General features: G+C 37.6%; 1 protein-coding gene across 1 annotated transcript; it reads left to right on the plus strand.

Moving 5' to 3' along the window:
- Positions 1-7905: 7905 nt before the first annotated feature.
- Positions 7906-46846, plus strand: LOC140246745 (uncharacterized). The gene is made up of 11 exons (XM_072326083.1): positions 7906-7939; positions 10220-10525; positions 12134-12475; positions 16575-16691; positions 17165-17233; positions 24279-25825; positions 37213-37374; positions 44291-44387; positions 45053-45065; positions 46429-46512; positions 46810-46846. Exons 1-11 carry the CDS (start codon positions 7906-7908, stop codon positions 46844-46846), a joined length of 2808 nt encoding a protein of 935 aa, XP_072182184.1.
- Positions 46847-72089: the final 25243 nt, after the last annotated feature.

Genomic DNA, 72089 nt, shown 5'->3' on the forward strand with positions numbered 1-72089 from the left:
GGCACTTAAAACGCTCTATATTAGCCTTATGACTTCCAATAATTTGCATTAAAACATTTTGCAAAAAACAAAAACAAAAACAAAAACCAAACCCCCGCCCCCCCCCCCCCCAAAAAAAAAAATAGCGAAATTGTTATGTTATTTTGAATTTTTGGGATGCTGGGAAGAACTGGGACATCATCACTGTCCCACTTCTCCCTGTATTCAAAGTTATGTTAAGAATATTACTAGAGATTTTTTTTTCTTCAGATTCTTTTATTGCAACTTTCTCTGATAGACCCTAGTGGATACATAACGTTTTGGGATGAAACTCTTCATGTGTTGACATTCAAACACTCACATACACACACACGTTATTATATGATATGCTTGTAAAATTGTCGCGCCTATAGCTACTGTTTGTCCCACTTTACCCCACCAATGTCCCACTTCCCCCAGGGAATGTCCCATTTCACCCAGTTAAGAAGCATTTTTAAATTGATATTAACACAAATATGAGACTTGTAGGAATTTGAAGCAACAACCCATCGTGTGGCCTAGCACCAGTAGTCTTTGGGTCCGAGACATGAGTGCCCCATTTTAAATATCAGAAAAGTTATACGAGAAAATTGATCAAATAAAAATTTTTGTCCCACTTCTCCCCCACTCTCCCCTAGATAAAAGTACTATCATAATCTCTGATATGAGATAAGCTTGACATAGATAAAGCACTAAGAAGTGCCTGTAAAATGTTTGGAACACTGAAATGAATTCTGAAAGTGACGACCTCATTTCTTTAAATGACTATGTTATGTCACCTGACTCTGCATTGATAAATGCACTTAGAATAGAAATTGTTCGCGACAGTCTGAGAGTTTTTCTTGATGCCCCTTGTAGGCCCCTAAAATGTATCAGATTTGGCTGGCATGACTTAGTAAAATAATTAGACAGAGTGATTCCTGACAGATTAACATATTGGATGGTAACAAAAATTTCCTTTATGTTCACATAAACAGTTAAACCTTCCTGGCAGAAGTTTAATTAAAATCGGACACGAAATAAGTGACCTGTCCAACACCATTTTCTCTTTAGATGCCAATGTCATATCTTTCTAATAGTGGAAGTCACGCACGTCTCTAAAGTCAGTTGAAAGTCATAAATTAATTCCAGTTTTACACGATTGCATGGATTTGACGTTACTTTGATAATTGACATGCAATAGACTACAACAACAACAACAACAACAACAACAACACATGATGCATGAGGGAGCCATTCTCTATGAACATTGCCGCTTGTCAGAAGTAGGCCCTATAGGGCGTCTACCGATTTGGCCTGACAATGCCTAAATATAGAACTAATGTTCCTGCTTTAGAAAATGAATGGTTGACAACGGAAAGCTGAAAAAAGAGGATTATACTTTAAAATGTTTTCTTTTTTTGTTATTTACAAAGAATCCAGTCTTATGATTTACTCGGTCGAGCACAGTGCCTTACAATGCGTAGGGGTATACAAATCACTGAAAGGGTTATGACAAAGAAACTCTGTCAGCAACATCAGAATGAAGTTAATCATGGCTATGGTGCTCAACATAAGAGAAATAAAATTCAACCTTTTATTGATGATAATAAGCACGAATGTTAATGACAGAATATTAATCATATCCCACCCGAAATATTATTTAAATGTGTAATCCATAACAATGTATAAGGCATGCTTGGCTGCTAGATGTCATGATAACATGCCCATGTGTGTGTGTGTATGTGTGTGTGTGTGTAAGTGAGAAATTCAAATAAAGAATATGAAATATGAAATTTGAATGAAGAATATCACTAAACAAAAAAGTGTGTGTGTGTGTGTGTGTGTGTGTGTGTGCGTGTGTGTTTGTGTTATCCGTTATTCTTATAAAGGAGGTCATAATCAAAGGTATCTACATTATTAAAGCACCGAGTAATACGAAACATCAAGTACAACGGGTATATCAAAGTGTCAATTGAATAGATCGAAGAACTATAAAAACAGCAATTTCCGAAGACTATATCAAAAGTATCATGGCTGACGCGCCAACGTAATCCCATTTCCAGCCCAATTATTACTTGCAACAGAAATTTTGTTCACCCTCCTGTCCAGACCTATTACAGTCCTACATATTTTATGCAGCATGATGCCTTTTTGCCTGTGACCACAAACAATAAACAGCAACAATATTTTCCCCCAAATACTGTGGAAAATGCATGACCGTCTTCCTGACACATGTCTTTAAATTCTTCCATTCTTCATCTTAACCATATAATCGTTGGCTAGCTAGTATGGAGAGGGATAGTTATAACTTTCTTTACATGCTTGTTCAATATTGGATATGCTGTAGAGAGTTTTTCAAGTCAGCGTCGTTATGTTTTTGCTTTCAGACGATTTTTTTTTCCCCATTCGATTCGAGTCATTTAATTTCCAACAAAGTATATTCACAGTGTCAGTAAGCACCTTCCATTTTTATTTTCTTCATATTAACAGCTATAAATGTGACCCTGCACCTCAAAACAAACAAAAAGTCGCCAGACATGAATTTTTAGTCAAGACCATATTCTGAAAGAACAGACTTTTAGCTTTAAATTGATGTATAACTCAAATCAAATGGACTCTCCTAACCTATCAAAATAGTGGAAAGAAAGCACAAACTCAGAAAAAGTGTGAACTGAGAAAAGAGGCTCTGAAGTACAGTGTCTATTCAAGCGCATAATCTTTACCACTCCGTGCTGGCTGTGCGATGAATGGGACAAAAAACACGAAATAAACCACCAGAGTAACAACAATGAAGGAATTGCAACTGATTGACAAATTGCCCTACATCGACGTAAATAAGCACTGAATTGATCAGTGTTTTTTTAGTAGTAGCCATGATAAAAATCAAAATCATGGGCGTACATACTCGAGCAGGATTCGAACCTACGACCTCCTGATCACCGGACAGGCGTCATCTCCACTAGACCACCGAGCTTTCGCCCGACAGCAAGTGTGGTTGCTTCTAATCCTTATAGCATGCAGCGGGTACTGCTTTGTTATTCAAATTCATGAATTTCTTCCGTCGAGATGTTTTCATTGCAACTGATTGACAAATTGCCCTACATCGACGTAAATAAGCACTGAATTGATCAGTGTTTTTTAGTAGTAGCCATGATAAAAAAAATCAAAATCATGGGCGTACATACTCGAGCAGGATTCGAACCTACGACCTCCTGATCACCGGACAGGCGTCATCTCCACTAGACCACCGAGCTTTCGCCCGACAGCAAGTGTGGTTGCTTCTAATCCTTATAGCATGCAGCGGGTACTGCTTTGTTAGTAGCCATGATAAAAAATCAAAATCATGGGTGGTCTAGTGGAGATGACGCCTGTCCGGTGATCAGGAGGTCGTAGGTTCGAATCCTGCTCGAGTATGTACGCCCATGATTTTGATTTTTTTTTTATCATGGCTACTACTAAAAAACACTGATCAATTCAGTGCTTATTTACGTCGATGTAGGGCAATTTGTCAATCAGTTGCAATGAAAACATCTCGACGGAAGAAATTCATGAATTTGAATAACAAAGCAGTACCCGCTGCATGCTATAAGGATTAGAACCAACACTTGCTGTCGGGCGAAAGCTCGGTGGTCTAGTGGAGATGACGCCTGTCCGGTGATCAGGAGGTCGTAGGTTCGAATCCTGCTCGAGTATGTACGCCCATGATTTTGATTTTATATCATGGCTACTACTAAAAAACACTGATCAATTCAGTGCTTATTTACGTCGATGTAGGGCAATTTGTCAATCAGTTGCAATGAAAACATCTCGACGGAAGAAATTCATGAATTTGAAATGAAGGAATTATCAAATTAAACTGAAATTAAGCATGCCTCATTAACACATTCTATCCATAATCAATGCCAACTTTCAAAGCAGTAGCACTATCCTTTCAAAAGTTATTAGAGTTGAAAGTGAAGAGTGTGGACAAGATTTTTCAGAAATGAGAAATGGATTCTAAAGACACACCTAATCACACTATTCTACCAAAAAGTTCGAGATAAACTGCTAGAAAACACACTTTCCTGCCCGTTTTATGATACCAAATTTTAGCATAATGTAAAAGAAGACCCGCTCTTTCAGAAAATATGAAAAAGTCAAGTTCGGCTAGGTTGACCCATTTCACTTATTTTCAGTCCTCATGCAAAATCAGTGTGTGCAACTTTATGTTCGTTTTGAGGTGCACGGTCACAAATAACATTTAATAAAAGACTAAGATCACTCTAAGCTTTGAGGTTCAAGATCATAAAACACACACACACTTAAACATTGACCGAAAATTTGAATTGCAATAATAATGTTAACACTGGCGAAACACAAAATACTCTTCAGGAGCAACCACATGGACTAATCAAAAGTAAAATTAATAATTTGATGAATGGTTCAGTTCCTCCGCTCAGAAAGAGGGGTGTTGCGACACGGATTGTCGCCCCTACACGGATTGTCGCCTCCTGCTCGGGGCGACAATCCGTGACGGGCGTTGGCGGCACGGATTGTCGCCCCCTACACGGATTGTCGCCCGCCCTCGAAGCACATTTTGCTCGGTAATATCGTTCTGGACATAATCATTGAAATACTAACACATAACTTACATGGCTACATCCATGCAAACACGCCATGTAAAAAGTCATGGTGAGGTTTCAAGGAAGTGTGTATGTGCGCGTGCACATGATAATGTAGTGTCCGTTTGTGCGTCTGTGTGTGTGTGTGTGTGTGATGGAAGAATGTGTTTATTATGTCAGTTTTTTGCGTATGTGTTTTTAAGCTGCGCGTGGGGAGGGATACCTAGTAAGCTGTTGCTGGCATAAACGTTGATATTGATTTTATCAGCAGCTTTGAATTTGATGAGTTTGTTTGGCAGATTTGTATAATAATGAATTCGGAGTGGAGCTTGCGTGCGGGCAGATGCTGCTTTTCTGCATACGGTCCATTATGTCTTATTTATCAACATTGGGAAATCGTTTCATCAGGAAGGAATGTGGTATCGGTTCGGGTGTGCGTCGGTATGTGGGAAGGGGGTTACATTTCGTTATTGCAAAAGTTTGTTACTCTGAAGGCTCATTCGTCCGAAGGCTCATTCGTCCGAAGGCTCATTATTCCGAAGGTTCGTTATTCCGAATTTCATTTTTGGATCAACGAACCTCTAGGTATAGGGAATTGTGTGTTTCGGATAAAATGAAGCCTCGGAAAAAACGAAACTTCGGAATAACGGAACCTTCGTGTGTGTGTGTGTGTGTGTGTGTGTGTGAGTGTATTTGGGTTGGTGAATGTGTGTGTGTGTGTGTGTGTGTGTATTTGGGTTGGTGAATGTGGGTGTGGGATGATTTAGGTTTTGTTTAATCAGGGGTTGGTGGGTTGGGGATTGGATTTGAAGAAGGATAGTTATAAATGGTATGACAGATGTTGGTAGGATTTAATATTTAGGATAGTTGTAGGCCCTAGATTTGTTTCGGATGGGGAGGGGAGGGGGTGGTCGGGTTTTTATGACTGATTTCATTCTAGATTCGTGTAATGTATTTGTGTTTTTTTTATGTATATGCCCTTGTAAGTAAGAAGGTGTTACATGATCCAAACCAATGTATTCAAGGAATATAGGTTTGGTAGGGCCCTACATGTCAAAACTTTCTCGTGAAGAAATTGTTAGTAGGGTTGGTCTATAATCGAGTTATCTATGTTGAAGTGAGATTTTGTGGTATAAATTGACAAATGGATTTGTTTCTGTTTCGAATTGCCATTTGTAACTTTTTTTTTCATGTTACACCCAGAATGAGTCGATTTATGAATGATTTGAATGAAATCAATGAATATCAAGGAAAAAAGTGTTGAGTTGGTTTATTTGCATTATGAGGATTTGTTTGAGTGTTTGTTGGTGTTTGTTTGTATTACGTATGTATTAGCGGTGTGCAATGGCAGTTCGTTTGTGCTAAAATCAACTAACGATTGACAAATTTTTTACGGCGTGTGGAAATTATTCGCTCATGCATAAAGCATGCCAAACCTATTCTGGGACAAAGAATAGTGGCATGGACGTTCTAGTTTATAAGACTGATGGAAGAAAATGACTGCAGTGAAAAATGAACAAAGACAAATAACATTTGGGGAGGGTACCTCCCTCGTATGTATTTTCTCTCGGTCTCTCTCTCGCCTAGCCCGCCTCACCGCTGATATTGGTTCACACACCCATACTATTTTTAGATCAACGCTGGTGTAAATTTTTTAAACACGTGCTCATACACTCTGAAGGCGTTTGTATTGCCACAGTAGCGCCACTATATTCCACATACACACGTAAGCATACAGGCACACGTATACACACAGACAAACAAACCACTACCACTATGACCACCACACATGCACAGTTTCTACATATTGTATTATTATACTCCAAACACACACACATACACACATTTACACACACACACACACACACAACAAATCATACACATCACATATCATGCAGCTCACAATACACACACACAAACACACACACGCGCGCCCACACCCACCCACCCACACACACACACACACACATACGCATAACTTACCAGTCATACCCATCCCACCAAAGCTTAACACCGGAGGAACCACCGCGAGCCCGGGGCGACAATCTGTGACGGGGCGACAATCCGTGTCGCAACAATTTTTTTTTTTTTTGCCAACACGGATTGTCGCCTTCGAAGTCAAAAACTGGGAACTGCACAAGCGTCACGGATTGTCGCCAGGCGACAATCCGTGACGGGGGCGACAATCCGTGTAGGGACGACAATCCGTGTCGCAACAAGGGGTCTAAAATTTGCCCATTTGAATATTCGTAGTTTAATTTCTAAAATTGATGAACTTAGATTACTTATGAGACATACATCACTTGATGTTATTGGTTTGAATGAGACATTTTGTGATTCCATGATTGATGATTCTGAATTGCATATCGATGATTATGTCCTATTACGTAGAGACCGTACAAGACATGGTGGCGGTGTGGCTGTATATATTTCTAAAAGATTCAACTATAGAATAAGAGACAACTTGAATTCATCTACTTTAGAATGCCTTTGGTTTGAATTGCATTAAAATCCAAATAAGCCTTCCATCCTTGTAGGGGAATATTACAGACATCCGAATTCTCACGTTGATTTCTTTGACGAATTAGACAAGAATTTGGACTCTGCTCTCTCGGAACATATGAGTTGTATTATATTAGGTGATTTCAATTGTAATTATATGCCACACCAACATGATGTGAATGCCGAAAAAGTTATGTTTTATACAAATATGTACGGACTAATTCAGTTAATTGATACTGCCACAAGAGTTACAAATACTGCTTCTACTTTAATTGACTTGATATTTGAATTAAACAAAGAACTTTACAGTGACTGGGGAATATTTGAGACTAGCATTAGTGATCATTATTTGGTATATGCTATTCGGGACTTCAGTGCAAAGATCCATCAAAAATCTGAATGTGCGGAATTTCGCTCATTCCAAAATCTTAATGAGGAGGAATTTTATAGTGATTTGAGAAGTGCTCCGTGGCAGGTCATAAAAGATATAGACGACGTTGATGATGGGATATGTGGTTGACTCTTTTCAATAATGTTATCAACAAGCACATACCTTTGCGCAAAAAGAGGATAAGAAAACATGCATGTCCATAGATAATGTTCTCAAAGCTGCTAAAGCTAACAATAATGATGATCTTTGGAATACCTATAAATATCTAAAAAACAATGTTACTGATCTCATGAGAATAAGAAAAAAAACCAACAGTATAACACTGACCAATTTTACAAAATCGTAACAGCAGTAAGAAAATGTGGAAGAGAAGTTACGCCTAAATCATCACCCATTTCTCCCAATACCATAATGGTTGATGATGCAGAAGCATCGGACAACGCAAGTATTGCTGAAGCATTCAACAATTTTCATATCTATATAATGCTACTAAAATTACAAAAGATCTGCAGAGGAATACTTCTCAAATGATGTTAGATGAGGACAAAGGTTTTGTTTCATCTCATTCTCAATTTAACTTAAGTATGATAACGAGAGATTTTGTATTGAGACAGATCGAACTTCTTGGCATAGATAAAGCAACCGGAGAAGATCACATCAGCTACTAAACAAATGATGCACAGGATAGAGTGTGTTAGTGAAGGTGCGGCGCGCTCGAGAGTATTGACAATGGTGCGACATGCACGAGGCGCAGCCGAGTGCATGTTTGCAACCGTTGTCAATACTTTTAAAAACTTTTAAAGATGACAAAGAATGTTATTGCACAATCTCTTTGCGATATTATTAACAAATCCCTGTCTACGGGAGTTGTTCCACGTGAATGGAAAAAGGCTCGGGTAGTACCAATATTTAAAGCAGGAGATATTTCTTCGTTGAATAACTACCGCCCCATCTCAATCTTAGCAACCGTGAGTAAAATTATCGAAAGGGCCGTACATCAACAACTGAGCGAATTCATGAATGCGAATGATTTACTACACCCTAATCAATCTGGTTTTAGACCATTTCATTCCACATTAAATGCTCTTGCAAAACTTGTGAATCAGTGGTCTTTGAATATAGATAATAATCAAATTTCTGGAGTTGCCTTAATAGATCTTCGGAAGGCATTTGACACGGTAGATCATGACCTACTTTTACATAAATTAAAGTGTATAGGGTGTAGCAAGACGACTGTAGATTGGTTCAAATCCTATTTAAGTGACAGACAGCAAGTGACGCAATTCAAAGGAGCCAAGTCCCACCCTTTAACTATTAGATTAGGTGTACCTCAAGGGTCAATTCTTGGTCCCCTTTTATTTTCAATTTATGTCATCAGTCTACCCGAGTGTATTTCAGAAGGTGTTATAGATAATTATGTACGCTGACGATACGACCCTCACTGTCAGTGCTAATGACGCAGCAGTTTTAGAAGAAAAGTTAACTGTTGCACTAAACAAAGTAATGGGGTGGATTAAGGAAAATCGTCTCGTCCTTAACACCGACAAAACTTCTGTCATGATTATCGGCTCCCGTGCTAATCTCGGGAAATTGAAAATTTCAGTATGTCATTAGATGGTAGTCTGATTAAAAGAGTTCAGTTCACCAAATGTTTAGGTGTTTTAATAGATGAAGAACTGAAATGGTCTAAACAAATCGAAAATGTATCTAAACGTACCCAGAAAAGTGTCTGCATGATAAAGAGAGCGAAGGCCTTTTTGCCCCAACAATCCCTAGAATTACTTTATAATAGTCTAGTGTTACCACAATATGATTACTGTTCTGTTGTTTGGTCAAACAGATTTCAATCCCATACAACTAAGCTAGAAAAAATTCAAAAGAGGGCAGCACGAATGATTTTGGACAAAACATATGACACACCGTCGGCTGATTTATTCAAAAGTCTTAAATGGATGACACTAGACAAACGTTTGAGTTCAGTCGCGTTATGATGATATATAAATGCGTCCATAACTTAGCACCTTCGTACCTTCAGGTGCACTTAGTTAAGCCTAGTGATGTACATGAACATCATACAAGGCTAATAGACAATGGAAGTCTACGTGTGCCAAGATTTCGCAGCCCAATCGTATCTTCTCTACTTGAATGGAACAGGCTGGATTATTCAATTAGATCAGCTTCTTCCATAAATTCATTTAAGAGATTCAAGCAAAGTTGTTATTTGTAAGTAACACACGAAATTTATTCTGGGCTTTATCATTCCTGTATAAGAGCGTTTTAATTGTTATCTCGGCATTCTGGTGAAGTCTTGCTGTGGCATGTACTTTTTTTTTATATTACCTTGCAATAGGATACAGTATGCTGGTATGTATCTACACTGTATATGTCATCTTCTGCATATACGTCTTGCTATTTAATGTATATTATGTTCATCAATATTATTCAGGGCTCCATGGAAGACCACTATTTATTGGTGAATGGGCTACCCTAACAAAAGATTAGAAATATACAATATGAAAAGAGTAAACGAAGCTATTTGAATAGAAAGTTTTTCACAAGGCATGCAGGGCAATATGACGCGTCCATGAAAGTATGATTTCTTTGCTGCTTAGGACAATTACTCCGTCCAAAGGGACCTAGATCGTTGGAGGTGGCAAAAACAGGTTACCATTTTGTTTATGGATGGATATAATTTATTCAATTTTCGGATTCATGTTGTTTATAGCTTCAGTGGTAGGTACTGAGCCCAACGTTATAGGATGGAAAGGGGAAGACATCAGGCTTCCGTGTGACTTCCAGGAGGAGCCATTTGCCGTTTACTGGGTGAAGGAGACCATCTCAGGTCAGCAGGAGGAGAAGGCTGGATTTTCCAATGGAAGATTTGAGAGTTATGAGGAACGCTTCAACATTGACAGGAATTTCAGTCTCGACATTACTGACTTGGAGGTGGCAGATGAGGGTCTCTACCTTTGCCAAGTTGCGCTGAGCGATTTGCAGATTTTCGAGAATTCCACCCTTATGACGGTTAACTGTGAGTAATATTAAACTTCAAGACACGTTTAGTCAAACAGCTCTAAAGAAAAATAACTGTTAATGAGATTGTTAACCCCCCCCCATGGCAACTCTGTGGACGTGCATTATATACAAAATGAAAGAAGAAAGTCAAAAGTGCCGACTTTGTTACTAAATCATAACGACTAAACGTGGCTGCGAATTCATAAAAAAAAAGAGAACTACGAAAAGACACACTTTGCCTAAGGTCTATATTACTTTAAATCTCATTGTGAAAACTCTACTACATTGTATTTAATGGAATAGCTTTATATAAAAAGAAACCAAACAATACGAACATACATCAACCTGAGCTTCTAGTCTCTATAGACAGGGTATACTATCACCGAGAAGTTGTGGTTAGATCAGATATTGTTCAAACTGTATAACTTATAAGGTGACCATAAAACCCTCAACAGATAACTAATTCGCATGAAAAAATCTTGAAAAAATTATTATAATCATGAAGGACTTTTTATGTATCTTGCCTCAGGCTGTTGAATACACTTACAACCAACATAGTAATAAGGATAAAATTTAGTACATTCACGAAGTGAAAGAAACAACAACAGCAACAACAAAATAAGCCCTTCAAAAAAATGTCAGTTTGCCACACATTTATTGCGTTGAGTGTTATAGTCATTCCATCTTCATCAGCGTTAGCCTTTCGCCAAGGCTCTCTCGCGAGCAAATGGGGGCGACCGAAGCGAGTCCAGCCGGGTCGGACAGCGAATGCGCCTTTTGAGATCCGATTCGCATCCTTATAATTAGTCGAAGTACCGATTTTTGTTTTTCTACCCGAATTGGGGAGCCAAAATTGACCTATCAACGTATCTGTGTGACAGAGCCCGATTTGTATACGGTGCATGCATGCCACTCACCTCGCCTGGATGTCAGTGATGCATACGAACAGGCCGCTCGACCAGAGCCCGTCAATAATTATTGTTCAGTGTAGGGTTCCTGTGATTATGAATAATAATGTGAGAAGCAGGTCTCAAGAGGCTCTCGAGCTGTCGAACTCGGCTGAGCTTGCTTCGCTTCCCGGTTATATGCATCATACAGCGAGAGGGCCTTGTCAAAAAGATATAGGCCTATCACAGTTCATTATAACTACAAACTAGTCGTAGCTTGGTTAGTTCTGCATGCCACTTCTCATTGTGTCTCGCGAACGGTTTGCACAGAAATAAATGTTAAAATAAGGGAGAAGTTAATCTTATCATAAAACAGTCAATGCAACGTCTCAAGCGATTTTTTTAAAGGTGCATAACTTTGATTTCTGTAAGCCTTTTTAAAAAGTAATTGATATAAAATAGGGCCTAGGTCTATGCATGGTTGTAAATTTAAACAATTAGACTGTCAGTTTAAACAATGCTTCACAATTAAAAGAGAAGAATATGAGGGCTCGTGAAATCCAGAGTGAAAAGTTACTCTAATTTTAATAAGAACACCTTAACATAGATTTGTATTACACTTGTTTTTAGGGTGTAATAATTTCAACTGAAAACATTCATACAAAGATGAAATGCGAATTACACGATAGTTTACAGTGCTCATTTTGATAAACAAAACGTCATCCTTTTTATTGTAGCGATGGCATCACGACATGTCATCGAAGAATGCGTCCATGAGAGCCCGACGAACCAAGACCAGTGTACATACCAAACTCCCTCCAACACTCCTTTCATTAACCTCACGTGTGTCGTGAGTGGATTCAAGCCTAATGTTTCTATGCTGTGGACCGAGGAGTCTGGACAGATACTAAATTCCACTGTTTCGCGACAGACAACACTTTCTGACGACACATACGAGAGGTCCGAAACGATTGATGTTTCAGCCAAACAAGGGACAGAACAAACCTTCATGTGCACAGCTATCGGTGATGCCCTGAATGGAACGTCGACTATGGGAATCACTGTTCTACCTATACCAGGTTTCGGATGAATATCCAGATGAAGAATTGGATTTGGTTTTGTTGAATGATAATTATTCAACCTAATAGACAAGTAGGAAATAAACAATCTTTGAATTATTTGATCTTACAATACAATATATCGTGGGAAAGGCCAAATCTGGGTATTGAAGAGGAAACTTTCTGTGACGGCACAGAATTAGACAAATCTCTCTTTGGTCAACTGAAATAAAATACATTAGAATAAAGTTAAAGAACGTGCGACTTCAGGATTTCTCACATTGCTTTACGTGAACAATATGCTGAAATAGGTATTACGTGCTACAAATGTATACTTCTCACATTGAAAGTTATTTATTGAATAAAATCTCTAGCAGCCAGGAGGCTGAATTGCGGACATCTTAAAAGGATCATCATGAATACATTCAATTATACAAACATACATTAAAACATGGGCGTAAATCCCGGGGGGGGGGATGGGGGGGGGGATATATCCCCCCCCCCTGAAATGGAGGAGGGGGGATGGCCTGTACAATCATTCCCCCCCCCCCCGAATTTTGAGGGGAAAAATGGAGGAAGCAGAAATGTGATTGTATCAATTTTGGCATATTGCATGACGTTTGTACGCCTGCTTTGAGACAGGTAACAGAGCTGAACAGTATTCTATCTTGTAGGAAAATGTATAATTTTCTCAAGCGCTCGCTCGCTTCGCTCGTTCGCGAAGAAAGTAACATCGACATACACTGTAAGGTATGACTCAGGCGTTGACAACGTTCATAGGTCTACATGTAAACATGCTTTGACGCGAGTAACTGGGGACCATCTGCAAAATATGTACGAAAACATACAAACAAACAATAACAACAACTTTATCGCCATAATTATTGAATCCCCTCCATTTCCTGAATCATTCCTGAGAAACGACAGTGACTGATGACTCAGTCAGGATACATCTATGGGCATACCAAGGGAAGATCAGGGACGTCGAATCTATGGGGGGCAAAGGGGCATTTGCCCCGCCCCAAAGGAAGTGTTTAGACAGACAAATCATTTATCCCCCAAGCAATTCCCGAGATGAGGACAACTCTCGAACTTTCTTAATGGAAAATTGTCCAAATATCGCCAGAACTATGCACCAGATCGTTGTATTGCAATCATGAACATGCAAAAGGTCCGCTATACAGGATAAGGGATAAACTTTGTACACTTTTGACATAGACGTATATTCCCTAATTTATCAAAGAGTGTGCAGCAGATCTTTCACTTAACAAAAGCAACCTAATATGTATAGAGGCGTCGATTGGGGGGGGGATGGTTCCCAAATAAAAGTGGGCAAACAAAAGCGAAAAATATAGCTACAAACGGCAGTTTTTGGAGTGTAAAATTTTAAAATTTTAAAGCTCGCTCGCTCCGCTCGCTCGCATAACCGCTATGCCATTCTCTTGATGTTGCTTCCAGTGATTGACAGCAGGTACACCCGGTGCGCCCCCTTAATATCCAAAGCGAAAATATAGCTACAAACGACGGTCTTTAGGACTGGAAAATGTCAAAATTTTCAAGCTCACTCGCTTCGCTCGCTAGCATTTAATCAGTATGCCATTCTCCTGATGTTGCTGCCAGTAATTGCCGGCAGTTGCGCCCGGTGTGCCCCCTTAATTTCCATAGCGAAAAAATACAGCCACAAACGGCAGTCTTTGGACTGTAAAATGTCAAATTTTTCAAGCTCGTTCGCTCCGCTCGCTCGCATTTAACCGCTATGCCATTCTCCTGATGTTGCTGCCAGTAATTGCCGGCAGTTGCATTCGGTGTGCCCCCTAAATTTCCAAAACGAAAAAGTATAGCTACAAACGGCAGTTTTTAGACTGTAAAATGTCAAAATTTTCAAGCTCGCTCGCATTTAATCGCTATGCCATTCTCCTGATGTTGCTGCCAGTGATTGTGAGCAGGTGCGCCCCCTTAATTTCCGAAGCGAAAAATATAGCTACAAACGGCAGTTTGGGGACTGTCAAATGTCAAAATTTTGAAGCTCACTCGCTTCGCTCGCTCGCATTTAATCATTATGCCATTCTCCTGATGTTGCTGCCAGTAATTGCCAACAGTTTTTGCCCGGTGCACCCCCTTAATTTCCAAAGCGAAAAAATACAGCCACAAACGACAGTTATTGGGACTGGAGAATGTCAAAATTTTCAAGCTCATTCGCTTCGCTCGCTCGCATTTAATCATTATGCCATTCTCCTGATGTTGCTGCCAGTAATTGCCAGCAGTTTTCGCCCGGTGCGCCCCCCTTAATTTCCAAAGGGAAAAAATACTAGTACAGCCACAAAGGACATGTGGGACAGTAAAATATCAAAATTTTCAAGCTCACTTGCTTCCCTCGCTCGCATTTAATCGTTATGCCATTCTGATGTTGCTGCCCGATTGCCGGCAGTTTGCGCCCGGTGTGCCCCCATAATTTCCAAGCGAAAAAATACAGCCACAAACGGCAGTCTTTGGACTGTAAAGTATCAACATTTTCAAGCTCGCTCGCCCCGCTCGCTCGCATTTAACTGCTATGCCATTCTCCTGATGTTGCTGCGAGTAATTGCCAGAAGTTGCGCCTGATGCGGCCCCCCTTAATTTCCAATTAAAGCGAAAAAGTATAGCTACAAACGGCAGTTTTTAGACTGTAAAATGTTAAAATTTTCATGCTCGCTCGCATTTAATCGCTATGCCATTCTCCTGATGTTGTTGCCAGTGATTGACAGCAGTTGCGCCTGGTGTGCCCCCCTTAATTTCCAAAGCGAAGAATATAGCTACAAACGGCAGTTTTTGGACTGAAAAATGTCAAAATTTTCAACGCAAAGAGATTTCACCCTAGGAGGGGGAAACCCCCCCTACCATACCCTCCCCCCTCGCTTGATTCGTTCCCTCACATAACCGCTCCTAAGATCAAATCCTGTGAGTTTACGCCGATGATAGGCCCCATTATTTAGTAGGCCTTCACAGTGATGTCGCACAGCAAGAGCTGAAATACCACGATTTTGTCATTCAATAATATATTGTGAATATTTCATTTTCTTATTGTTTTTTTTAAAGAAAAGAAAATTTTCACCACAAGTGAGCACCAGATCGCTGAATTTCAAGTCTGAAAATGCAAAATCTTCCTCGTGTGGGAGAGGGATATCCCCCCCCCCCATACACACCCTTCCCCCGTTCGGTCGTTCCGCTCCCTCTCACAGATATTTCCAAAAAAAAAAAATGTTTTCATACTTTTAAGGTCTGATTTTCCGCCGAAAGTCGTCTGACAAGCAAAAAAAAAAAAAAGCAACAAGAACAAAAAATCTTTATGTTGTTGCTGCCACTTTTCTCCCACTTTATATTTCATGCAAAAGAGTGGGGCATCCGATCCCTGTAAAGTGTGTGTGTGTGTGGGGGGGGGGGGGGCACAAAGCTTCTCCCCCCACCCCCCCCCCCCAAAAAAAAAAGGCTGCGCCGGTCCGATTATGGGCTTGTAATCGTGGTGATGGTGACCATCCCCCCCACTCCTCAGTATGGATTTACGCCGTTGCATTAAAAACATTAACTATTGCACAATAGAGTTAACATTTACCATTAAAAAAAATACAATTACAATTATTTACATCTCTGTTCTATCGCAAAGATTCATTATTGCGATGACTTGTTGTTCCGAGGGTTCGCTAACTCGAAAGTCGAAGTTCGTACATCGTAATTCCCAAGATTTGAAAGTACGCACCGTGTTTTACATTTTCGGATTACAAACCCCATTTCACTGCATACAAGTGCATATCCTTTATTCATTAACTAACTTTAGGAATAACGAACCTTCGGAATAACTAACCTCACTCAATTTTCTGAAGTACTAACATTTGGAATAATGCAACCAATTTTTGGACTAAGAAGCACTTTGTTTCTTATTAAGTAAACGAGTCTCTAGGTATACTGAATGTGCATGCTTCAGAATAGCAGACCATTGGAATAACAAACCTTATTTCTAAATCGAATTTATCGAATCTTCGGAATAAAGAGCATTACCATTGTATTTACATATTCAACGCATTCTAATTCCAATAAGCACTGAATGAGGGATTGGATCTCTTTTTTGCTCTATTTCATATTTCAGAAACAAGTCGAAACGTGGGTCTCATCATTGGAATGACTGTCGGTCTACTCGTCATAGTCCTATTTCTCTCTGTTGGACTATTTCTACAAAAATACCATCCAGACTACGTACAAAAAGGTATATATATTTTTTAAATTTACTCGGTATAGAAACAATCCTAGCCAAATCGAAGTGAATACCAATCAGTAGGCCTACAAATAAACTATAATTGCTGTTAAAAAGCTATTCCCCTCCAAGATTATTGTATTTACAGTATAGATCATGCTAATCAACCGGTTCGGCTTTTTTTTCTGAATATTGTACCGATCATAGAAATAGCGAGAAACTGAAAAAACACGAAAACATATGAATACCGGTAATGGAATATGTCATGGTATCTCTACGTTAGTCAATTAATAGATTATCGGATACTCAACAGTCTCTGTTAGAGACTTTCCTATTGTAAAAAATAAGATTGAAAATACATTCTTTTATATCAATTGACGTTTATATCAATGACACAATTAAGGTAATGGACAAAATAAAGTATTTTATTGATGTGCATATGTGATCACCAGATAATATCATGTTGGTAATGTTATCTTTTACAGCATGTGGCTGGAATCCCTGCTGGAGGCGACACAAAACAAAGCAATATGACGTGGAAGGATTGATGATTGGTAACAGCAATGTCCATTTTATTGTATAATACTTCTCCTTTTCTGGGAAAATGATTCCACTGCTTATTGTAAGTTGCAGTGCGTATGGATCATCAACGTCATGAAACGTTTTCGTAGTTGATTTAATTATTATCTTTTTAATTCAATCATAGTTTATTTCCAATCAACGAATATCATAAACATAATGCAAAGTATACATGTCATGAAATGAAATTCTATAAATTTTACAAAAGATTCATGTAGTATATGAAATAAATTGTACATAACAACATATGTAAAATAATTACGAGGAACAATGCATGTATACTTCGTGAGCGTTGTGAAAATAACTTCAATCATGGAAAATAGCGATCCACTAAAAAGCAAAGCTTGTCGGACGTGGATCGCTAGATAAATAATTAGTAAACAATGATTAATGTTTCGCTCCTCCTTTAAAGATGGCAAATCAAAGATAAAAACAGTTTGATATGAAGATGGTTGTACATTTAGTTATACTTAAAAGAAATAGACTTGAAGAGCACAAGCGAACTTAAGATTTTTGCTTTCTGTGTTTTTCAAGCGCCTATATGAAGTAGTTAGCCCGATGCATGCTTACTTGCAACACTCGGTATTTAAGTGAACGTGACGAGTTCGACACTCACGAATCATACAGCCTACAAATCATACACCCCCGGCTCAGATAGCCCAAAAGCTGGACACTAAAGGCTCGCATTAAACATCACAGGACTCAATGCAAAATCTGTCTGAAATGACAACTTGCTATATTTCGTTTGATCTTTAGTCTCTGTAAAGCGAACATGAAGTAAACAAAAATACATTACATATATATATATATATATATATATATATATATATATATAATACTATATATGTATATGGGTGAGAATTTTGAACGATGTACAAATACCCCCTAGAACACAACAGGATGATCTAAGAAACCAGTTTCTTTCATGTCATCTCAAATCCTGGTAAATTTCCTTTCAGGAAATGTATGGTTTGGTTGACTTTTGACTGATATGTTGTATTTGACAAGGACATGAAGCGTAAAAATACGCTAAGAACGCTATTTTCACAATAATTTTTGTTTTTCAAATCGATGATATGCCCTGGAAGAGGTTCATCAGATTGGTAATTCTCTAATTAAGACAAAATTTCTTTTGAACACAACGAAAGAAAACTATTTACCTTGCGTGAGCTTTCGCCTAATGTCTGTAGGCTTCATCAGACTGACGTTGACTCGCCGTAGATGGGGTGTAGGCAGTCTTACAGTCCGAGAGAATGGACCACCAAGAAGAAATGCATGGTCACAATCCCATACGTTTAGGGCACGTCTGAAGCACTCCAAAGGATCTTCACCAAATACAATGTTGCTACCACCATGCGCCCCCTCACCAAACTACGAGGACTGTTGGTTCACCCCAAGGACAAAAGATCACCAGAGGACTCGACAGGAGTAGTGTACAAAATACCTTGTAAGGATTGTGACAAGGTCTACATAGGGGAGACGGGCAGGAAATTCGGAGTCAGGAAGTGATCAGAACACCAAAAAGAGGCAGAGTCACTGGGGAAGACACAATTCACAAGGGCCAAAAAGAAAGAGGCAGATCTCACTCCTAAAAAGTCAGCCATAAGTGATCACGCGGCGCAGGAAAACCCCATTATTGACTGGAAACAGAGCAAGATCGTGTCCAAAGACAGCAACAAATTCACCCGTTGGATAAGAGAGGCGATCCACATACAACGGGGGCAGGAACGCATGATGAATCGTGACGAGGGGCAATACAAATTATCTTCAGCGTACATTTCCATTCTTTCGGACTGTAAGACTGCCTACACCCCATCTACGGCGAGTGAACGTCAGTATGATGAAGCCTACAGACAGTAGGCGAAAGCTCACGCAAGGTAAATAGTTTTCTTTGGTTGTGTATAAAAGAAATTTCGCCTTAATTAATTATGTGACTTTTTTATTGTACGTGGCATCTAACGTCTGACCGTGTTCTGGATCTGACATATCATGGGTATGTACCACAAAAGTATAAGAACGTTATGAGCACGTATGAAATTACATAGAACAATTGAAATATCAAAGCCCTAAACAGACGAACGTCCGTGATGCTTTTATTGCTGCTGCAAATTCTACTTTGTTGTCCCAATTGTAATGTATACGAAAATTTGGTGTTCCCCCTAATGTACATATCCTGCAAAAAATTGTACGTCTGCTGGCTGTACATAGGACGTAACATTCTTGTATGCAAGATTATACTCATTTTTCGTCACGGACGTGAGTCCGCTATTTACTAATAAAGATCGTAGCCCATTAAGCGTTATTGGCGATATTGTTCTGAGTAGTAATCAACTAAGATCTATCCACACGATGATATACATGCGTTGAGTTTCTGTCCATCCCTTGTCAAATGCGAACCGAAATTATATTTTTAGACGAACTTCCAAGAAAAAAAAGAAGAACGTCCGTGATGATTAAAACGTTATCGAGTGGGGCACCATCTTGCTTTGATGGCGAAGGTACGTTTTACCTTTGGCTCTCTAGCCGAGGAGCTGCATGTCATGTTTGGAGCGGACTGGGGCTCGCTTGCAGTTTTTGGACCATACGATTTACCGAAAACCAAGCAAATAATTAATATTTTCTCTGAAAATTGACCTCCTAATCCCTCTCTGAGCTTTAGATATATATGTTGAAAGGATGTCAAATTTCTTATTATTTGAATAATACCTTTTGAAATTTTTGAAAGAGTTAGGAAGGCCACGTACTCTCTGTCGATTAGTTACCCGTCCTGGAACATGACCCTAGTAGTAGAACGAACGTCCGTGACAATTTCAGCAAACGTCCGTGACGTATGCAATTCGACCGGTTATAGGGATAACTTGTCTCGAAAGTGTCCTACATTCTTTAAAACTCTTAGCTCCAATAGCGACAAATAAAGTTTTACATAGTAAACAATGAGCATAGAGCAGTAGTATCAGGATTTTTAAGGCGGAATGTGATCATGATAAACAAACAGCTCAAAATTTACTCGCAATTTTACGCTTGTATTCTCTCTAATTATATGAAAATAGCCAAACACTGGAAAGCAAGTTATAGGAAAATGGAATTTTGCGTAATCTGTAATTTCTGTGCATTTATTTTTTTTTTTCTGATGAGGTTTTGAAGACAATTTGCATTGTTATAGGTTCTGAATGTTTCGCACACGGACGTTCGGTCCGAGAAAGGAAATTGCTGATAATTACAAATATATCGCTGCACATTAACAATGATTAAGTTAATGTTACTTGAAAATATTACCAAATCACTGAGTCACTCATACTCAAAAGTGAATAACGTTCAGCATTCAATTTACCTGTAATAACAAAAGGAAAACGTTTTGTACACGGATGTTCGTTGGTAGAATAAGTCCATAGATTACATAGTAGGAGATAGAGGAACAGTGCCACTTTTTAGTGACAGATACTCCCCGTGTATATCTTTTAAGTAGGGTAGCTGCCATCTCAAACAGAACACATCCAGTTTTGGTCTCCATCACGGACCTTCGCTGTAATTGTCATGATATTGTATGCCATAAAACAGTCTTATTCTTCTCTTCACAACGATTTTCTCACATTCCCTAAGTAGCCTGAACATGCTGCAACCAAACAGAAAAAAAAACCCAAAACAAAACAAATCCGAAAAGTGCTACACAGTCACATTCATAATATATTGAAACAAAAAGGATGAAATGACGGAAGAAGTCTGGAATGGGCATGTGTCAAGAAGAAACGTAAAAGTTTCAAAAGGACGTGGAAGCAGTTGAACAAAAATGGGAAGAACAGAGAAGGAATCGAGCTCCAACACTCGGAGTAAAGAATTGCCAGTGCACTCCCGTTAAACCGAATTTCTCTGGAGGTGCTTTTTTTTTGTTAGTTTATATTTTATCCATCAAAATGTCGTCATAAGCGAGCAAAAATAATGCAGTATACAATTATTGTCTGATGAAAACACGCAAATCCTTGATCATGACATGGTGTTTTTTTATACTCATCAATGAAAGCAATGTTAATTTGCAATTCTGTCCAAGTTTTTTTTTGTGAACATTTAAGAGATAGTAAGCTCGTCAAGTTGTTGGTGCTTTTGTGCTTATTTTGAAAACACACGTTTGAGGTTTAAGGTCGCACTTTGATACATTCGCTCTTCCAAAGATTCGTTACTCCGAATGTCCAAAGGTTTGTTATTCCGAAAAAAAAAAAAGGTCCGTAGTTAATTCAGAAGGTTTTTCATTAAGAATGTTCTAATTCCGAAAGCTGCTAATCCGAAAATTGAATATTAAGGTTCACTATTCTTTAGGTCCGTGCTTCTAAAAGTGAAATGGGCCTGATATTCGTTAGGTGAAAACGATTATTATGAGGTTTTGAAATCTGGAGAATTTGGTTGTTAATTTGTTTCCCACATTTGGATAAACGAACCTGATTTTTCATGTTCCGACTGATTAACAAACCTTTCGATTAACCTTCGGAGATTCATATCATTTACCGAATAAAACAGCTTCATGATTATACGAACCTTAATCAATTTTCGGATTGACAAACCTTATGAATAACGAGCCTCCGAAATGACGCGCTACAAAATGTTTGGTATAACGAACCATATTGTATAATATCGAAGTCACAAACATCCATCTATAAGTTATGAACTTATTGTGTCTTGCTATGACAAAACTTCGGAGTATCGAACCTTATATCATTTCTGACTAATATAATAACACAAATTCTCCTCTGTAACAGTGTGTAACACAAGGAGCACACGCAGACGGATTTCTTCCTATACACATTGTAGAGTATTCGTTTACCCTCCCCAGCTTAACTTCGTATTTCGATTACGGAGCACATTTCTTTTGTTTTTCTACGTCAGTTCTTTGTCATATATATCTGTGACAATGATATATTAGGACCTTAATGTATAGTTCGTGATTACGAAATCTTGATACGGGACTAAGTCACAAAGATTACACGTACGTTTGTACGTTCATTTATGAGAGATGGAAAAAGTGGTTTCTTTGATTCCTCAGCATGGAAAGATAAACAAGCTTTTGTAACTGAGAATCGGTAATAATAACTTCGGATTTTGCAGAGGACTTCGTTCTGGACATGAAATCGCTGTTTGTTGTAAATAGAATGCGTTTGCAACTCAAGAGAACTGCATTGTTCAATATCTTTTTTGTTCCGAACGTCCGTGAGCTATATGCGAATCTCCGTGATGAAAACGATATGCTATGTTTGTTGGGTTATAGAGACTGCCTAGATCAGATACATCTTAAAAAAATATCTTTTTATTTGGCAGTAAGCATAAAAGTATGGGATAGTGAAAAAGTGATAGTGAGGTCGAAATATTGGGTTTCTGTAAAATGGGCCTAAATCGGAGAAAGTGTTTAGCGGAACAGTTATATTTCAACAGAAATGACGAATTTGGTTAAATCATCAGTTGTCTACCATTACGTACAGGTTAAGAATACAAGCTTGATATTCTGCCAACACATACACATGTCCCTTAAGATATTTCGTTACGATTTTGAACTGAATCAGATTGTTACAAGCTATGTTAAATGGTATTCAAATGTATGTGCAGTACCATTCTTCACGGACGTTCGCTACAGAACTCTGGACATGGTAAACTTCCGCGGTGAATAAAAAAACTTGTTCCTCTGGGAAAATCCTAGTATAATTGGGTTCATATTAAAGCTTGAATTAAACTCTTAAACTCGTAAGATAAATGATTTGCAAAATTTCTGACTTTTTAGATTTTGCGTTGTTTTGGCTCAACCGTACATCGTTCAAAATTCTGACCCATATACTGTACATATTTGTTCGTATAATGTATAGATCAATATTTCCTCGCCCTTGTTCATTCATTACAAGGACTTTGGTGGCGAGCCCGCTCGCCAACGATAATGAAGTGAAGCAAGTGATTTCACAAACTATATAGTTGGTTCGAAATGCCACCAAATGAAGTAAAATTCAACCGAAATCTGAAGCTCTCAGGATTATGATGGGGTATTTTTTTAGAATTACTTACTAGTTTATATAGGCCGACATTGAACTCACTTGTCACGCGCGCTCATGGGGTCGTAACCAAAATTTTTATGCAATGAAAGTATGTATACATGACTTGTAACTTACAAGGTTTTAATATGCAGGGTTTTACATGGAAATATCCCAAATGATATATACTAACAGCAAAAAAAAAAAAAAAAAGAAATCAACATTACGAATAATAAAATAGTAATGATCTTGAAAATATGTGGACTATATGACAAAAACTGATCAGAATTTCAGAATATGTTCAGCGTTTTAATACATAACATCTACTTTGCATGAGTGAAACAAATAGCCCTTTCCACTGGGATAAACTTTGAGATACTTTTATGTTTATCTAGAATAACATCCAATTTTCTGACAGCTGCATTAGGTGAATCAACATGAACAGTGTTAAAATTTTGTGGGTAGATAGAGAGAAAAAAAAAATAGCCCCACTCATATTTTTTTTTTTTAATTTCGAAATCGGCATTTAATACCTTTTTTTTTGGTGCGAAATCTCTATGCACTGGACTTGTACTTTCACTGTCTTATAATTATTTCATCTCCTGTGACTACCAGGGACGACATCTAACAACGCATTATCCAGTGGATGAGGCGCTTGAAAGATATCTTTTTTTCACATTTATTATTTGTATTTCCCCCGAAATTCACACCCAATTTCCTACCGTCCGCAGAAATCTGTAGTACCCAATCCTAAAATATATTATATTATCTTATATGTATATAAGACAGAAATAATGAAAATCAATTTGAAGGATATGAAGACAGAATGTATTTCATCAACTGTCATCCAAGGGAACTTTCCGTAAACTACCTTTGAACACAAATGGACAAGTAATGTATTTATGTTATACTCATATCTACAAACTATTGGTGTCAATTGGATATTACTATTATCTGCTTCAATCAATATGTACATGTCATTGTGTTTGCTTGTTTTTGTGTTTTGTTCACTTCCAAGATTCATTGTCTAGGGCCCCGAAACTTACAAAGGAACAAGTACACCAATGCAAAGAAGATTTGAAGGCCTATTACCGAAAGACAAGAAGCAAAGTCACAATGGATCCACTCAGATTTATGGAACTCGTAAACCTGAATGAAATTTACACGAATATGAGTCTGATAGATAAAAGTGGCACGAGTAAAATACAAATAACGTACGAGAATCTTTTGGCCGATGACGAAAGAGGAAATCTTTCAAAGCGCCTCTTGGTCGAGGGTGAGGGAGGTGTCGGTAAAACAACGCTTTGCTCTAAGATCGCCTGGGACTGGTGCCAGGGGAAGATTCTCCAGGATCTGGACATGGTGCTCGTTATTCCTCTCCGAGATGTCACTGTCGACAAAACTATTGGTGGCATTGTAGAAAGATATCTCTCTGATTCAAATGAAGTCACATCAAACCAGATAGATGACTACATTTCAAAAAAAATAAATAAAGTTCTTCTAGTGTTCGATGGCTTCGACGAGTTTAGCGAGGAAATAAAAAGAAGGAGCAGCAGTGAGGTTATTCAAATATTACAGTTAGAGAAATATAAATCATGCAAGGTAATTGTGACCACAAGGCCATGGAGAACACATGAATTTACAATGACTAAGAGTCTGGCAAAGGCTTACACTTTTATTAGCATCGAAGGATTTAACAAGGCGAATTTATCTACTTTTATCAAGAGGTTTTTTCGAATAAAAGACAGGGGTGATAAAGCCGATTCCTTGCTTGATTTCATGGAAGAAAATGATACAATCCGATCTATGGCTCCGTTTCCTATCTACTGTGCAATGCTTTGCCTCATGTGGAATGACTATAGTGAGGAAAGACGAAACGAAATGCAAAAAATGCAAACATTTTCGGAGATTTTTGGAGAAATGATTGATTTTCTGAAAGACCACTACGCAGCAAAATCTTGTGAAAATCTACAGACTCAGAACGTTTCTGAGGATATACAACAAGCTAGTAGAGCAGTTCAAGCCGTAAGTGAGAAAGCATTGGATGGTGTATTAGAAAAGAAACTTTCATTTCCAGTCGAACAATTTAAGGAGTGTCATGACGCTATGGAAACATGCTGCAAAGTTGGAGTTTTGACTATTGAGAAAGATATCGTAAACAGGATGGGTCGGCACAATGTCAATGCCGAATCCTTGGTGGTGTCATCAGTTTCGTTTCCCCATAAACTGTTCCAAGAATACATTGCGGGTGTGCATATCGGCACTTTATTCGCCGATGATCGCTCAAGGTATGTCAAGGTGAGGAAAAAACTCCTTCGTAATTATGGAGAGTTCCGATTCGTAATCTACTTCGCCTCAGCTTTCCAGAATGAACTCGGCCTTGATCTCATCGACAATTTGATGATTAACTGTGATAAACGTTTCTGCCTCGACGTTGCATTTGAATGTCATACAAAGGAAGCCGCCAGAGCAGTGGGAAAACGATGGAAAGAATACACACTATCACGTGATATGTCAGAACATACAAAGGCTGGCGTTGCGTTCATCATGACATGTAATCAACTGGTGAGTAATAAACGTCGAGTTGCAATTTAGAAAGGGATAAAATTATTACGCAGAATAGCATTGGAATTCTATATAAATATAGTCAAGTACGGATGAATGCGTGTGGGTGTGTGTGACCGCTTGACCAAATCGAATGGGGATTTCTGCTAAATAGAGCTAAAATGTTATATTCTAAGACCCTGAAGTACCATTTAAAAAAATATTCAAGTTTGGTGTTATCAAGGCGAAATTCTAATTGTTTTTTTTTGACACACTGCAGTATGTCCATATCATATGTTTGAAAAATTACCAATAATATAAAACAAAAATATTTTGCAATGATTGTTGTAGAAACTAAGAATAATGATAATAATAACCGTTTTATTCATGTTACATCATACGTTTACCTCACTTAACTTAATGTTTGAAATAAATTCCATAATCATAATAATTATTTATCAAGAAATCCACATTCGAACAAATCTTCCTCTTCTAATCAACATCTATATCTTCTGCTTTAATATCCTTCCTGTGCAACTTATCATTCATCTATCTTCTCTGCATATCTAAATCAACATACTTAACCAAAAAATGATACATTACAATTAGAACGTTACAACACTATATACAAACAAACAAAAACAATTATTCATTCACAAACATAATCCCTGTTGACATAACAGTAGAATATTAAACACAATAATAACAACCGTCACAACACAGTACAACAAACAAACGAACGTCAACCATTCATTCACGAACAGAATTCCCTGATGGCATGCCGATTGACATGTGTACATGGAATTTGGCACGAAGGACTGGCGAAAACGAGTACGATTGGTGCGAGGCACTTGTAATCCGATTCAGGAGCAATTGTACATATATAGTGTATATTGAGAGAGTGCGCTTCGTCCCAAATGATCTTTTTTTATCTTTGACAAAAGCCTTTATTCTAATAAGTTTTTTATTGTGGGCAGTTCCCTACCTATCACCCTTAGTGCCACCCGTCTTATACGACCAATGCGATTCTGGTTCTTTTGCGTTGCATGAGATTCCAAGTAAGCACACTCTCCTTTGTTTTCCTTTGATTTCTGTACCCAGTCAAATCTTGCAATGCTATCAAGGCTGACTGGATAATTGTTTAAATGTGCTTTTGTAAGTTTTCATTTACAAATTCAGTGCCTTTAACTCTTTATGTGCCACGTTCGCACTCCCGACTCGGTCGACGGAGTGCCAACTTCGCATATTCTGCCAAGGGCCCGCCCAAACTGATTGACAAATCGCCAAATTCACAGCACAAGTACAATGAAGGGTTTTGTCATGATTACGTGCCTCTCACATAAAGGTTGCATTTCATATGGCGACTGAAGTTTCTGGCACTGTTCTGTGTGCAAAAGTCATGCCGTTACAGAAATGTATAGCTACTGGACATTAATTGAAAGAAAAACAAACATAGATTTGTCATACAATTTACATCTAAGCAAAGCTTGGAATTTTCTCTACATCTTTGCTTACTACATATTCAGCCTAACCGAAATCTATATAAGGATTTAATTCGTAGATTTGTAAAATAGAATATTTTCCCAAAGCATGACTACGTTGGTGTCTCAGAATAATGTGGCACGCATGGGTTTCCACCTTGGCACATAAAGAGTTAAACACACGCACGTTTCTCTTATGATCAATAAGATTCTTCAACTCTGCCGTAGACCAGGGTTTGTTGTTGGGAAACGTTTTTAATGTTTCTGGGGGATAACTGAATCAACATAAAAGTTTATGTGCTCTGATGCACCATCTACTTGCTCATCTAGTTACAATCCAATCCAGAAAAAATTTCAATCCGTACAATCGAGACACGAGCGCAACAGCTCTGTGTTGCCATTCGTCCAAGCGTTGTGTTCTTTAATGACAGGCTTGTCTCGCTTTAACGTCTGCCTATATTTCGGGATGAGGTGAACATTCTTGTGATCTGATTTACCTTGCTAATAACAAGTTTTACTGACATAGGCATTGAGAATGTTCCCATAACACAAGTCCAAGGTTGAATGACCCCTTGTTGACACATCGATGTATTGTTCATAGTTAGGTCATTCCTAATTCAGTCGGCATTGGTTGAAATCCCCATTTATGAAGATCAAAGCATCTCGCGATGAGTTCTCTAAAGCTTGACAGGGTTGGCGAGATGACGACTCGTTGTTGTTAGGTCGACCATCGAATGAATGTAACAGACTGCGACAGAGATTTGCGGAAACTCACGAGGAAGGTAAAATGGCCGCAAACCAAGGATTTGGTTTCCACGTCTGGCAGACATGTTACATCCTTCACAGACCAGTTATTACACCATTTCCTACGGATGTAAACATACACTCTACCTCCTCTTGATTTTTCTGAATTTGATGTGTGATCAAAATTAGCGATTTCTTTCACATTGTCTGAAATGTTTTGATTTAACCAAGTTTCGATCAAGCAAGCATCTTTGTACCCATTCATAATAGCGCGGCAGTGTATGCAATTCATCAATCTTAATCGGTATTGAATCCACATTTCCCCAAATGACGGTCGTTAGAGGTGGTTTAGTACCTCTTCTTCCGGTACGAACTTTGACACCTCCCCTCTTACCGTGTTTCCGCGGCTTTACGTCGCTCATATAGGGAAGTTACCATACCCGGCTGGTTTAACTGACGGGATGCAGTGACGTAGAGTGTGGAAGTGTAGACAACACTACTTGAGTTCCTTGCAAAAGTTGCAGAAAATGTGCTCCACAAAGTCACAAGCAACAACGACATGATAGTTGCAGCGGTTTTCTTGGTCATGTTGAACGTAGTCAAACATAATTGACTAGTACTTGAAGAAATTACAACAAAAATACGACAAACGTGAAAAGACGAAAAACCTGGTGACGGTCGCCGCGGAGCAGCACCCTGTAACCAGGTAAGAAGCCTGAATATTGCTTATTTAATACAAGAAACCTGAAAACACGCAAAATACAACTTGTTATAAGGGTTTCCTAAAACGAGGAATGCATTTATAACACCAGATTCCAATTTCAAATGATGCAATTGAAGAGTTTGTTCGCCAAAACCGATAAGTCGATATATGCCAAATGGAGATATTTGCAATTAAAGGTCAAGAAAAATAAAGAGAATAATAAGAAAATTTTTACTTCTTTTGACCATAACTTCAAAAATGTACCTGTATGTAGTGACCAATAAATCAGTCAAAAGGTATTATTCTGTACTTTATGACAGAGACCGTACGTCAAATTCTTCAAAAATGGACTTATCGGTTTTTGCGAACAAACTCTTTAATTGTCTTAAATATCACAATTAGCATAATGACCTAATTAGCATATACAAAGTGAAGTAGATAGCACCATACACCGTAATATGTATGAACACAAAAAGTTGAAGTACAGGATATTTGGACGCTTCATTTGTTTTAGCTTGGTATTGAAGTAAACCAAGCTTGGTTGCCACCTTGGTAATCTTAAGCAATTCATTGTGTTTTATTAGGCTAACTAGCATAATCTGTTATTTCGTAAAATATTCAACTGTATTATGTTATAAATTTCCATGCATGAAGCTTGAAAACAAAGAAAATAGGGCTTTTCTAATAAAATAAGTTTATTTCAAGCATTGGTTTTCACATACCTTCATATGGTACAAGTGTCTTTAATATCCTAATTGGCCAAGTCAGCTTCTTTGCATATCCGATTGTTCAATTTCTCATACAAGATACCATTAACGTGACCTTTAGAAGCTTTCATATAAAAAAAAAAATCATTTGTTTTTTATACAAAAAATAATGTATTCTGCTTTATATGAAGATGTCCCCACTCTCCTACCCCATGAGTCATCCCCGTAGTTAAAAAAAAAGTATTCCTGTTCACATAGAAATTCCTTGAAAGTGTTTTATCTGTTACAATTCTTTTCAAGTTTTCTTTCTTATCAAGCGTAAACAGTTTATTCTATATCAAGTCATAAGTTTATGCTAAGGTGATAAATACACTGAATTGTAATTGCCAAAAATTGCAAAGGTGGCAACCAAGCCTTTATCTTTCCGTCAGTCCAAATCTAAAAAAAAAAAAAAAAAAAAAAAAAAAAAAAAAAAAAAAAAAAAAAGCTTGGAAAGTCATACATAATTATCATCTGAGTTATCACGCTTCCCGCATTTGGATTAAGAACATGCATATTACATTTCCATCTGATTAAGCTGAATAAGATAACTAGGCTAATCAAAAATAACTGCCTCAGGTTGAGAAGACGGTTTTAAGGCAAGCTTAGTTCAGTGCATTGTTACATAGTACCCACGTGTATGTAACAAAAATCTCTAAAAACCTTGTCCATACCAACTTTTTCAGGTCATATACAGTACATGGCATATGGTCCACCTATTGGACCCTTGTACACTGTACATACACCATAAGCTAATTATCTTATTATTATAATTATGATATTTAAGACACTTCCATCGTTCGAACGTAAAAACCGGTGTCATAAATTGACTCCTGGTCATAGAAAATCCCTGAAAGACGTATTATACCTGTGATTTCGGGCTTTCTGTTGTTGAAATCAACAACATATTCCGTAGTGCGCTAATTAGTTAAATATGCAAATGAGACTGAATTAAGATTGCTTAAGGTTGCTAATGTGCCAACCAAGCATAGTTTACCTCAATGCTCCTCTAACTATGAATCTACAACAAAAACAACAAGTCCTTGTGCTTAAAAAATATCAAGGCCTACAGGTCATTCATTGTAGAAATTACCATTTACTTCACTATTGTATATTATGCCAATTAGCTCTTTATGCTAATTACGATATTCGATTGGAAATTGTTGGGGTAAATGCATTCCTCATTTTATGAAAACAAAATCAAATTTTGTATTTACATTACATTTACATCAAGCTCCCTACATCAACATTAGCAGTATATCACACATTTAGCATATGCTTATTATGTTATTATGCCACTTAGATGATAAGAAAAGACCAAGGTTGCAAAGGTAGCAACCAATTCTATTTAGAACACGAATAAAAAAAAAAAACCTTTCAAGGTCCAAAAACAAAACATTTCTTAACTAATACCCCCCCTTCTTCATGATAGGTCGGAAGGATAATTTTGAACGCGGTTTTCTCGAAACGCTGAAATCCTAAACCATTCGACATGCGCTTTTGATATAATAAAGCATCGATATCTCCGCAACCGAGTACATTAGTGAGTCGTGTTATATATGAAGTTAAAGTTGAAGAGTAAGTGAATAATTAATGAAGAGTTTCTTCGCAAAAACCGATAAGTCCATTTCTTGAAGATTTTGAAGTACGGTCTCTGTCATAAAGTACAAAATAATACCTTTTAAATGATATATTGGTCACTACATATAAAGGCACATTTTTGAAGTTATGGTCCAAAGAAGCAAAATTTTTCTTATTTTTCTCTTTAATTTTCTTGACCTTTAATCGCAAATGTCTCCATTTGACAAATATGGACATATCGGTTTTTGCGAACAAACTCTTTATTTCATGTCATTTTCAGAAAATCATTCTCCCTGCCTTTTGGATCCTTTTCTTGTAGCGGGTCACATTTTATTCCGATTTCCCAACACTATTCAGATGTTAAGTGGCCTGAGATATTTATTTGATTTTTTTTTTTCATTTAAAACGGTCATCCCACTTATATATTAGGTGGAGCACTAATTTTATTCTGATATTCTGTCAATTTTTTTTAAAGTATCCACTTGGAACAGTTTTTTTTATTATTGTGTCAAGCAATTATTTCAGTTTCAAAAAAGTGCAAGTGCATTTTGCCCCTGGGTAAAATGAGATAAATCTGTGATATTCTACATTTTCTAACATGGTACCGGTAGTAAACATTCCGGTGTGATCATGATTGTCCTCACGACGTTGTGTATCGAAGTGAGTAGTCACACTGCCTACATATCCATGCTCGAAAGTACAAAGTCTCGCACAGTGTGTTTACACCGTCTTCACATTGACGACTATGTGAAGACGCTCGAATTTACAGAGTGCATATTTTCACCCTGTTTTGTGGGTTTTTACTGGGTATTGGCATAGAAATCTGCTCTTTCACACTTGTGAGGTAATGATTCACTTTGTTCAAACTGTAAAAAAAACGCTCGAATCCAAAAGTATGAAGAGATATCATACCTTCACGTTATGTTTCACAGTGATGGGTACTGTGTTCTTTCCATAGCTGGGATAGTACTTTCAGTGAGCGATCATATCACGGATGGTGCAGCTGTAGTCAAGTCCTTTACACGTCTTTCTGCTGTGCTCTATTTTTGTTTGGCATTATTCTCCTATTATTGTCCACCCAACCATATACATTTATGGGTCAGCATTTTGAACGATGTACAATTGAGCCAAAACAACACCAAATTTAAACGTAGGAATTGCTCAGAACCATTTAACTTACCTAAAAGAGTATAATTCAAGCTTTAATATCTACCCAATTATACCAGGATCTTCCCAGATTAACAAGTTTTTTTTTCACAGCGGAAGTTTACCATATCCAGAGCAGCGAACGTCCGTGAGGAATAATACGGTACATAGATTTGAATACCATTTAACATAGCTTGCAATGATCTGATTCAGTTCATAATCGTAACGGAATATCTTAAGGGATATGCGTATGTGTTCGAAGAATAATTGTACTCTTAACCTGTGCGTATATGGTGGACAACTGCATATCTAACCAAATTTGTCATTCTGTTTTAATATTACTGTTTCGTTTTACACTTGCTCCACTTTACGAGCATTTTACAGAAACTAAATATTTGGACCTCTCATTTCACTAACCCATCCTTTCATCCTTACTCCCAAATAATAAGATGCTTTTTTAAGATGTATCTCATCTAGGCAGTCTCTATAGCCCAACAAACATAGCATAGTTTTCATCACGGTTCGCATATAGCTAATGGACATTCGAAACACACAATTATTGAACAATGCAGTTCGCTGGAGTTGGAAACGCATTCTATTCACAACAAACAGCGATTTCATGTCGAGAACAAACTCCTCTGCAAAATTCTAAATAATTATTACCAATTCTCAGTTATAAAAGCTTGTTCATCTTTTCATGCTGAGGAGTCAAAGAAAACACCTTTTCCATCTCTCGTATATAGATGAACGTAAAAACGTACGTGTAATCTCAGTGACGTAGTCCATCTGATGAAACATATACGCCTGGTCGTTAATATGTTCCATCAAGCAAATCAGTGGACTCGGCAAGTATAACGACAACCACTTGCAAATTTACACTTCAGGTTAAAAGAATGAAATGAAATCTTGTGTCTTGTCAGTTGTAAGCAGGTCATCGGTAACCGCTTAAAATTGGGAAAAAAACTGTTTTCCAAACACATTGCTTTCATTACAATTACCCAAATAAATTGGATGATGATTTTGACAGCATGCTTTATTGGTGTCTTAACCAAAGATCAGTTATTAAGCCAAATCCGTATGGAAAAAAGAAGAATATTGCTTGAAGAGTTGACTGACTTCAAAAATTTAACGCTCCGATGTAATCGCGATAAAGTGCACGTCCTTAAAAACAAATATATTCATCAAAATTTCGTAATCACGAAGTAAAGATTCAGGTCCTATATATTTGTTATCTAAAGTCTACGGTGTAAAATTTGCTTCTTACGAACACGTTTACAGCTGAATATGACAAAGAATTGACAAAGAAAAACAGAAAGAATGTACTCCGTCATCGAAATACGAAGTTTAGCTGTGGAGGGCAAGAAGAAATCCCTCTGCGTTTGCTCCTTGTGTTACACACTGCGACCGAGGAGAATATGTGCTATTATATAGTTAGAAATGATATAAGGTTTGTTACTCTGAAGTTTCATCATAACAAAATACAGTAAGTCCATATAACTTAGATGGATTTTTTTTTTCACTTTCGGAATAATAAACCTTTGGAATGATGAATACAGGCAATAACGGACATTCGGAGTAATGAATCTTTGAAAAAGCGAACGAATCAATGTGTGACCTCAAACCTATTACTAAATCATCACCTTTTTCTACATGTGTTTTAAAAGTAAGCACAAATGCACAAACAACATGCCCATCTCTCTGTCTCTTTAATGTAAAATTAAAAAGAGAGAGAGAATATTTGCAATTAAACATTGCTTTTCATTGATGAGTAAAGAAACACCATGTCATGATAAACGGAGGATTTGCGTGTTTTTTATCAGACAGTAATTGTATACTGCATTATTTTTGTTCGCTTATGACGAAATTTCGATGAATAAAAAGTAAATAAGCAAAAGCAGCTCCTTCAGAGGAATTCAGTATAACGGGAGTGCACTGGCAATTCTTTTCCTTTTGTGTTGGAGCTCGATCCCTTCTCCGTTTCTTCTCATTTTCATTCAACTGCTTCCAAGTTCTTTCGAAGCTTTTACTTTTCTTCTTGACACATACTCATTACAGACTTCCTCCTTCATTTCATCATTTTCGTTTCAATATATTCCGAATTTGACTGCGTAACACTTTTCGGATTTCTTTTGTTTTTGTTGTGTTTTGCATGTTCAGGCTACTTAGGGAATGACAGAAAAAACATCGTTGAGAAGAGAAAATAAGAATGTGTATAAGGCATAGAATATTATGACAATTACAGCGAACGTCCGTGATGGAGACCATAATTGGATGTGTTTTGTTTGAGATGGCAGCTACCTTGCTCAAAAGATAAACACGGGGAGCATCTGCCACTAAAAAGTGGCACTGTTTCTCTGTCTCCTACTATGTAATCCATGGACTTAGGCCTATTATACCAACGAACATCCTTGAGCAAAACGTTTTCCGTTTTGTTTGAATGTTGGACGATATTCACTTTTGGATACGAGAGCCTCAGTGATTTAATGATATTTTTGACTCACATTAACTTATTGTACAATTATATTGTAATTATCAGAAATTCCCTTTCTCGGACCGAACGTTCGATAGCGAAATCTTCAGAACCTATAACAGTACAAATTGTCTCCAAAACCCCCAAAACTTAAATGCACAGAAATTACATATAAATTACGCAAAAATCCAGTTTCCTTTAACTTGGTGTTCAGTGTTTGGCTGTATTTAAATAATTATATGAAATACAAGCGCAAACTTTGAAGTAACGTTTGAGCTATTAGTTCATCATGATCACATACAGCCTTAAAAATCCTGAAACTACAGCTCAAAGCTCAATGTTCACTTTGTAAAACTATACTTCTCGCCATTTGAGCTGAAAGTTTTAAGAATAAAGGACACTTTCGAGACAAGTTATCCCTTTGGTCGGATTGTATACGTCACGGACGTTCACTGAAATTGTCACGGATGTTCGTTCTACCACAAGGGTCATGTTCCAGGACGGGTAGCTAATCGACAGAGAGTACGTAGAGCCTTCCTACCTCTTTCAAAATTTTGAAAAGGTATTTTCAATGCAAATTATTAGAATTTTGACACCCTTTCAACATATGTATGGCTCAGAGAGAGAGTAGGAGATGGATTTTCAGAGAAAATATACACGATGAACATGGCATTTATCCTATGCCTTGTCCGCCTTGGACTACTTAACATAACCATGTCGGAATCTCGGAGCTTGGGTATTTGTTCCATGTTCATCGTGTCACTGCCGGCAAGTTCCTTTTTTCCGACAAACTCAAACCTGAGCCTTCACCCCTCTGAATAATATCTTTCTTTCATTTATCCTATGCCTTGTCCGCCTTGGACTACTTAACATAACAATGTCGGAATCTCGGAGCTTGGGTATTTCTTCCATGTTCATCGTGTCACTACCGGCAACCAGGGACAGCCTGGTGGTAGTGTCGCTGCCCGGAAAGCAGTAGATGACAGGTTCGAGTCCCACTGGTTCCTTTTTTTCGACATGTTTGTTAATTTACAGATCAGCAGTTGCGATCTTAGCAAATTTTCATTTGTAGAGGGAGAGAAACTGAAGAAACTCAAACCTCTCTCTCTCTCTAACACTTTTTTTTTATTTGACCCGCGTATTGGCAGAAATAGTAAGTGAAATTGTAATAGTAACGAGACAATAAAGGAAAGCAGTAAATGCCAATTGCTTTTTATTCAACTCCAAATTTTCGGGGGCTTTCCCCCATGGTCAGGGATGAAAGATCTTAAAAGAAAACATACCTCTGGTACGCCTGCGGATTGTCAAACTCACTCCAAAATGTACACGTACGATTCAGGTATGTATGGAACAACGCTGTGATAACAAGATATTCATGGGTAACTATACTAAGATGCAAAATTTAACCAAAAAGGTTTGTCGGAGTCACAATCATCAGAACGGGGTCAGGCTAACTTGGACTCGGAGACAACTCAACCTCGCTTTGATGGCAGGACCTAGTTGTCCCTCTGGATTGTACAGTGGTCGCAGTTATGGGTCGAGTTGATACAACGCGCGCACCAAAGGACTTGGTTAGCATACAAGTATGAACTTGATCCTGTGTGTGTAAGGTGATTACGAATTGTGTGTGCATTGTTTGAAATAAAGCCGAGTTGTCCCTGAGACCAAGTTAGCCTAGATCCTTCTGGAATAAAAAGTCGTAATACCTACTTTTAAGAAGAATGTGTTTGTGCTGGGCCACGAAAGATCTTATTTTTGTCCATGCCTGCTTAGAAACAATGGCTCCGAACAATGAATCATAGTTCTGTTCACTAAGTCTTCCTCTCTTCAGCTGATTTGTATCCTCACCGAAGATGTAGACTTTCAAGTCTTTCAGTGAATGACTGGGTCCACTGAAATGGTTCGCTACTGGGAAATCCTTTCGGTCTTTCTAAGATCCAGCTTTTGTGGTTGTTAAACCTCATACGGAAGTTTGTGGTATAGTTTCACCTAGGTTTTAGTATGTAAGACACATCTGGGCATCTAGCGCACATGATGCAGTGGAGCACATTGCCAGAGTTGCATGTAGGGTTAGGTGCTTGGGTACTAAATGACGGAGAAATTTGTACCACTGGTTTTGTAGCCAGGTGGTTGCTAACTTGACACCGTGTTTTGCTGCAACACTTATTACCTTTGGGGGCTGCAGTTATTAGTAACTCACTCCGCACTAGAAGTGATCTCAAGTTGAGCGGTTGTCTTCGGGAATGTAGGCGTCATCTCTATCATAACGTCAAGTTTGTCACCCTTATAAGCATTGACTATGGCGTTTGTTTGTTTGTTTGCTCTTTTGCAACTGACATTGCGCACGCAAATATAATGTTATTACCATACTCTTCGCTGTGGATATATATATATATATATATATATATATATATATATATAAGCATTTAATGCAATCCTACTATACATTATATAGACAAAATTCATTCATACAACTCTTCATAATTATTCCATCATAACTCTTCTTTTGAATATAATGTTTACTACTTTCCCGGTAGGAAACGCTAGTTGTCAATGATGTGCATTGTGGAAAATCTGTGTCACGTTACCTAGCGGAGGGAATATGTTCCAGCTCTGTACTGCGCAAGGTTGCATTGAAAGACCCACAATTGCACACCGACTTCTACAAGATCGTTGCAAAAGAGGCTTCAACCTGCCAGGTAAGAACATGAAAATTATGATAGTAGTCCCACAACGCATTTATTATGGCATCCAGACTGACAAAGGATTGTTACTACAGTATTTCAAAAGTTCATTTTAATAGCCTTGTTGTTTTATTACTTCAGAAGAAAAAAAAATCATGATAATGAGGAAATGACAATGAGATACGGTTTATGGGTGTTCATATCACTTTGATAGTCTTATATCAATTTGGTTAAGTGTTAATGGGCAATGTGCACGGTGTAAACCCCATTTATTTTGTTTCTCAGTATCATGAGACGCAAACGTTGGCGTGTTTTTTGGGTGAGCTTTTATAGATTTTTGTTTTGCGGGCCATGATGCATTTGTGTTTCTTTACCTATACATTTATTGTATAGTAAGTTTAATGCATTATAAAGTCGCCCCTCATAGATACAAGCTTGTCGTTTACGTGGGTCCCTCTTTGCCGTTAATGCAATTATTTTGAACGATTATTTTCCATATATATATATATATATATATATGAAGAGTTTGTTTGCAAAAACCGATAAGTCCATATTTGCCAAATGGAGATATTTGCGATTAAAGGTCATGAAAAATAAAGGAAATAATAATACAAATTTTGATTCTTTTGACCATAACTTCAAAAATATACCTTTATATGTAGTGCCCAATATATCATTTAAAAAGTATTATTTTGTACTTTATGACAGAGATCGTACTTCAAAATCTTCAAAAATGGACTTATCGGTTTTTGCAAACAAGCCCTTCATATATAGTTTCATTGTATATATATACATATATATATATATATATATATATATATATATATATGTATATTTCACAATTATTTTTTTATACATTGTACGTTTTGTTTTCATTAAGTTTGTGCAACAACAACCGTACTTTCATTTCTAATTCAATCGAATTGAATGTACGAAGCAAAGTTGTTGAAAACATGCCGAACTTTGATTTGATGTAAATGTCAGGACATAGCTCTGATTACTTTTCTTTGACATGACCATGAACCGTATTCTGAAGGCATATTCAGGGGTCTACTAGCACTTAAGTAGAAAATTGCTTTTTTGAGAGCGTAATTAAATATGGGATTTATTAACGCCCATGACAACAAGCGTTTGATTGAAAAGTCTTGCGTGCTTGCGCATATAAATGCTCGTGTCCCGCTGAGGGGACTTAGTCTCGGAGTTGATTAAAAATAGGTATTCTGATTTTTTTTTTCCCTTGGGGGGGGGGGGGGCAATAACGACGCTTACCTGCCCTAATTTGTTGTCATAGGCCCTGCAGAGCATACCCAGCAAAGACAAAAATTTTTCAGAACGTTTCCTAGACAGTTCTTTTTTTTTTTTTTGAGATTCCGTCTACGTCTTCGTATAAAATGGGCGTTTTTAAAACGTGCATACAACGCCAAAGTTGGGACTAGGCATTTACCGCAAAGCACATTTTTTTTTTGAAAACGTTTTAAAAACGTTAATGGATGTATCAAAACGTTTTTATTATGTCTGCAGCGTCTTCGTCCTTTATAAACGTCCACAAAACATTTTTATTAGGTCTACTGCGTCGACTTGTATCTAACGGACGTTTCGAAAACGTTTTTATTTGGTCCGCTACGTGTTCGTCATTGGTTTCTTTACATGAATATTCATGCCTATTTGTGAATATGCGAATTAAGATGTGTGTGATCTAGTTTTAGTAACAATGTCTTCATGCATTACAACATTTTGGTGGTATATAAAAGAATGTGATACAGAGTTATCAATTGGGAATAGGATGTAATATAGGCAAAGGAGGTAGGACGTTAGAAACAGTTAAGGATATTTAGGATTATCTAGGATTAGGGTACATTAGCCTCAGATTTTGCGTGTACCGTGTCAAAACTATTTCTTTTTGTTTTAAATACCCTATAATGATAAACATTAAATATTCTTAAAAGTTTTTGCTGAACGTTCTTGACGGATATGAAAGGTTCTCTAAACGTTCTGGAAAGGGTCATAACACTTCTAAGAAGTTCTTAAAACGTTTTAGAACATTGTAGACGGTTTTCAAAGGACGTCCGCAGAACGTCCGCAGAACGTCCACATAAAGTTTGAATAGGCCTGTTCTTAAAAGGTCTGACTGACGTCTAACGTCCAAAAGGTTTTCTGCAGGTTCTAAAAAATGCCGAAATACTTTTTTTTTCTTGGTTCTTTAAACGTTAAAAAAAAACGTTTTTATAACGTCTATTTGAAACGTTTTAAACATGTCGAAAACCATCCACAAAAAGACGTTCTGAAAACGTTGTGACAAAGCGTCTATATGATAAACTCTGAACGTTTAAAGAATGTTCAGAAAACTTCCAAATGTTAGTTGGGTAGACCCTTATAGGTGAACCTCGAGGAGTGTTGTCATTTAATGTTTGCAAAGAGGCTGAATGATACTTTCGTGTGCGTACGTGAAGGGTTGTAATCGTAGACCGGGGTGGGGAGCTGTGCGATAATCATAATTTGTATTTTTGGCTTCTAACAACTCGTCTGATTGAATGGAACAACAGTTAGGTGGGATGAACGTAAGATAATGAAGAGGACTTAATCATAAGGTTATTAAGGTGCTGTTAACTACCTGAGTTAATTACGAAGTTAATTACATACTTCATTACGACCTCAGAATACGACCCAAGCTAATACGTTAATGCCCGGGCATAACATTTCAACACAAAACATTGACAAAAAAACTTAGAATTTAATCACAAATCCAAAAGGTAAGTAGTCAGGGTCTAGGGCAATTACCCCTGAGCAATTATGCCCCACCCTTCAACTGACCCTGACTCTATTCTTAATCCTGAACTAAAAGTAATAACCCCAACTCAAAGTCTAATGCTATAACCTTATACCCTAACCCAGGTATTTACTCTAACCTTATCACTAACCAGTATTCAGCAGAGGGTAATTGCCCTCGAGGTAATTGCCCTGATACGGGAAAAACCGCTTGATATTCAGTCAAATCGTATTGTAGGCTACACGTCACAAGAATGGAATCGCGAGTGACGCTGTTATTGTACCTCTGCATTTGGTAGTATCGTGTGCGTTTTCAATGAAACACGTGAACATGGCACGCCGTCTACTGAGTCGGACGTGAAATAGATTTTTTTTTTTTTTTTTTTTTAATTTTCATGAACCTAAAAACAAGAGAGAAGGTACGGGATCTGAGATCAAGAATGTGCTAACTGAACGCTTTACGCTATTGAGCGCGTTTTCGCATACACTTTACGAAGCAAAGTTGTTGAAAACATGCCGAACTTTGATTTGATGTAAATGTCAGGACATAGCTCTGATTACTTTTCTTTGACAAGACCATGAACCGCATTCTGAAGGCATATTCAGGGGTCTATTAGCACTTCAGCAGAAAATTGCTTTTTTGAGAGCGTAATAAAATATGGGATTTAATAACGCCCATGACAACAAGCGTTTGATTGAAAAGTCTTACATGCTTGCGCGTATAAATGCTCGTGTCCCGCTGAGGGGACTTAGTCTCGGAGTTGATTAAAAATGGGTATTCTGATTTTCTATTTTATTATTATTATTATATATATATATATATTTTTTAGGGGGGGGGGGGCAATAACGACGCTTACCTGTCTTAATTTGTTGTCATAGGCCCTGCAGAGCATACCCAGCAAACACAAAACGTTTTCAGAACGTTTCCTAAACATTTTTTTTTTTGAGATTCCGTCAACGTCTTCGTATAAAATGGGCGTTTTTAAAACGTGCATAAGTGAAACGCCAAAGTTGGGACTTAGCAACTGTCATTGTACCTCGGCATTTGGTAATATCGTGTACGTTTTCAACGAAATACGCGAACATGGCATGCCGTCTACTGAGTCGGACGTGAAATAGATTTTTTGTTGTTGTAATTTTCATGAACCTAAAAACAAGAGAGAAGGTACGGGATCTGAGATCGAGAATGTGCTAACTGAACGCTTTACGCTAGCGCGTTTTCGCATACACACTGCAAACGCAAACGTTTTTCATGCGTAAGGCGTCGGGCTCTCGACGCGCGTGCAACGGAGCAAATCATATCTATCCAAGATTGCAGGGCAAATGGAGCTACAGTTCAGTGAATGATAAAGTAGTAGTAAAATGGGGCAAATAATCAATAATAAACAACCAAAGAAACAATAACGATCTTTCTAAGTGTTATAAGAATCTGAACAACGTACTCGTTACAGCTGTGGGGGGGGGGGGAACTAATAATCTTCCTAAATTTCTTTTAAAGTGCATTCTTGAATACCAATATCTTCCTAAGTCAATTGAATTTGCATATTTCCCACGGATTCATCTCCACTTGCATTTTTTCCCGAGGTTTAGAAAAAAAGAATCAGAAGAAATGGAGAAAGAAAGAAGAAGTTTTCAAATTACATAGACAAAATCTTGAGTATCAAGGAAGAATTTTTTCCTACGAAAGATTTCAGAATACCATCCCTGGTCTTTTAAATTAGATAAGACATGAAATAAAGGCCCCGTGTATGGGAGTGAAGCCAGCGTATAGCACCAGCACTAGCACAAACACACATGAATAGACCTTGGACCCGTTTTATAAAAAAGATAAAATCAATTTTTACTCAAAAAAAAATCCATGACAATTCTTCCAAGTCAACTTCAAGTCCATAAATGAACCATAACTTCCAAATCAAGGAACCCAAAATAGATATAAATTTTGGCTTCCTCCCAAATCAGCTATAGGATTTCACAGGTTCATCCAAATCAATGATAACTTTAGAGTTGATGACAAGGCTAATGCCGAAATGTGTCTCGCCCATATTTGTACCAGAACTCGTTTGAAAAAAAGAAAAAGATCTTACTTTGATTTTATGAAGTGGAGTCATGGCAAAGTGTTAGTACAACATGAGCGTTGTAAAACAATAATCATTTGCAAAGAAAATGACCCAAAAAGAACATGGAACTGTTTATTTCAATAATTGTGAAAATGTCATATGGTTGACAAAAATGGTGGACATTCAATTGGATTGTTGGAAAGAACATGATAAAAAACAATAAAATAAACTATGTTATGTACAAACGCAGTCAAACTTAACATTGGCCCCTGAAAGTTTGTTGACCCCTATATGTGACTTGTAACCCTGTGATGATCTTCAACTCCCCAATAGACAAACAGTCCTACTAATCAAAAGCTATGAGTCATGATCGAAACGCGTCGTAAACACTTAACATTGGCCCGTAAAAGTTTGTTGACCCAACACTGTGACCTTTGACCTTGTGGTAACCTTCATCTCTTCAAGGGACATCTACCATCCAAGTTTGGTCACATGGGCATACCAATGAATAGTTATGAGCCATAATCAAACACCAATTAAAAAAAACAACAACTCATCATTTGGCCCCTTTACGTTCGCTAAACCCTACCGATTGCCTTTGACATTCACGTAATGTTCCTGTTTGGTTAAATGTGTAACTTTGCATAAACACGCTTAACTCCAAGTTTGATTGCCATTGAAGAAGTCGGTACAAGGTAATTTAAGTTTTTGTAGCGTTACCGACGGACAGACGCCGCACGCCATCCCTCAGTCTCTTCTCACCTCCATTGAACTCGACAAAAATCAGCTATAAGTAGAGTCCGCAAGCGCGCCGGAACACTTTTGTTGTTGTTGTTTTGTCGATGTGTTGTTGTTGTTGTTGTTGTTTTTTTTTTTTTGTTTGGGGGGGGGTGCTAAATCTCGACTGGGACACATCTTTGAGATCCTCGGCGTGGGAGCGAAGCGATAGAGCGGAGAGAGGGTGTGGGGGGGGGGGATACCCCCTCCCACGGTGAGGACTTTTTGTTAAAACAGAGTAGAAAAGTCGCGTTTACAGAGCGTTTGAAAGCAAATTTCTAGGGAGTTAAGCATAGTGAAAAAAAAATCAGTTCGAAGAACTATGATTATATCATACGGGGTTCTATGTGACGATGTGAGAACCTCGTCGAGGGAGAGAAGTGACCGAGGGGAGAGAGAGGACTTTCTGTCAAAACAAAATACAGAAGTCGCGTTTATAGAGCATTTATTGTCAAGCAAATTTCTAGGGAATTACCCATAGTAAAAAAAAAAAAAAAAAAAAAAGGACTATGGGGCGTTCGAGCGCTCTCCTAAAGCGAACTGAATACCGTACCGTACCCGCGCCAGAGGAGCGCTCGAACGCTCCCTAAGGGTACCGTACCGTACTGTACCGAACCAAAGGTGGACCACTTGCTGTTAGTACATGGACACAGCGAGCGAGCCATTTTTTACTATGCCATTCGTCTGAAATGTGTTCATTAAAACTTTAAACGTGATCGAATTATTCGAGCAATAAAATATTATATTTAAACTGCTAAAAATCAGAGAAGGAAAATGTATGGTTTACTAAAGATGTGTTTCAGGTGGCACACTCGAAGACGCGAGGCTACCATCTATACACTAAAAAAATAATTTACTCGTTACTGAATAAATATTACTGCATATAAAAGTGTGTAATGCTATAGTGTATTATAATTTTTGCGAACATTTCGCATTTTCTGTTATAAAATATACAATTTATTGGCAAAAATTGCCTTCATTGTTCATTTTGGTCTTTAGATAACTGATTAGTTATTTGCTACAGGGGGGCACTTTCTTTAATATTACTTATAGTACTTACTTTAAAATATTTATTTGTTTTTCGGGGGGGGGGGGGTTGAAGTGCCCCCCCCCCCCCGCGCTTGCTCAGTACTTAGGCATTTTAGAGAAGAAAGATGGCTGACACTCTTTCCCAGTCTAGCTAGGGGTCTTGTCACAAAATGTTCGACTGGTAAACTGCTCACTTTCCCTAATGTTTTCAAAGTTGCATTTCTTTTTACAGAGTAATGGTCATTTCTTGTATTTCATGATCGACATGCACTGCTCACGCAAATGCTGCATGTGAACAACAGCAGTCTCATTCCCACCCTTCGCGGCCGGAGATCTGCGGCACCTCGGACAGCTCGCCCATGAAGCCACCAAGGGCAAGCAACCGAGTACAGGAACAGCGTCAGTCGCAATGCATAATCATACCAAAGAATATGCGATATCGCGAGGAAAACATTTTAGAGTGACTTCTGGCCTGTGTAGGCTTACGTGATTGTCTAGTATATACAAAAAGTAGTTTAGAGGTAAGTTAAGAAAGAAGAAGAAGTTAGTTTAACTCGGTTTAGTTCTATAATACGTAATGTACATGACCAGCGCCACATTTTCAAAAATGTGAGAGGGGATTCATGAGCTAACGAGCGAAAAAAATAATAATAAATGAATAAAAATTGAAAAACAAATAAAACAAAAACCTTAACGCCTCAAAGAATGCATTGCTTTCTTTTCTACTGCCACCCCGCATTAAAAAAGTGGGGCCCAAAGTAGTGAAATCCATTGTATTCAATGGTCAATGACGGCTCTTGATCTTGATGAAATAGTGTCCAGCAATGCTATATTGGACTATTATTAAAGAGGCCCTCTTTTCATTTCCTAATAACCACTTGCACACTCTTCACTTTCAAGTCTGATGACTTTTGAAGGGATAAAGTTACTGCTTTGAAAGTTGGCGTTATTCATTGACAAAATGTGTCAACAGATCATGTTTGATTTAACCTTAATTTGATAATTTCTTCACTGTTGTTCTTCCAGTGGTTTACATCTTGTTTTCTGTCCCATTCATCACTCAGATAGCCCGGCTTGGTAAAGATTAAAAGCTTAGATAGACAGTTATACCCTGTATTTCAGAGCCTCTTTTCTCGGTTCACACTTTTCCAGAGTGTGTAATCTCTTTCAAATATTTCGATAAGTTAAGAAAGTTCATTTCAATTAAGCTATACATCATTTCAAAGGTTAGAGTCTGCTCTTTCAGAATCTGCTTCTCACTACAAATCCGTGTCTGGCGACTTTTTGTTTGTTTTGTGATGCATGGTCACATTTCATAAGACTTTTTCCTCGGACGGTATCTTGGATTTGGAAATGAGATTCAAACGTACAGCACGTTCATATTACATCTGTGTCGGTATACTGTATATGCGATGTAAAATTTCAGATTGTGTAGGAAGATGGCAGGTTCGATTCCCTTTTCTTTGATAAGAAACTAAAAACAAATTACATGGCCATTCCCCCCACATCAGAATTGTAGCGGATAGGGTCACCTCTCGCAGTCATCTGAATCTGAAGTAGCCCCCCAGGACACACACACACACACACACACACACACACACACGCACACACACACACACATTTTTGAAAACGTTGTGAAGATGTTACCATCTACTTATGAAATTGAGTATATGAATATAAGAACGACCCAAGTCCATGGAAGATCATTTCGAGTAAACTAACAAAAGCTTCATATCTTTTTTATTTGTCCAATAATATTATATTTAACTGTGGTGGGAAGGCAACATTGTATATACAAATTAGAACATATATTCTTACGACAATTAACATTTACATTAATTGTGGAGAGGCCATTTTGTGTGGTGGACTTTGGTCGTTCTTTGATTCATATGGACTTGGGTCGTTCTTTGATTCATATACATAATATTCTGCTATAGAATGAGAGAAGGATGAGAGAGGGCGCTATTATATGACTTCAAGAATGACCCAAGTCCTTCATTCTTACATTAATATAAGATTTAACCCATTCATTTCAGGCACTTCCGGGGGTAATTAGGATTTATCATTTATACACAAGATGAGTCCATGCATAAGCTATAATTTCCCATGTCAAACTGAATTTGGCCAAAAATTGGACTTGGGTCGTTCTTATATGTAGGTCTTCAATTGCAATCCGTCTATTCTTTTTTTTTTATATCATTTGATCTTTTTCCCTTTTATTGTTGACATCCTTTTCTCTGAGATATCTAAGAAGTACCCCTACAATAGCTTCAGTAAAAGCTTAATGCAATATGTAAGATCATGCGACAGGTGTTCGAGGTATGAATTGTAAACATATACATATTCATACGCATGCATTGAGTTTTGTTATTTTTACTTGCTTTCATAATTATGTGCATTTTTTTCCATTAATTTATTTGACTTTTTTTTTCTTCTACAGCTTCAGAAGCTGGAATTGCTTTTTACCACCGGGAACGACGATGGACATGATCAGTCGTCTCTTGGAGAAGATATGGGACGATGGGTGTGTACTATGCCAAAAATTTCGACCTTCAGTCTAGAATGCTTGCATTTGGACTACAATTTTATCTCTTCAGCCGTCGCCTTAGCATCATCGTGTAAGGTATGTTAGCTTTGACAATAAATCAATAAAACTTTCGTACCGAATTTGATGAGTTTATGATTCATCCTTTATTTTACTCCTCGAAACCGACTAAAACATTTTCCGAAAAAACATGTTTTAGATTAATATCAATACTTCATGTCGTATAATCGGAAATTGTATCTGTATTGTTTTCCATGTATCCCACCTGTTTCGTAGGTGGACCTGCACCACGATACCAACAAAAACTCGATAGATACGAATTTTATGTTTGGAGCATGTAAAATAAGAGATTAAGCTTTAAGATGATGCATAACTCAATTCAAAATTTTCTCTTAACCTAACAATTGAAAAGAAAACACAAACTATAGAAAACTGTTTACTGAGAAGAGGGGATCTATGAAGGCGCCTTGGCAGATTACATGTTCCGGCAAAACCGCAGCGCCGCCGATGAGCGTTCTTTTTTTGTTCCGCCGGGGCCTTCGAAATCCTTCCTCTCAAAAGCTCGCATCGCGGCGCTTTTACACTTGGGCCGCCAACAGACCGCGGCCCTTTTAAAAAGGGCCGACAATATAACAAAAGCTGTACGTCCATGGTAGCACCCTCTGCGTCAGCGTTTGAATAATGTCGTTACATAATAACACACTGCATGTATAATGTACACGTAGCCTAAATGTTGTGTCAGCTGCCTTTCTCTGATCTCCGTGGTTGTGGTCTTACAGTTGCCATTTCTCACTGCGCGAGAAAACAAACGTGGACGCGCGCCAGAATCCACAACTTCATTATACATTGAAAAATAAAACAACCAGAATACAAGATGATTGTTTTACAGCAAGACAAAAAAAAAAATGTCGTTTCTCCGCCAACTATTTCAATGATCTTTATTACTTGACATGGCCTCGGGATTTTATGAGTTTTTTATGTATTTTTTTTTTCGGTGTAACTTCCAAAGTTGAATGCGGGTAAAATTATGCATGTCTTTCTAATGGTGGGGAAATGGTGCTCGGAAACCAGCCTACTCTACGTAACGGATACTATTTTAAAAATCATTAGAGTTGAAATTGAAAAATGTGTAAGAGTTCTTTTCAGAAATGAGAAGGGGACTTTTCGGCCAACTTAATCACACTATTCTACGAAATAAAATTGTTTTCTGGATATACTGGAGAAAAAACAAACAAACTATCAATTCGTGTCGTGATCCTAAAGCATACCATAATGGTGAAGTCCTGCTCTCTCAGAAAATATGGAGTACTTTAGATGACTGAGGTGAACCATCTCAACTCTTTCGATTCCTCACACAAAATCGCCTCATGCGATTTTTTGTTGGTTTGTGATGCACGGGCACGTATGTGTTATTCCAGTCATTTTCAGTGTTATTTATCAATGCTAATAACGTAAGCCTTGAAAAAGAAATTGATTGTGTTATTGAAGATGGTAAAAATTTATTTTGTCAAAGTGAAATTTTGAAAAGTATAGTGAAGTATTATAAAAATTATATTCTGACACAAATAATGTTGATGATAATGAATTAGATATTCATTTGAAAGGAACAAGGTTAAGTGAGTTAGATGAATTGGTTGCAAATGAAGAGCTTGTTTGCAAAAGCCTACTAGTCCATATTTGCCAAATAAGGATATTTGCGATTAAAGGTCAAGAAAAATAAAGAGAATCATTGCTTCTTGACCATAACTTCAAAAATTTTCCTTTATATGTAGTGACCAATATATCATTTAAAATGTTTAATTTTTGTACTTTATGACAGAGGCTGTACTTAAAAAATCTTCAAAAAAGGACTCATCTTTTTTCGGAACAAACTCTTCAAATTGTTGTGAAGGAATGATTACAGAAAAGGAATGTTATCAAGCCGTTATGTCTATGTCAAATAAAAAGGCACCTGGGTGTGATGGGTAAGGTATTGAATTTTATAACTGTTTTTGGATTGATATAAAAGATTTATTGGTTGAAGCTTATGTGAAAGGGGAGTTTAATATCTGAAAGTCACAAACAAGTAGCTCTCACAGTTATATACAAAAAAGGAGATAAACGAATTTTAGATAATTGGAGACTGATATCATTATTAAACACAGATTATAAGATAATGGCTCGAGTTATGTCTCAGCGATTACAGAGAGCGATTCACCAAATATATATATATATAAATATATATATTTTTTTGTGATCAGACCGGTTATATAAAAGGGTGTTCAGCTGTAGACAATTTGAGATTGATTCAAGATACAATTGATCATTGTCATGTATTCAAAAAGGAAGGTATACTTTTTTTTTTAAATTGAATTTTCAAAAAGCGTTTGATTGTGTGAGTCATAAGTTTCTTTTGCAGGTTTTAAGAAGGTTTAATTCTAAGGAATCATCTATAAAATGGATAGATGTTTTATATACTGAAGCAATGGCAAAGGTTATTAATAATGGATGAGTTACAAATGTATTCAAAATTAAAAGGGGTATTAGACAGGGTTGCCCCCATCAACTTTATTATTTGTTTTAGTAGTTGAGGTAATGGCAACACGCATACGGTCTAATATGAATATACACGGTATTAGTATACCAGTCTATGATGACCCGTCCCACGATGTTTGATGATATACGTATCTCACATTTAGCTGACGATGGCACATTAATTGTTGACTCGGTAGAGTCAGGTAATATTGCTATGCAAGAGATATTAATTTTTGGTGAATATGCGGGGTTACAGTTAAATTTTCATTAAAAAATATAACCATTGAATATTGATATTAATGAAATAAATTGTTTAGAAAATTTAGAAGATTAAAATATCAGAGCCAGTTACATATCTACGCGAATATCTGAATATCTAAATTAAGCGAATAATAACAATGTGGAGAATGAAAATTTTAACGTATTATGGGAAAGTAGTTATAACTAAATCTTCACTTGTATCTCATCTTTCCACTTGTTACAGAATTACTCAGAAATATGTTAAAGAGTTGAATAAGATATTATTTCTATTTTTTATGGAATTCTAAAAGAGACAAAGTTAAAAGAGCAGTTGTAATGAATGTTGTTTCACAAGGTGGTTTAGGAATGATTGACTTAGATGCAAAAATGAAATCACTTAGGCTTTCTTGGTTGCCGAAATGATTAGATACTAGTGATAAATCCTAAAAACATACATTGTAAATTTTGGTTGAATAAAATCGGAGAGGTTAACATACTTACGCTTACATTATAATTGTTCAGCTACAGATATGATGTTATTGTGTAAAAGATATAAATTACCGGTATTTTATTCTGATCTTCTTTCTACATGGGCAAAACACATTATACAAATATATTGCAGGTGACTGATATATCAAATGAAATTATTTGGAATAATACGAACATCAAGTTTATGAATAAGGTTTTATTTAACAGATACTGGGTTGAAAAAGGTATCATTTATGTTAAACAGTTGATAGAAAATGAATCATGGAAAAATCATGAACAAATATATGAGACGATGAATTTGAATTCGTTATTAATATTGTTTCAATATGAAAGAATTAAAAAGGCATTGCCACAGGTGTGGTTTGACCATTTGTGTAAAAGACGATGTACCCGAGACGTTTTATTTAATTAAGAATTGTTTCAAATAAATACCGGGGAAATAATCGAATTGATAGTTTTAAAGACAAAACAGTTTTATTCGTTTCTGCTGGATGAAAAGAATCCGAGCTATTAAAGTGTAATATACTTTTGGACAAAAATATTACATATATCTTCTGAATTTGATAGGAAGGTGTTGTTTGATTTCAAGTTTGGAAAGTTATTTGATAATAAAAAAAAGTAATATAGTTTTAAGTTATTACATACAATTTTACAATTTAAAGAAAATTTAGTGAAATGGAGCATTATGTCTGATATGATTTGTAAGAAATGCAACGAAGTTGAATCGATTTGGTATGTTTTCTGAGAACCCTTTAAATATCTGAAGTGAAATAAAGTCCCTCGAAGGAGGATAGAGAAAAAAAATAACGTAAGCCTTTAAGAATTCTACTGAAAACAGGTCAGCCACTTGCAATTAACTTTCGTCATGCTCGGGACATGCATTGGGCAAAACGTATACTATTATTGATTTGTGCTTCAATAGTATAATATGTGAGATTAGGAATGAGAGTTAATATCGGTTAACTTAAAGCTCATACTATAAGGCCTTCTGACTTTTCAAATACGAATATAATGATTACATGTGAAAAAAAACCCACCATATATGAGTCATTTTTAGGCCCTATATCTTCTGGGAGGTTAAAACAACTCTGACGAATGATATGATATAGCGGTGATTGAAATTCAATTGCTTGTAGCTCTGACAATATTTGGTGAACTTCTTTGATTATTCGATATCGTAAGCGTCCATTTTTTTTCCTGTCACAAATGGATAAAGGAGACAATGTGATCTCTCCGTCTTAAAGATGTGTATAAAGTTCACACGACATGTGTTCCTTGAACCATTGACATTCGTAATATCAATTGTACACAAGGTATATTAATTGTTTTGTACCGTTGGCATATTGGGCGAAAATTAAATGCATTTTTTTCTTAGATGTCTATAAGCCTCCCTGATTTCGCGTTATATTGATCGCTGTTTCCTTCCTTCATTCTTCCCGTATTCACTCGATTTTATTTATGTCTCTCTGCTTGTTGATTACTTTTACTTCATTTTCGTTTTGTTTCTGCAGATGCAAGAGCTCCATTTATGTGTTAAGAGGAAGATTGACATTTATCGACATGCACCGCCGTTGAGTCGAAATTTGGCGCAATGGATGTGTACTATGACAAATATTTCAAGGGTCAGTCTGGATTTTCTCTGCTTGCCCGATGATTTCTTCTCAGCAGCTGTAGAATTTGCTTCATCATGTCAGGTACAATACCCTTGACTATGCATGGTGTACTTTTGTTCGCAAATATGATTGTGCCATCTTTTATCTTTATCTTATTAATCTAGCTTGCCAACAGTTTGTGTTTACTTTTATAAGATTTGATGGGGTAAGATATTGTTGAAACATTGACAACAAGCTTTCCAGTACAGACTTTTTCCCCCATCAACTCAGCTGTTCAAAGAAATGCTAGGAAGGTGAACAGGTCTGACCTCAAAGGGTATCATACAAATAATCATGGAAATTTATTATCATTTCTTGTTTAAGATTATCGGGAGCTGCTTGTGAGACACGCGGAATGCAGTTCGTTGTTTATAGTTAAGTTTGCTTTAGATATCAATTTAAACCAGAGTACCCAGGGGTTTTTTAGGGACTTGAAACCATGGGGGGGGGGTCCCCTTAGATCTCGGTCGCGGACTGCGCGATCCTAGCGAAGATATACAATATTAAAGGTAGAGGCCAATGTAATCGACAAAACTGTAAGGGATATTTAAATTGTAATTTATGTCTTTGATATTGATTGATTAATGCTAATTTATGAATTTTTGTTGCCTATAAATTAAAATAGAAGCTCCAAGACTCTAAATTTTAGGTGAACATATTTTTTGTAATATTGAAGCAAAAACTAGACTTCATAATCATTTCTAATATATTTTATTGTTTATTGAATTTCTTCTGTATTTCTTTTTTCCTTTAGTTTTTGTTGTTTTTTTTTTATCAAAATTTGTCGCAAAAACTTTTAAAAGCATAATTAGGCTAAAGTGAATTCTTATCAGCTATTGAAAATAAAAATATTTATTTTTTTTATATGAATCTATAGCAAAAACACATATTTACATTGGATTTGTAATCAAAATCACGATTTTGAGTAATCTTTTTTTCAAAGGGGCGTGGCTTCAAAATTGTTTACCCGGGAGCAACAAATTTGATCTCAAAAGTTGCGCGATACTTGAAAAGAAAAAGTCATAAAATATCGCGGCGTGAGCATCACGCGTTGCGCAATAATCACGCGAAACACCGAGGGGGGGGGGGGCAGAATGCTCCCTCTCGGTGGGAATAGGGTTAAGTAACCATTTAGAGCTGTATGGATGATTCTTCAATTACTGATATCATTTAGCATGTTATTCCGATTTTCAGTTATCCCTGAATAGTCCCCTTACTCTAGAATTTGTCCTAAATTAATTGAAAAACCCACAGAAGCACTCTGAGAGCGCAGACCTCCGCTGAGCATGCAGCTTATTTCCACCACTGATCATGTTCTTTTATTTCTGAGATCACTGATTTCCACCCATACGTAGGCGCATTGCGTGCTGAAAGTCGCCCGATTTCCGAATAATCTTTACGCAGCTTGAACTCCCAAGTTCATTGACCCTATACCTGGCAAAATATCAAAAAATCCTTCATAAATTCCCCAAAAATTCTCGGATCACTACCAAAAGTTAATCGCTTGTAACTTGTGTCATTTTCATCCTTTCCTACAAGTTTCATCCCAATTCATTACCTACTCTTTGAGTTATTTTGCACACGGACAAACTAACGAACTTACGGAGTTGGATTAATATCGCTAGAGGGCGTACTCATTTCAATCGCTGTGATCACATGGAGAGCTCGCCGCCATTGCTAAGAGTGGCAAGTGCATTATGCACGTGCACTGCATCTGCCAAAATTGTGCATGCAGACGATATTGCTAGTGCGTAATTGGGCTTTAAATAACTTTATTTTGTATTACAGATTTTCTAACAGCCATGTATGATGTATATCGAATAATTTGAGAATTAATATCTCATGACAAGATTAAATGCATAGAATATATATTAGTACATGTATTTATTTGTGTGATATGTTCAGGACTTTGTGTGTGTGTGTGTGTGTGTGTGTGTGTGTGAGAGAGAGTGTGTGTGTGTGTATGTGTGTTTGTGTGTGCAGGCATATTCACTATGTCCATTCAAATTATTGTATTCCTGATTAAGATTGAGATGGGGGTCTTCAGTAATTGTGTGTGTGTGTGTGTGTTTGTGTTTGTTATGGACGTGTATGTGTGTGTGTGTGAATTTGTGTTATGGATGTGTATGTGTGTGTATTTATGTTTGTTAGGTATGTGTGTGTGTGTGTGTGTGCGCGCGCGCGTGTGTGTATATATACAAGTAATGATCCTTCCATCTCAAAATACACCAAAGTATTCACTCTGAAGCTGCCTTTTTTCAAAAATCGAGCGTATGAAAATTGATACACTACTGAGGAGATGATAATTTCAGCTTTAATTTACATTAAAACATCAATTATATTGCGTTACGCGTGGTTTTGTGAATGAGCTTATCAAATTATCACTAAAATCGTTGATTTCATCGCGTGTACGTCTTGCAAAGGAGCAAAACCGGCGTTGTCAACCCCGGTTGTAAACGCAACGGTACATTGCTAATACACAAGCAATTTGCACTGTACTAAAGTTTTGCCACTCTTAGTAATTGCGGATCGTGCTCCATGCGATCACAGAGACTTAACGTGCGCACGTATGACGTGTTCGCACTCTAGCGATATTGATAATCCAACTCTATGCTAGAGAAGCACTCTGAGAGCGCAGACCTCCGCTAAGTATGCAGCTCATTTCCACCACCGATCTTGCATCTTCCATAAAGATATCAGTGATTTCCATATATACGTATATGGCAAGCCGTTTGTGTAAAAAGTCGATAACAGTTTCTCTTTTTTTTCTTTGTTTCTTTGAGTTTTTCTTTGATAAACAGAGTTTATCTTTGATAAACAGAGTTAATCAACTGATAAACAGAGTTTTTCTTTGATAAACAGAGTTAACCAACTGATAAACACAGTTTTTATGATAAACTAAGTTTATTAGAAAGACAGTGTTTATCAGTTGATAAACACAGTTTATCGGAGAAAAACTCCTTTTATCAGTTGATAGACACAGTTTTTCTGATAAACTCAGTTTATCAGTTGATAAACAGAGTTTTTCACTTTTGATAAGCAGAGTTATTTATATCTCCACAAGAGAGGGCGTTTTCACTGTTTGATATGTTGTGCTCATTGATAATAATCGCAGCGCTAGCGCATGCAAGATATCGCTGCGCTACTTACCTAGCTAACTGGGCTGGGCGCGCGCGGCTGCGGGTGCGCGTTTTGTCTGTAATTCTGGCAACGTTTTCGGTAATCGGTATCTGGAATATGTCGTATGTAATCTCTACACGTACCACAAAGTACAGCTTTCAAGTGTTTTTTCTTTTTGTTGTGATCGAGACAAATGGGTGAGTACAATACAGTCGAATCGAAGCCAAATTAGACCAACAATGTAAAGATCTACAGTTATACCAGGGAGATCATGGGACTGCTTCTTGATATGTTATGGAATAGCCTATTAATTAAACGTAAGCCTTTCAGTTTGACTCTGTGCTGAGGAGCTATATCCACAATCATATTTACGTACATGTACGTATTAACAGAGCAGACGGTTCTGCGTATTAAATGCTGCTAGCGCCTACTACCGAGAAGGTTTGAATAACTCTGCTTTTCTATGATAAACTGAGTTTATCAAGTGATAAACAGAGCTTATCAGAAAAACTGTGTTTATCAGTTGATAAACTCAGTTTATCATTGATAAACTGAGTTTATCGGAAAAACTGTGTTTATCAGTTGATAAACACGGTTTTTCTGCTAAACTGTGTTTATCACTTGATAAACTCAGTTTATCAAGTAATAAATAGTTTATAAGTGAAAAACAGAGTTTATCGACTTTTTTAACAAGCGGCTTGCCATATACGTACTCATAACATTGTGTGCTGAAATTCGCCCGATTTCTCAATATTGAAGCCTTTGTTACGTCATAAACCCTCAGCTGCACGGCGCGCCTCGCCCTAGCAGAAACTAGAGCACGCACTTTACTGCGCGCATGCAAACCTCAAATACGCGCAGCCTGAACTCCCAAGTTCATTGACCCTACCTGGCAAAATATCAAAAATCCTTCATAAACCCCCCCAAAATTTCGGATTACTACCAAAAGTTAAACGTTTGCTACTTGTGTCAAGAGTTATTTTGCACACGGACAAACAAACGAACAAACCAACGGTAACGAAAACATAACCTCCTCCTTTGACGGAGGTAACAAACAAACCAACGGTAACGAAAACGTAACCTCCTCCATTGGCGGGGGTAAAACAACAACAATAACAACAAATATGTAATCGATACGAATTGCGGGTCCAAGCCATCCCGCGTCGGAAATCGGGTGAACAAAATACCGATACATTATTAGTGATAATTATATTCGAAGCTCCTTATATTCTATTGTGATCAACTGAACCTAAAAAATAAAGTTAGAAAATGACGCTTACACCCCAGCAAATTATTCATGACTGCGTTTATCAAAGCGACATAGCTGAAAGTTAACGAACGATCACATACTCATACCAGGCTGCATTAAAAAAGGCTATAATTAATTCCCCACCACAATGGTTTCTCAAACATCTTGCAACTTTCATTCCACTCCTACTTTATGGTTTTACACCTCACCAACAATGCCGCTTCCCATCACCTAAATTTCCTGTTCCTGCACTCATCTGCATCCTCTGTAACATATCAGCGTATGGGCATATTTTAGGGCCACTCGTATTCCTTAGAAATGTAAGAGGTCAAGAGTAATCTCTTCAAGCAACCATACGGAACAGTTTTCCTTGCCAACATCGAAGGACCTACCAAGCAATTTTCCGAAGGGTACATAGAATTTGAAGGCCTACGTAGGCCTACATGGGTGTGTTGTCTTGAGGAGGAGGCTACCAAATTAATGTACCCAGCCAACATTTCCACTTGGGACCCACTGGGGAAAATGCGGGTGAAGTGGCATGCCTGTAATTGGCCCCTACGGGCAATATGGGCCAATATGGACCAACTCACTGCTTACTTCCATATTCTTAGCATCGCAGCTATTAGACCTCTGCTTACAAGGATGGCAACAGAAAGCATCATTCATTCACTCATAACATCAAGACTGGAATTAGTATTCTATCTGGCATTCCATCTGCAATCTTGAACAGACTTCAAGCAGTACAGAATGCAGCAGCACGCTTGATCCCCGGGCTTAGGAAGTATGATCACACCACCCCTGTCGTAGCTATGCTGCATTGGCTTCCCATCAAGAAAAAAATTGATTTCAAGATCTTACTGCTCACTTTTTAAATAAGGCCATTCATGGTTTGGCCCCAGGATACCTGTCTTCCCTAATCGAGCGACGGCAGCCTCGACCTGGCCTTCGTTCACCTGGCCTTACTCTCCAGGTGCCCATCACATATCTCAAGGGATACGGAGACAGGGCATTCCCTCTATTGCTCCTCGCCTATGGAACTCTCTCCCATCTTTCCTCCGTGAAATTATCAGAGTGGATCACTTCAAAGCCTCACTCAAAACTCACATTTTTCACCGGGCATTCAATTGCTACCTGTCTACCCAAACAAAGTGTAATCATTGTAGTTTAATAATGATATTCGGCCTTTTTAAGGAAATGAAATCAATGAGGCCCGAAAAGCACCGTATGTCCTGAAAATTGTAATATGTGAAGTATGCGATATTCATAATTACAATATCAAAATCTTTATTTGCTGAGTGATAACATAACATATGGCATTCATCTGGATATTTCCTTTTTAACTTTTTTTTTTGTGTGTTCTATCCAGCCTTATGCTTTTGGATGTTCCGTTTAAAAAAAAAAGACCCTTTCAGTTAAAGAGAGGCATAATCGATCTTGTCGCATGGTTGAACGATCGTCGTCACATCGACTAGCTTATCATTTAAAACCAAAAAGATACTGGAATGAAAATACTTCCTTCGAAAGATGTAACTTGCAATGGAAATGTAAACAAGTGCAGAAATGACAGCGCTGGCTGGATTGGTATATAGGTGATGATTTTGTTCATGCCCTTTTCTTCTCTGAATTCATGATTCCTGTCACCTCTTTGGGCTTAGTTTCCTTTTGCATTTTAAGCCAACTTGTGCAATCATAGAATCATACCGGGTAAAGTGGGACCACAAAAGAAACACTATACCTCCCTTTTATCGACCAAACTTGCAAATTCTCTTTAGGTTTTACGATTAACAGAAGAACCCCCCCCCCCCCAAGCAAATAGCAGATGACGAGTTTTCTGTGTTATGGAATGTGATGTCTCTTTCCATGTTCCGGTGTGTTTGCATAATAAAGTAACTAGATACATTATGGGGACAGAGTTAAAGTAATAAAGTGTGCTTGAAAATGTGCTTTCTTGCTTTTGTTTTGTCTTAAGATCCGTGAGCTCGTAATGGTGGTCCAGCAAGGTTGGACTTCGGAGTCAGAAAGAACAGCAGCAAAATTTGCAAATTTTCTATCCAAAATGCCTCATCTTGAAATTGCAAATATTACATGCGATGGGCTGCCCGAGATATTTTGGACGAAACTGGCTTCAGTGGTCACAAGCTCTAAGGTAATTATGATACCTTCTGATTTCTATTTGTCGATTAAGAAAGGACAAAACATGTAATTGCATTGAAAGAACTTGAGGGAGATATTTACGCTTGATATATTCGAATTCATTCCAGTCTTTGGGATGAAGAAGAAAATTTTGCAGAAATACCCATTACTACTTTTTATTGCGTGCCATTCTATTGTCTAAACAAGTACAGAAGTAGCGTCCATATTCTAAAATCTATTATACCATTATTTGTCATTCAATACATGCTGTCCATTTCTCAAAAATATTCCATTCTAAGCCTGTAGAAACGAAACAATTCGTATCATTCTTCAGCAAGATAAGAGGCCCAGAATGCAATGTTGCCATACAACATTTATGGTCTGGTAGTGGTGAGGAAGGTTCCATGCACCATCCAAACTCATAATTTTTTTTTCACTTACTTTTTTTTACCATTAGAGTATCAAGTTAACATATTATATATATATACATATATATATGTATATATATATACATATATGATATATGTATATACATATGTACATATAATATATAGTGTTCGCAAATCAAAATCGTATCCCATGGGGGTTCATTTGGATGACATCTTGTCATCCAAATGAAAATCGTTAATTTCCATACATTTTTGAACTACACAACGTACAGGGACAGGTAAACCATTTTCGAGACTAAATGTTTCACAAGAAAAAGATTGAGATTGTAATATACTTGATTAAAGCAAGTTTAATGCACAACATGTTCGAAAATATGACAATATCAGTGCCGTTGACGCCGGAAAGTGCCTAACTAGTTCGTAAACATACATAATTACAAACTACACACCACACAAAAGTAACTGTGTAACCACATTGCCTTTAGATCATAGCTCAAATATGAAGTATTTTATCGGAAAATTTTCAACAGCATGAAAAATATCAGCACAATGCCAATTTATATGCAAATCCCCCTCAGATCAAAAGTCTAAAAGAGACTAATCATGGCAATGATTGATTACTTTATATGGAAGTTAGTAATGGACAAAAATAAAACTTTCGATGAAATAAACTAAATTAAAAGCCTTTGTGCATGTTGTGAGCGTTCTCTTTTGTGTCATTTCGTATGTGAAGAGAGTTTTGATTTGGGTGTATTTTCATGAAAAAAGGTCACTGTGTCAAAATGTTTGGTAAATTTTGGTAATAATTCAGGTGCCAAAATATTGTGTTACCTTGAAAGTGGTCAAGAAAAATGTCTTCGTTTGAGCCGTATTGTCCGAAAACAAAGAGAGGAACGTGTAACTTGACAGCCAGGAATATATAATCTCTGTAAGTAGACCCTGGAATAGGCCGATCGATGTTAATTGCTGCACCTTTTATAAGGAAAATTGTCATATGAATCGCTGTTGTACGTAATCGATTTTAACAAATTAAATGTCGAATTGCTTGGAATGTCTTTCGAATCCTGCTTAAGGTTGTCTGTTATAAGACACAATTTTGATCTGTAATCAAAAAACAAAATGATTGGTTACCCTTTTTTCGAAGTGTGTGACTGTTTTCTACGAAGTATGGAATTAATGTTTATTGAGAAAAAAAAGTACCACAAGATGAGTTCACTTTCTCAAAGGTATTCTGAATACTCATCCTGTGCAACTATACCAGAGAAGCGGGAAGTGATATATCATTTTTGTAAAAAAAACTTCTGTTACCTCTAGACAACATCGAAAACATCGTTATCAAAAATCAATGTCTGGCTCTTCCTCCTCTTCATCATTTTCCATCTCCTCAATACAGTGTGCTGAAGCAGGTTAAAGAGGGAAGTGAGAAGGATAGGGCAAGTTTACCACACTGGCTCCAGGATACCGTCCTCTGCCTTCAGCAACCCTTGTCCAAGATCAAAGGGGTTAGGGCACCGGAAGATGGGCTGGCTAGCTGACTTGAATATGGCAAGGCGGTGGATCATACGTTCAATGTGTGGGATAAGGTTGTCCCTGGAAGGTGGGACCATGGAGAAATCCAACTTTAGATCTGGTCGTCAGTCGCTTGCCCTCTCCCACCTTCTGGCCATACATTTTAATAGGCATGTAAATGTCTTAGTGTCATCTGTCATCTCCCACTCCGTAGACCACGCATCACTAAGTTTTCAAAAGAAAGCGAGACAGAGAGATAAGATACCATCATTGATACCTAATGAAAAATCATGTTTAAACATTTCATCAATGTTTATCATATTATTATGATATCGAGCAATTCACTTGATTCCAGTGAAATATTGTTGAAATCATGCATCGGACCATTGTCACCTGAATGTTGTGGGACTTTGGGTGGCTTTGGAGATTCCTTAGAGGTCCAACCTTGCCCTGACCCTTGAAGGCACTAACTGTCTTGTTACATCTTTCCCGGTGAACACATACAATCCAAGTATTGTAGTAGAGTTGTCAGCTCCTTTGATTCTGCCAATTCACAGACATTCATAATCTGGCAATACTGGCCAGTTCCTGTGTCAAGGAAGATAGAGAGGGAGATGGAGTGTACGTCGTTCAAGAGGATCAAGGAAATGTCTGTGTCTGGCGATCTCAACACAGCTACCTTGTACCCAAGCTTAGGGGCGTACTTGACGTAGAGCACAACCCGAGTGTCCATCTCCTCCTGATTAGACAGCAGTTCATGAATCTCGCAAATCGCAACCGGGAACACATAATTGTGTGAACAAAAAAGAACCAAAAATGTAACAATAATCACTTCAAGTTAAGAAATAATCCGATTTCTCTGAACTTCAAGTGATTCCAGTTACATTGTTTTTGTTCACACAATGATGAGTTCCAGTTGATGATACGCGAAATCCATGAGCTGATGTCTAACCAGGAAATGGTCACTCGGGTTGTGGTCTACCTTAAGTACGCCGTTCAGCTTGGGTACAAATGAGCAGCTGTCGTGAGTACACCGGACACAGACACTTTTGTTGATCCCCTTGCACGAAGTGCACTCCATCTCCATCACTATCTTTCATGACACAGGGACTGGCAAGCATTGCCAGATTGTGAATGGCTGTGAATTGGCAGAATCAAATGGAGCTGACTAATTTACCACAATACTTGGCATGTAAGTGTTCACCGCGGAAGACGTAACAAGTGTCTTCAAGTGTAAATGCAAAGTCGGACCCCCTAAGAAGCTACAAAGCCAGCCCAAATACCACACAACATTCAAGTGATAGTAGTCTGATATTTTAGTTCACGGAAATGAAGTAAATAACCAGATTTTATTATTTATAAAAACACTGCTGAAATGTTCAATCGCGATGACTTTATGTGCAAATGTTGTTGTTTGTTTGTTTTTGTTTTTTCACCTCAGAAATTTAGTGACGAGTGGTATGTAGAGCCACAGGTGACAGATGACATTGAGACATTCACAAACCTACTGTTAGGCCAGTTCCTGGAGAAGTCTGTTAATGTCTTCCGCAGCTGCATCATACTGAGGCAGATTGTAGAAGAGACCGAGCAACAGACAACCAAATCTAAACGTTTTTCTTTTTTCCAGGCTCCCATCTTTAATACAGAGACAACCTTATCACATACATTGAACGTGTGAACCACCGCCTTTCCATCTTCAAGCGATCTGGCCAGCCAATCTTTTGGTGCCCTAAACCATTTTGATCCTGGACAAGGGTGGCAGAGAACAGAGTATCCTGGAGCTAGTGTTGTAAAGTGGCCCTATCCTTCCCACTTTCCATATTCACTTGCTTCAGAAAACTACACTGAAGAGAAAGGGGATGGTGAAGGTGAGGAGGCACACAGTAATTACGATGATCGTTTCGATGATGACTAGAAATTGCAAAGTTTAAAGTGAGAAACTGACATACTAATTTCCGCTTATGTGGTTAGTCTAGTTGGAGAGGATGAGAATTCTGTGCAATTTTGGCACCTGGGTTGTTGAAATCGACCAAAATTCTGAGACAGTGACCTTTTTGAAACCCGAAAATACCCCGAAATCAAAGGTCTTTTTTTCACATACAATATGACACAAAAGAGAATGCACACAAAGATTGTTAAAATTCATTTCTAGTGTTATTTTTGTCCATTAGTCACTTTTACATGAAGTGGTTAAATCAGTGTCATGTTGATCTCTTTTTAACTTTTAATTTTTGGAGTATTTCCATATGAATTACCAGTATGTTGAAATTCCTTATTCGATTTCACCAAGTTAGATATTAAAATGTTTGGGATCAAATTTTCCTTCAAATTCTGTTGAATGTTTTTCGATACAACACACAATATTCTTTTTGTGTCAAAATACAAAGTGGTTACACATTCACTTTTTGTGTGGTGCGTACTTTGTCATGTAAGTAAACGGACTATTATGACAATTTCTAGTGTAAACTTTCTGAGTATCAAACTTGGTTTTATCATGTAAATAACCATCTCAATCGGTTCCTCTGGAAAATGGTTTATTTGTCCCTCTATGTATTGTAGTTCAAAAGTTATGGAAAGAGAAAAACATGTTTGTTGAAAATCAAAGATGGCCGGGAATATGGCCCAATGACCCCCAAGATGCATGATTTCTATTTTGGAACAAAATAACAATCATTAACTAGCTCTTTAAGGGTTACAAAAAAGAAAGATAACAAAAAAAAAAATAAATGAATTGGAGGGTCCATGCTCCCCCCCCCCCGTCTCTACTAGGCTAATTTATCTTCGAGAAAAATGAAATGAAAGGTCATTTATTTTGCAATGTATATAGAAAAGATGCTGAAATATATTTCTGGATTTTTTTTTTACCATTTTGAAACCCTTTAGATTGAGGCCATTGTCATCAATAAAAAACCGGTAAAAGAGTTGTTCAGCGAGATTTTTGGATCAAAAGCAAAGGTATGGATTTTATTTGGAGATGATTTGCATTCGTCTTGGTTTTTTTTTTTTATTTACTGCAACCTACCTTATCTCATCTTAACTAATCTTATCTTATCTTGCCTTATCTTATCTTATCTTATCTTGTCTTGTCTTGTCTTGTCTTGTCTTGTCTTGTCTTGTCTTATCTTATCTTTTCAGGGGTCCGTTTCTAAAAGATCGCACTAAATAAGTTCAACTTAGTGCTAGTCGATATCAATCTAAGTGCTACTTACAAAGTCTTGTTTCACACAGTCAATCTAAGGGAAACACTGACTTATTATATTCCAGTAGTGATATACAAGCCAGAAACATGCAAATTAGCCACTTGTTGTCTGCTGATGATTTTTGAGCAATTTCTGGACGGAAAATTGCTTTGGTTTTCTGCAGCTAGGCCTACGATTTTTTTTATGGCATTACAGTAATCATTATTTGACTCATATTTTTTTTTTTTCCATCTGTACGTAAATAACCCAACAGTTATTGCTTGTTTCGATATGAGAGATGTTTTTTTTTTTTTTTTTTTTTTGCATGAGGCCTCTTAATCAAGTCCCACATGTTAACATTGATATTTTCCTGTGAGAAGAAAGTTAGGTGTGGATGCGGTTGCCTATAAACCCCTTTACGATCGAGCTCCCTCAGCACTGATACGAGCACTACAAACTATTCACATTGCACAGTGCTCTAGTGTAGCCGTTGGTGGAAGAGGATACTGCACTAGATAATTGTTAAGCCCTCTTTTTGCGCATAAAGAGAAATTTTCTTTTCTAAATAGACCGTAGAGATGAGTGTAGCATTATTAGTCTTTAGATAGGTCCTTAAAATGTATGCAATTTGAGCAAAAGAGCTGATTTCTCAAAGAGTCTGTATCGTTCATGAACTCCGTCGCAGAGTCTACTCAATAAATATATTTACGCTTAAGGTGAGTGTAAGATCTGAGCATTCCGTTATCAAACAACAAAGAGGCACAGTGCCACATCTTGAAAAAAAAAAAACTAGTCTGTTGTTAGAACCAGACTTAATCACGACTAATAATGTTGCCAATCGGTCGACTTTAAATCCAGTTGGGAAATAGATAGATAGATAGATAAATAGATAGATATTGTATTTTATTAAAGTATTTATCTCTTTCAGTGATAAGACGAATTTGCACAGCGATTTGAACCGTGAAGAAGACAACAGAGATTACAAAACAAGTATCCATACAAAAGAAACACGTGAAATACTGACATTATAAAACAAGGTCTTACGGCAGGACACATAGACCTATACAAACTAGGCAAGCCGTAAACATTACATCAAAACATAAACAGAGATGATCAGGGTTCGGTATTCACACTCTCTCTTTCAACACCTCTCTCACACGCACGTTTTGCTTTTTTGTCACTTTCACTCGCTTTTTCTTTTTTATGTTCTTACATAATTATTGATACAGTTTGTCAGTCCTGCTGATTTCCTAATTTTGTTGCCCACCAGTGACCTTACACGTACACCTGAGCATTAAAGACTTACTCGTCAATGTGATTCTCCCCGGGAGATATGCACAATGTACTTATAAAATTATATATGTTGCACTGAACTAATTATAAGGAAATCTAAAAAAAGAAATGAACAAAGTATTTATATAAAAGAGATAAACCAGCAAAACATGCTTCAACAATGAATTGGTACAATTAGGAAGAGATAAACAGAGGATTAGGATGAGGGCATGGAAGAGAGAGAGAGAGAGAGAGAGATAGAGACAAAACCGGCCAGCGGAAGAAACGGAGAGACTAAAATAGAGAGAGTCGGATATATGTGAGAACCAATGGAGGTCAAGAGAGAAATAGAAACGTTGAGTGCAGCAAGTATTACGCAGTTCTGCGTGGCACGTGGCACGTAATACATCGTGCATCGTAACAAACCACTTATCCAATATTGCAAATAACACGTGAAGTTAACGCTTTTGTAAGTGTAAGGCACAGACTCTACACACATAATACGCCCTTACAAAATATATCATCGATGTGGTATGAAAAAGCAGGAATTAGACAGATCAAATCAACGCACATAGAAATTGATCAAAGTAGCATGAATCTCATTATCCGAATACAATATTCATCATTATTGAGTAAGGTAGTTGTTCTTGTCGTAAAGTGAATGTGTGCGCTTAAATGTAATAATAATTGTATTAAAGATTAGTACAGCAATACAGTTTAAAAAATGCACATAATGATATCATGAATTGAGATAAAAGAGTGATAAACATTCATGGAGGAACAGCCTGATAAACGGAAGAAATGTTAGGGAAATAAAAAAAAAAAGAGGAAGGAGGTTTATGATTAGAAAAAATTAATCCAATTGAGCCGAAAATGAGAGAAACAGGGGAGGTCAAGAGAGAAGTGGAAATAGAAGTGGTGATTGTAACATACACGCAACGGCATATGGAAACCTACCGCTTACACATCAAAAACCATGAAATGAAATGTAATATAAACCCCACATAAAAAAAACCCAAAACAAAACAAACAAAAACACACACACACACAAAAAAAAAACACGATTGTCGGTGCAATATACACATGTAGATTAAACAGTCAATAGTCACAGAACTGGTTCAAAATATCGGTAATTCATCATGGAAACACACGCATCAACATTGTACTGCGTGACATTGGTATACTTCTCGTGAAAAGATTATGCTGTATACGGTTAACCATTATCAGTATCGTATGAAGAAGTCAATGATACGGTTGAAAAACAAAACAAAAAGGGATGCAAAAAATACCCTCATGAGTGAAGGTACCAATATGATAACAGATACAAACTTTTATGATTTATGCATTTTGGAAGGTGTTTGGGAACTGCATTAACCAAGGTTAGACATAAAAACTAGATCTTTACTGTATAGTGTAGACTAAACTTTAGGGTGTAGTTGGATCAAAATAAAGTTTGGCAAAGCTTGCTTTTGATGAGAGGTAAAAGTGACTTGTTAACCATTTCCTCCAACTCACAGAAAATGGTGATTTCTTTTTTTTTTCTTCTAGAAAAAAAAAAAAGAAAACCGAGCATTCATTAAGATATTAATCTAACTGTTAGAAATGAAAACTTCGTTTCTTGGCAATCATGTGAAGAGGTTTAATTTGTAACAAGTATAGGCCTAGGTTTTCCTCAGTCTATTTTTTTAAATAGAATGTATGGTAATTGTATTTGACATGTATTAACAGTCATGAGTAGGTAGGTTAAAGTAAAGAATGCACTATTAAAGCTTCTCAAGGCAGGAAAGAATTGGTAGAAATATAATTCCTTTACAAAATATTCAGGTATATGTAGACTCAATCGCTGCGTCTTCGAGCTAAAATTTTGGTTTAACAGTTCAAACTACCGTATGTAAAAAAAGAAAAGAAAATACAAACGCAACCCTCCGCAACGATAACTTCAAAAATATTGAATCAGTCAAAATACAATATCTGGATATAAAACTACAATTTGTTGCCCACATCTTACAGAAAATTCCATGCAGATCATGTCAGGATTCCTTTATATAAAACCCATGACATGCTTAACAATGATCCACATTTCTCTCTGACAACTTAACCAAATTAAATGGAGTTCTCTGCAAAATATAGGTAGAATGTTGTAATGATTAAACTCTGAAATAGCATTCAGATAGTTTAATCATATTGGATGATATGAGTGCGAATATCCAATTATTATTATTACTCTTTTTTTTTGGGGGGGGGGTAGGGCGCACTGTAGGATTAGTTGCATCATTTATGAGTAATAATAGTGTAGGAATAGCAAGCTTAGTTTCTTAAAAACTGCCTTCACACACAGGATAACATAAAATGGGAAATTTATGAATATCAGGTGTTGTTTTTGCTTTTGACCTTTACACTGTCCGACTTTAGGCATGTCGTCATACTATGGGTATAGAGTTAAATTTTAATGCATAACTTGGTGTGACCTATGCATGACTTAGAGCTTTTTGAAACAGGATTTAGAATCAGGTGTAAAGTTGCGCTGGATGTTTGGACTTAAGCATAATTTTACTCAAAATAAGTTCTTTGAGAAACACCCACTTATCTTACCTTACCTTATCTTATGTTATCATTCTTATCTTATCTTATCTTATCTAATCCTATCTTATCTCGTCGTATCTTATCTTATTCTATGTTATCTTATCTTAGCAGTTGATGAATACATGGATCTGGGTATCAATAATCTGAATCGATCGAGCGATAAACAACCTCTCTAGATGAGTTCACATTCGATATTAAGGAATGTTGGTGGGAGGTTTGGGAGCAACAGACAAAACAAATCTTTCCTCCCTTAAATAATATATACACCACATTGGAGCGTCATGAGAAAAGGCAGGAAGTAGCGACTCGGGGAAGATAAATAGAATCGAAAAATAAATCGCAAAGATATAATGAGGAGAAAATAAATAAGAAATATATACCCTATCATCAACGAAGGTGGCGTATAACGGATCGCCCCTATGGAAATTTCCACGTTCACCTCCGCCAAGGAAGGAGGATATTATTAGTGATCATTGGCGCTGGTTTGTTTCCAAAAGAACTCAAAAAGTTTGGAATAGATTTGAACGAAACTTGCAAGAAATGTTGATGATAGCACAAGGAATAAACTATTACATTTTGGCTGCGATTCGGATATCAATATTGATTTTAAAGGATTTTAAGCGGGCATTGACGCGTACTGACTTTGCCTAATTTGAATAAATTTTGTAACTAAGCACACTCAAATCAATGTTTTAAGCAGGCAGATCTGCCGTGTTAATAGAACATGGAATATCGTAGGGTGATTTGAAATGAAGTTAGAAGCGATCGATACCGTTCGAACAATAGAACGGTCAAAAAGCCGCGCTTCTTCACACCGATAAGAGTAATTAACGGGAACTTAAAAAAGAAGCAACTATACACCCCCCTCGTTCTGAAACGTCTTCCTGCTTGTTAACGGAGGGTGATTAGAAACTTTATTACAAATACGTTTCTAATTAAGTTTGTAATTAAGAAACGCTGTAGGCCTACGTGGGAAATCGATACAGGTTGTGACCAGTATATTCAATAATCAATATCAATCTCGCATGATATCTTAAACGAAATAGTGCAATTTCATGGAGCATTGAATGCCTGAGATTTACCTTGAACATCATAAACTATTTTGTACATTCCGTAGAGTTTATTATAATCTCGACATACCGATTTTCGCTTGTGTTTCGTCATCTTTCGTAATTAGCATGTTGTACTAAACGCTTATATTATTTCTTTGGAAACTACATGCTACAAGCATTGCATTTTAGTTGGTTCCTCATATTTACACATCATTTTATTACATGTCCTTATACATTTGTGAAATTATGTCTAAAATTGAATGTTCTGTTATACATATTTTACTCCGAAATCAAATGGAATATGAAACCTGAATATGGAAAGTGCAATATGGAACTTGAATTAAAAAAAAAATATGGATATTCGTTATTCGGTGTTATTTTCTTTTCAACGGTGCTTCAATTTTTTTCCATTCATGTTCTCTGACAGAGGGGCGCACGTTCTGAAGCCTCTTCATTCCGTCCATTTCGCAGTTTGAAGGTAATACTTTATTTTGACAACTTCTGCTTTTTATCACAATGTATAATTACTATAAGGTTCCTCAATCATTGGAGAGTCTTTTCACTCTAACTTATTGCACTTACCTTGTTCTGTGTTATCAAAGGAAGTAACAAGTATATGTTTTGTCCAAAAAAAAAAGAATAATTAATTGGTTGTTCAGGTTGTACGTGTTATTTACCTTATCTTTTTGATATATATGTGTGAAATAAGGGCATATTGGTGAGTAACCTTTATTTGATTGATTGGTTCCTTTTTATCATTATACATGTATAATTCTATACATACATTGTTGGAGCCGTACATATATATAAACACCGTTTGTTAACAAGAATATTTTTTTCTTCATTGCCTTTACACAATGTACAGCAGACACGTATCAACAATTCAATAGTACAATGAATAATGCAGTAGGGGTACAGCTTAAGGCCGTGTCACACCAGTCCTGGCAAGCTACGCGGGCCTTTGGCGAGGAGGTAGTTTCCAGCACGTAGAAGATTTTCAGCGGGCGAACAAGAATGTTTCCAATTTTCATTCATGCCTTGTCATACCGTACGGGGGAAGTTTTGCGGCTTGACTTGCGGGGAAACAAATCCACTCCCCGGAGCTCTCCTCAGTTGGTCCGCACCTGACAGTATCTAGCGCGTAGTTGCCCGGAGGTGCCCACGCAAGTCCGATTTAACCGCAGCCAAGTTTTGAGCATGACCAAAACTTTTTCCGGGTGAGTCGCGGGAATGCCCGTAGAGGTCCACGCAGAACGCCAGTAGGAGGCCCCTAGCGGCAGCACTTCCCAGGCAACTCCCACGTAGGTACTTCGCAGTCCCGTATGCAGCCAAGATAATGACATTCTGTGGGATTTCAGCCATTCCATTAGAGGAATGCCGTCACTGAGTTGTCAGCCCCCCACGCGACTGGTACAAAGGTCACACAGTATACTCGCAAGAATAATTTAAGTAGAACGCGTCCAGCAAGTAAGACACATGCGCTGACTGGCTCAAATCCTTTTCCGCCCTCAGGAATGTCCGGTATGCTAGAAAATTCCTACACGTAACAAGCCCGAGTAGCTTGCCCGGAAAGGTATGACAGGGCCTAAACACGGTTGCGCACCTCCGGGCGACTACGGTTGAGATACATGCTAGGTAATGTCATGTGCGCAGTGGCGTATCTAGGGAAAACGGCACCCGGGGCAAGCACGAAAATTGCGCCCCTAATTTCTGAAAAAGTGTTCAACCCCAACCCCATCCCGGTAGGGACTTTAAACAAGGTCCACATGATGCTTTTCAAGCACTTAAAAGGGATCTTTTGAGGGTGATTTAAATGCAATGAATTTTGATAGATATTGGCGAGCGAGCGCAGCGAGCGAGCCGAAAATTTTTGTATTTCAGCTTACAAAACATGGAATTCTTGTCATTTTTTGCTTACCAAATCTTACAATTCTATACAAGATATAGTGACGGCCTTATAGATAACGATTTATACCAAAAAACTGAGGACCATACACTCTAAGAAAAAAAGGTTCTCAAATGGTTCTCGTCGGCTCCAAAATGGTTCTCATCAGATGGTTCTCGCAAAATGGTTCCGATGAGCACCTATAAATGGTTCCCAATCGAAATGGTTCCGTTCGTCACCATTTGCTAGTATGCGATCCAGTCCCCGAGTGTTATTTGTGGTACTCCTGACTCCAAACAATATCTTTAGGTCCACTTTCATTTTTCCCCTTGCTGTATATTCGAATGCCAGATGTAAGAATCACCAAAACTGTGGTATTGGTACAAAAATATTGTGTTTCTACTGCTGTGATAATAAAAAGTACATATTGTTTTTATCGTAGATTATATACCTCATTTCTAGAATCCTCATATCTGATTGGTTAAAAGGGGAGTCATGAAAATAACTGTGCCCTATTTTTGAGTTACTGTGACCGGGGCTCGGGCGCAGTTAGTAAATAGGTTTTAGAGACAGTCGCGACCCCGTACACGTAGATCGCTCATATGTACGCACCAATGATACGACCGCCGCGCATTCAATCAGCGTGCTGTAAAAGAGACTAGCGGACTGGTTTGGAGACAATCGCAACCTCGTAGTACACGTAACGTACACTGTACACATCACTGTACGCACCAGTGATACGACCGCCGCGCTGTCGATCAGCATTGATTACGAGTGCTGCAAAAGAGACTAGAATCTATATTTTCGGTATCTATACTTCGGAATCTATATTTTCGGTATATAAAACAAATAATAACTGCTTTACATTCGGGTCACAGTTAAAATTATGGGTCCTCGGTGATGTGAAAACCGTAACCATGCCCTCAGCTTCGCTTCGGGCATAGTTACGGTTTTCACATCACCTTGGGCCCATAATTTTAACTGTGCCCTCATAAGCAGTCATTATTTGTATACTAATGACTTCTCTTGGCTGCGTGCCAACTGACAGCTGCCACCATCCAATTTTAGCGCTCGATCAGATATGCGTACGCGTAAACGTACACATACTAGTACTGCACTGTAGGACTATGTAACCGCGGCGGCACGCGCCGCGGCTATATTATGTAGCCCTGTGCTGCCTGCCTGCGCCTATGCAAACCTACCACCGCACAGCGGCAGAGTGCCAATGCAATACCCATTATGCATGCAGCTAGCAGCAGATCAGACGGCTAAGTGTAGACACTACACATAAACACATCACACCCATAACGAGCGGCACCCGGTAACGTTAGACATTAATTTTGACAAAGTGGACTGGAAACGTGTCACTGTCAATTCCATTTTCGCCATGGCAGTCATCACAATTTAGGAGAAGAGGTAAGATTTTTAGTTTTAATGTGGTTTTATCTCAATTTTAGATGACATTCGTTGGTACAAAATCAAGTTAGAATGTTACGTGTTAGATTCATCACTCAGTTTTCGTTTTCAGTCAGTGATTAACCTTAACGGTTAGCTAGATCCTAATATTAGATCTAATTTGATCGAAGCTGCTATCTTGTGTAATGTTTACCAGGTACAGTAGATCCAGATCTAACAATAACATGTTAGGCCTGACACTTCTCCCAATTAGAAATTTGGCATACCGGTAGCATGGCTCATGGGCTAGCCCGAACAGACGCCGTGCGGGGCCGGAGCATGGCTGTCACGTTTTTACAGCGACTGGGCAGGGCTAAGTTACTTAGCTAACGTTAGGTATGCATGTAACGTTTAGACATTTCTATGCCTATTAAAAATAGAGTCTACTGACTCCGTAACATAGCCCAAACGCCGAACGCAAAGATAACTGTGTACAAGGAGCGCCTCGGGGTAAGGTCTATACCGGCTACATGCAATAAGGAAATTTGTTCTATATTCGCACTTATATGTTATATAACTGTCAGTGTTAACGTTAGAGCCAATATAACCCCGGGACGCTCCATGTACACAGTTACACACTGTGGGAGCGTCCTGAGTCAATAGAGTGCTATATCGGTAAGCTTGAAAAACATACACAGTCTGTCACAGATTTTCGCGCCTCTGTAAGTTTCGAATTTCACTAGAAAAAAACTTACTTTTATAGTATACATAAGATTCTTATCTAATTCCTACCATACGTTTACCTTGTTCTTGTTCACACTGGTCCAATGATCTTGAAAAAACGTTTTTTTTACAGGTCCATCTCCTAGCTCCCCATCCCGTTCACCATTTTCGA

Source organism: Diadema setosum, chromosome 3 (assembly GCF_964275005.1).
Source record: "Diadema setosum chromosome 3, eeDiaSeto1, whole genome shotgun sequence".
In the NCBI taxonomy this organism is placed as follows: domain Eukaryota; kingdom Metazoa; phylum Echinodermata; class Echinoidea; order Diadematoida; family Diadematidae; genus Diadema; species Diadema setosum.

What these genes read in the sequence shown, in the direction of transcription:
- LOC140246745 (XM_072326083.1), top strand. Translation starts at nt 7,906, where the DNA reads ATGGTTGATGATGCAGAAGCATCGGACAACGCAA. An exon ending in CACCCTTATGACGGTTAACT is followed by an intron (nt 10,526 to 12,133) that starts GTGAGTAATATT and finishes TTTTTATTGTAG; the next exon opens with CGATGGCATCACGACATGTC. An exon ending in CACTGTTCTACCTATACCAG is followed by an intron (nt 12,476 to 16,574) that starts GTTTCGGATGAA and finishes TTCATATTTCAG; the next exon opens with AAACAAGTCGAAACGTGGGT.